We start from the raw sequence: 72,089 nt of genomic DNA, 5'->3' as shown, positions 1-72,089 counted from the left end.
AGAAAAACAGAACAGTCTACCCCTCAATCTACCCCAGAAGTCCTGATCTATTTGGTAAACAATTTTGCAGAACTTGATGGTTTTTTAAATGCACATGGCAGAGTTTCGGAAGATGACGGCATAATGAGGAGTGGAAGCTAGTTAATCCCCCCAGAACAACTAATAAACAACCAGGAACAAGCAGTAAATAATCTAGAGTAACTGTGGGGGGATAAACGTGACCACCCACTCATCATATACCAAAATGAATTGGGAGGAATGCCCAAGATTGCAGCATAAAATCTGTAAGTAAAAACTGCAGACCCAAGCCAAGAGCCTCTCCCCCTATGGCCCAAACTGCAAAGCCTCACTGTGATAGAGAGCAGTACTCTCTGAGCAAGTGAATATAACTCAGCTGAGCTCCAACTGGGGTTTCAGTTAACAAACATGGACTGCTCAATACAAGCTATGAATCCCCAACAAGCAGACAAAGGTTTTTGGTGACGATAGACCTTGGAGCACTGAGGGGATCTCCGGGAAGGAGGGGGAGCCCAGAGACCAGGTGCTGTCTCTGGCCAATGGGTGAAACTGAGGGTGGCCATGAACTGGCCCTGAAGGGGGGATTTCTGTCCCTTTTTTGGCTCAGTGGAGAAAGCTTTAGCCATTTTCACTTCCCAGTGCTCTGACCCAGACAAGGGTGGAGATAGAAGAGTCAGAGAGATTATTCAAATGCAAGTGACCTCCACCTAGGGGGCATATCTTCCCTGAGAGGAAAGAGGTGGGCCCCAGTTCTACTACCCACCTTCCATTCAGAAACAGACCACAGAGCCTGGGGGAAACAGCCACAGGCCACACCTCCTTACATCAGTTTGGAGCTACAGGCTGAGAGGTGCCACCTGCTGCGCAGAAAAGCAAAGTGACTTGAGCCTTCACAGGGTGTATCAATCTAACACACCCTCAGGGAAACCAGATACTATTGTCTCCTAGACCTGAGCCCATTCTGGTCTGGGAAAACCTAACTGGGGTAACCGAGGAAACCAGACGCCTACACAATAGAAAACTACGACCTACACTAAGAAAAACAAAGTTATGGCCCAATCCAAGGAGCAAAGTTACACTTCAACTGAGATATAGGAATTTAAACAGCTACCGCTAAATCAACTCAAAATTTTAGGGAAGATATGGCAAAAGAGATGAAGCATATAATGAAAACACTGGGCATATATAAGATAGAAATCAAAAGTTCAAAAAAACAACTGGGAGAATCTATGGAAGTGAAAGGCACAATACAAGTGTGCTGGTTTGGATGTATTACGTCTCCCCAAATGCCATTATCTTTGATGCAGTCTTATGTGGGCAGGGAACATATTGGTGTTGATTGGGTTGGAGACTTTTGATTAGATGTTTCCATGGAGATATGATCACTCAACCGTGGACAAGATCTTTCACTGGATAATTTCCATGGAAGTGTGGCCCAACCCATTCAGCATGGGCCTTGATTAGTTTACTGGAGCAGTATATAAGCTCAGACAGAAGGAGCGAGCTTCCTACATCCAAGAGGGACACTTGGCAGAGTGCACAGGAGCTGAGAGAGGAACTGCAGTTTACAGAGACATTTTGGAGACGGCCTTTGAAAGCAGACTTTTGCTGTGTAACTCTGTAACCAAATAAACCCCCTTTCATAAAAGATGAAGAGAGAACAAACACCCCAGGAGCAACTGAGAGTGACATTCTGAAGAGGAGCTGTGGCCTAGAGAGGAACATCCTGGGAGAAAGCCATTTTGAAACCAGAACTCTGGAGCAGATGCCAGCCATGTGCCTTCCCAGCTAATAGAGGTTTTTTGGACACCATTGGCCATCCTCCAGTGAAGATACCTGATTGCTGATGCACTACCTTGGACACTCTATGGCCTTAAGACTAACTGTGTAACCAAATAAATCCCTTTTTATAAAAGCCGATCCATTTCTGGTGTTTTGCTTTCCAGCAGCATTAGCAAACTAGAACAACAAGAGATGAAAAACACAGTAGAAACATGTAACAGCAGATCTCAAGAAGCAGAAGAAAATACTCAGCAACTGGAGAACAAGACACTTAAAAGCCTACACAAAAAATAACAGAGAAAAGAATGGAAAAATATGAGCAACATCTCCAGGAGCCGAATGACAAAATGAAATGCAGGAATTATCTGTCATTAGTGTCCCAGAAGGAGAAGAGAAGGGAAAAGGGGCAGAAGCAATAATAGAGGAAATAATCAATGAAAATTTACCATCTCTTACGAAAGACTTACTAAAATTACAGATGCAAGAAGCGCAGCATACCACAAACAGAATAGATCTGAATAGGCCTATGCCAAGGCACTTAATAATAAGATTATCAAACATCAAAGACAAAGAGAGAATCCTGAAAACAGCAAGAGAAAAGCAATTCATCACATACAAAGGAAGTTTGATAAGACTATATGTGGATTTCTCAATAGAAATGATGGAGGCAAGAAGGAAGTGGGGAGATACATTTAAGATACTGAAAGAGAAAAACCACCAACCAAGAATTTTATATCTGGCAAAACTGTCCTTCAAATGTGAGGGAGAGCTTAAAATATTCTCTGACAAACAGACAGAGTTTGTGAACAAGGTACCTGCTCTACAGGAAACACTAAAGGGAGCACTACAGACCAAAAGGAAAAGACAGGAGTGAGAGATTTGGAACACAATTTTGGGAGATAGTAGCACAGCAATGTGGGTACATTGAATGGGGATGACTGTGGGTATGGTTGAGGGCAGGGGGTTAGGAGGATGTGGTACATTAGAAGGAAAGGGGAAAGATGGAGACTGGAACTGTATAACAGTGAAACCTAAGGTTCTCAATGATTGTGATAAAAGGTACAAATATGTTTCTGCATGAGGTAGAACAATCGAATGTCAATATTCCTAGGTGTTAAAAATAGGGTGGGATTGGGGGAAGGATACAACCAATGCAAACTGGAAACTATAATTAATAGAAACATTGTATTATGCTTCCTTTGATATAGCAAAGGCAATATACCAAAGCTGGGTGCACATGGGGAGGGTATGGAGGAAGGGTACGGGACGCTTGGCCTTGGTGATGTTGTCTGACTCTTTATTCTACTTTAATGCTATCTTTCCTTTTGTTTCCTAGCTGTTATGTTGTTTTTCTCTCTCTCTCTTTCTTTTTTCTTTTTCTTTTTTCTGTCTGGCTTCTTTGACTCCTCCTCCTCCTTTGTGGAAGAAATGGAGATGTCCTTATATAGATAGTGATGATGGTGAATACATAAATATGTGACTACACAGGGAGCCATGGTTTGTTTACTTAGGACAGAATGTATGGTGTGTGAACAAAACTATCTTTAAAAAATGGGTTGATAAAGAAACCTTGAGGGCACTATATTGAGTGAAATAAGACAAAGACATAAGGACAAACATTGCAGGGTCTCACTGATATGAACCAATTATAATATGTAAACTCATAGACATGAAATATAAGTCACCATGATATAGAACGAGACTAAAGAATGGGAAGCGGTTGCTAGCAGAATGTTCAACTAGGGTGCACTTAAACATTTGGAAATGGACAGAGGTGGCGGTAGCACATTGTGAGAATAACTAACAGTGCTGAATGGTGTGTGAAGGTAGTGGAAAGGGGAAGCTCAGAGCAACGTATGTCCAGAAGGAAAGTTGGAGGTTAAAAGATGGGAATGTACAAAACAGTGAATCTTGTGGTGGACAATGTTAGTGATTAACTGTACAACTATTAGAAATCTCTCTCATTAACTAGAGCAAATGTATGACACTATAACTAGAAGTTAATAATAGAGGGGCATATAGGGAAAAAATACACCTACTGCAAACTAAAAAAAAAAAAAGTAAAAGGATAGGGTTTTTTGGGGGGAGGGGTGATGAAAATGTTCTAAAATTATATCGTAGTGTTGAATGCACCTCTGAATATAGTAAGTCACTGAACTGTACACTTTAAATGGGTGAATTTTATGGCATGTGAATTATATTTAAATAAAGCTGTTTTCTTTCAAAATGCACATGGCAGAAACCCCTACCCTGTCACTATTTCTGATCCTACAGATGACTGCATAAATTAGTTGATTTACATTGATTCTTTTTTAATGGATGACAGAACCAGTGAAAGGTTGAACCAAGGAGGTCTGTTTTGGGGATCCAGCCCCAGGAAATGTCTTGAACAGAGCAATTTCCCTTATAAAGATCTGTGGGTGTGGCCACTGGCCTGGTCAGGAACATGGGGATACCATCCCTGCATCCCTCTATCACTTCACTAGGATGTTCTTTGTTTTAACATTTTCTTTCTTAAAGTGCAGCAATTATAGGATGCCTATTCACTGCTTCATTTAGAAAAGTGTGAAACACTTGTGCTTGGTTTTAAAAACATTTCCATTGAAGTTAGCATTTTGTGCCAAAATATCCATAATATTGATTTATTTTTTTTCTTTCTTTAGCAATAGCATTTTTTTTTTTAAATGAAACTGTACAAAAAGTCCTTGTGTACAAAACAGAGAAAGGCTCTGCTTCCTTTAAGCACAATCAGGGTCCAAAGCCACACCCTAGTTGTCTCATGTTCACACCACTGAAATGGTTTGAAATGCACAAGGCATCACCATAGAAACCCTGAGTTACTGAGGAAACACTTTACAGATCACGTCTCTCCAACGTTGAGATCCCTGTCATTGGTTAGATTTGGAAACTCAGCTGTCCTTCTAAAATGAGGATTATTCTGGTGCACACTGGAGTAAAATGTTGGGTTTACATATTGAATTCCACCTATGAAATTTCCGTCTCTCTTAAAAATGTTAGCAATTTTTCCTGAAGAAAAAGTTGATTATCAGTGTTATTAGTTACAAATGTGACAATCTCCATATTTTGATACAACACTAATGTCTTTTCATTTCTTTTCTATTCCCCTGCCTACCTTCACTGTCATTTTCTATCACTTTAACCCAAAGCATTAAAAAGAGTAATAGGTTTAGACCAATACATACAAGTGTGAAAATAAAAAAGAGACTATTTTTAAAAGTTCGTTTCTTTGTTGTGATCATTATTTTTGTTGCAATCATTATTTTTGTTGCTGTTGCTAATGTCGCTGTGTTTTGGGCTCTGGAGCAGCAGCATAACATGACATTATTAGAGAAGCCACGCAGTTCAGACTACACATGGGCTCGTTAACCTTACTTAGACTTTCAAATGAAACATTTGATAGTGGATTGTTGTCTTAGTTTGCCATGGCTGCTACATCAAATACCACACACTGGCCTGGCTTAAACAATAGGAATGTATTGCCTCATGGTTTTGGGGGTAGAGACCCAATACCCAGATATCTATCTCCAGGTCACGCTTTCCCCCAAGTCTTCAGTGTTCTGGTGGAGCTCTGGTGACGGCCTGCCAGTAACCCATGCTGTTCCTTAGCTCCTAGATGACTCTCTGCCTCTGTCACACAGAGATCTCTCTCTTCTCTGGCTTCTTCTAAATGACTCTATCCAAAGTTTCTCTGCTTTTAGGAACTCCAGTCATATTGAATTAAGGCCCATCTTGGTCCAATCTGGCTTCATGTTAACAGGACTTCAAAAGGCCCTATTTACAAATGAGCTCACATCCACAGGATCAGGAGTTAAGATTTGACCATGTCTTTTTCAGGGACATGATTCAATCTACCACAGTTATTAAAATATTTGAGCAGATATGTCAATAACATAGCCTTAATAAAAAAAAAACTGTTTTGTTCTTAGCCTCTTTAAGTAATAATCTCTCTCTCTTTACATATGCATGCACACACACAAAAAAAAAAAACAGAAATAGACACTATGGCTAATATAGAAGAAAACAGATAGAAAATTTCCCCACTGCACAGACAGTGACTAGAACTCTATGTAAAACAAGCTATCCATTCAGGAACAGTAAAAATGTAGATGGTGCTATGAAGAATAAAATGCAAAACTACACATAATGAGATCATTTTAACATGCCACAATTTTAGCTTCAAAATCTACTTGTAATTTCCTAATCCATCTTCTGTATTTTATTCAAACAAATTGTAATTCCAGCACTTAAAAAACATTAGTTTTGCATTTATAATACTGGAAGAAAAATATGGCTTTAGCGTCTTTAATCAATATTCTTAAAAAATTTTCTCCTGGGATTATAATCACAAATGTTGTAGTAAATTTGATGCCTTTACTTGCAATATGCATAAACATAATAGAAACTGGAAGGGTAATGCTATAATATTTTTTTACATTTCTTAATAAATTTCTATTGATATTCTATTTCTTCACAAATTAAAGTCTTAAGTTCCCATGTATCAGGATTTTTTTTTCAACTTTATTGGAAAGAAAAGAAATGTTTTTGTCAATTAAAACCTCCATGAACTCCTTTCAGTGTCAACTACTTTTGATGTATTAGTCCAGAGCATCAGTGAGTCTGGAGAAAATGTTATGAGTTATTTTGTTAGACATTTAAAAGCATTTACCATTCAGTTAAGCACTAAAAGATTAATTACACATCCTTACAATGCTATATGTTTTATTACAAAGATAAATAATATGGCTAAATTTACACAGCTAAGTGTCAGAATAATGAAGCACAAGACTCTAACTCTACTTGATTCCATTTTTGGTTACATCTGACTGGAAACCAAGAGCCACAAGAATAAAATTAAATATAATTTTCCACCCAGAAACTATAGTAATTGAGTATAACCCCAGTGATATAGTCAGAAAAACTGGTATAGGATTGTTCTTTTATTTATTACCGCACCACACACACATACACAGGATAAAAGCAAATGTTGCATTTCTGATCTGATAATGCCTTTTTTTCTAACATTCAATGTAATGCACTTCCCAATCTCTACCAAGTTAGATCAATATGTCTATATATATTATATCTCCCATCTATGCTTTGAACCTTTTATGGGCCTTCTATCATCAAGTCTGTGATGATATGACCAACTATGAGATAATACCCTGATCAAAACCTCCGTTTGTATAATTTCCACTTATACATTTGAAAGTTTCTTAATCTCTTTCCCTGGAGATCATCACTAGAAAATATACCTCTAAAACTCAGGACAGAATGCCTGGTAAGGATGATAATTTGAAAACAGATCAAGAACTTTTTATATAGCAACTGAAATAAAGAACAACAACAAAAATAAAAAATAAGCAAGGAAGCAAAATCAAGTAAGCAAACAATAGTTCAGAAGAGTTAAAATATAAAATATAATGAATAAATCAACTGTCCTATATTCACGCAATGGAATATTATACAACAATGAAAATCTGGAATACTATACATAATGACTGAAAATACTCCCTTAGAAGCCATATAGCAAAGAATGTGATAAAAGATGAAAAAGTACAGAGATATGCCTTGAGTTGCAAAATGTTATATTTTGTTAGAAAACCCAAAGTGACCACTTGTGTAGACAATAACAGGAAAGAAATGACAGTGACCACAAGGAGAAAAAATTTTTCTTTCACTCTTGCGTTGTTTCCATTTTTACTCAATTTCTTTATGTTACCACCTGTATAATTTCAGTTTGTCATTTGTGTCATGTCTGGATGAATCAGGTAGAAGCTAGAAATTATGCCAAAACACAAACGGAATTATAGTAATCCTAATAAAAATCTTATGGGCCAGAAGACATACGATGTGAAAGTTACGGTGCAACTGCTATGCTGGTACAAAGCAGTACAAATGTTTCATCAAGAATTTTCAACTTAAAATTTGAATTATGCAAGGCTGTTTAGGACAAATTATCCAAGTTAGGGTATGCCTATACAGTAATCCCTTTGCAGTCACTGATTTGACATTCTGATGTCTAATATTAAAGGAAGATCCCTATAAATCCATGAAATAGTCATTCATTTTTTGTTGAGGTGGCAAATTCTGTACTCTACAACCAAGAAGATCAACATCTCATTGGTTCCTTGGTTGACAGCTGGTTCTCTGTTGTCACAAGGGCATTTTAAGAGCAAAACGGCACATGGAAAAGAAAATAATAAAACCTAACAAAAATTTAAAACTCTACAACTACATCCAAAAATATGGATGACTCTCATAAGCATATTGTTAAGCAAACTAAGCTAGACAACTACAAAAGTACACATTCTGTTATTACAATTATATAATGTATAAGAAGAAAACAGGCAAAATTTATTCCATACAAGTTGGTGTATCACTTACCTTTGAGAGAATGATTAAAATGGGTAGCAGCTGGAAGAGTAAACAAGCAAATCTTCTGAGATGACAGAAATGATCTGATTATATCTGGTTGTTGGTCAAATCTGTGGGTTCATAGTTTTAAAATTCATGGAGCTGTACAGTTAAGATATGCACATTTTATACATGCACTATATAAAAATTTATTTAGTGACTAAATTTTAGTTTGGGTGGGGCAATAACTGAATTTTCATTTCTTCCTCTAAGAATCCTCTTGTTATTCAAAAAAAAAGAAACTGTCATCCCACAAATGATAAGAATGAGAAGAGAACTAAAGGAAGAAAACCTTAATACCATAAACTTTGGAAAAGGAGAATTTCACTTTCTGCACTCTCCTCTTCCTTAAGGTTCTACCAATGGTTTTATAAGATGAATAGGTAACTTTCAGAGTATAACATAGAACTATTTTTAAAGACAGCATATAATGAAATGGAGAAACAAAACTAAGACCTTCTCGCTAGGGACATTAGGACAAGGCAAGGACACGTACTACTACACTACTCTCTAATATTGTCTCAGAGATACTAACCAATCCCATCAAAGAAGAGCAAACAATGTGAAAGGCATGAATTATTCCTATTTTCAGAGCATGTAACTGGAAAACCCAAGGGAATCTATAATGCGAACAAAAGTAATAAAATATTGTTTAAGGTTATATAAATTCCATGTATATGTAAAACTATAAAAGAGTTAGAAACAATAATGGTAAAGAAAATTTCATTCATAAGAGGGAAAAAAAAGATGAAGAACACAAATTTAGGAATAACCTTAAGAAATGTGCCAAGCCTACATGAGAAACACTATAAAACAGTCCTGAGAAAATGCAAAAATAGATTGAACAAGTGGAAAAATACCCTTGGTCTTTGACAGAATGATGCAACATCGTAAATTTGTAAATTTTTCCTACATTAGTATAAATATTTAATGTGATGCCAACAAGATACCAAAAAGGTTAGAAAATTAGAAAGGGTGATATAAATTTCATATAAAAAAGCCAAAAACAATAAATTGGTACAATATGGGTATCAAAAACATATGAAGAGTAATGTATTTTAACACATTAAAGAAGGCAAGTATGAATACATAATGTAAGTAGATGGACTACTACTATAAGAAGTCACCATAGGCCCATCACCCAGTTTCAACAATCATTAGTAAATTACCAATCTACTTTCATCTATTTCCCTTTTTACCACCTAATTCCTTCCTTCCCATATTGTGTAAAATTACTTTTTATAGAAAAGTCCAGCTTGCAAGAAGTATAGAATTCAAAACTTATTTTTCTCATTTGCAATGTGTTATATTTCTAACAGTAATATAATATAATAATGGATGCAAGAGAAGATACTGGAGCCACTGGGTGAAAATTTTTGACAGCAGGAGAGTCACACATTTTCAAAGTATCACTCCACAGATTACTTCTTAATTAAAAAAGGAAAAATCTATCTTCATAACACTTACAGAGGGACAACCTGAAAACATGCACCTCCTGTTACAATGCAATGGAAATTCCATAATTGTCATTTTGTAATTTCTTGCCAAAAATGTTTTGACTTAAATATAACTTTGAATGACGAAGCCAAATAATCTAAAATGTACAGCATTTTAAACAAAACTCTTCAGGACTCCTCAAAAATGTCAATGCCATAAAAGACAAAAAAAAAAAAAAATGGTGGAGGGAGAACTATGTTAAAGGAGATGAAATACGATTAGCATTCAATTTCAACAAGTGAGCATAGATTAAATTCCAGACCCAAACAATAAAGAACTATAAAAGATATTCTTCTGGGGACTGTTTATTAGAAGGTATTATTGATGCAATGTGAATTTCTTGGTGTAATAAAACTATTGTGCTTATGTGGGAATAGTCCCTGTTACTTGGGAATACTTGAGATTTAGGGGCATATTACTGTAATTTATGTTAAAATATTTTCAGAAAAAGTTTGTGAGTGTGTTCAAAGAGAGAAAGAGTGTTTCAGTTTGCCATAGATGCTATGACAAATACTATAGACTGGCTGACTTAAACATCAGGAACATATTTTCTCATAGTTTTGGAGACTAGCAGTCCAACATCAAGGTATCACTGGGCCATACTTTCTTAGCAAATCTGTAGCATTTCGATGATGGCTTGCTGACCATCCTTGGTCTTCCCTGGCTTCAGATGCTTCTCTGCCTCTGTCATATGTGATCTCTGTCTTTTCTTAACTACTGCCTTCAAATTTCTTCTCCTTATATGAACTTCTGCCATATTGGATTAAGGCCACCCTCATTCAGTTTTGCCATATTGCAAACTAATAATGTGTTCAAGGCCCTATTTGCAAAGGGGTTCACATCCATAACCTGACTCACCTTAAAGTTAATAACATTTTCAAAGCTCTTATTTACAAATGGGGTCACACCCACAGGATCTGGGTTTAGGATTTGAATAAGTCCTTTGTGGGAGACATTAGTCAATCTCAACAAAGAAGTATCAATGAAACATTTTTTCAAAGTACTATTATTTCAGCTTTTCTGTACCCTTGAAGATTTTCAAAGTAGAAAGATGTGTTAAAAGAATGATGAAAGCTTAGGGAGTGTGTGTGGGGGAGGGGGGAGACACAAAGAGAAAGATAAAGTGTGATGGAAAGAAAGAAAGAGAGAACAGAGGAAAATAAACACAAGTGGGTTTTCTATAGGGGAACACAATAGGCAAAAAGAAAAGAAATTGTAAACGCATGGCAAGGTTCAGGTGCAGTTGATTTAACAACCAAGAGGCAAGAAAGAAATTTCCCATGAGTACTTCAAGAAATAGGAGCCCTAAGTGATATAAATCAAAAAGAAACAAACTCAAGGAGAACAACTGATGAAACAACTGAATGAGATTAAAAAGGAAGTTAAAGAAATATGGATGATTGAGAAAAAAGTGGGGAAGTAACAAAACCTCAAAATTAATTAGAAATAACACAGACACTAAGGCCACAATCCTGTCCCCTTCCAAAACACAACACCAAGGAAATGATAGAGACTATTTCTGAAAAAATATACATCATAAATCAAACAAACAAACAGTGAAAACTCTGTTGTTTCAGAAATTGTGAGAAACAGTAGCTGGACACATATGAATCAGAATCTTGGGACTAAGCAAGGAGAGATACCGGGGACAAAGCAGATAACTGTTTATTCCAGCAAGAAAATGACACAGAAGTTTATCTTGTGCATTCCCTCCACAATGGACCTAGTTGGTGTTCCAGTTTGCTAATACTGCCATTATGCAACACACCAGAAACAGAACAGCTTTTTAAAAGGGGGGTTTATTAGGCTACAAAGTTTACGGTCCCAAGGCCATAAAAGTGTCCAAACTAAGGCATTGACAAGAGGATACCTTCACTCAAGAATGTACGATGGCATCCAGAACACCTCTGTCAGCTGGGAAGGACGTGGCTGGCATCTGCTGGTCCTTTACTCTTCGGTTGCAATTCAAAATGGCATTCTCCCAAATGTCTCTGGGCTTGTCTTTCTTTGCTTCTCTGGAGTAGATTCCGGGCTAGCATCTCCAAATGTCTCCAAGCATCTGCTTTCAACGGCCATCTCCAAAATGTCTCTATCAGCTGCTCTGAGCTCCTTCTGTCTGTGAGCTCTCTCTTACAGGTATCCAGTGATTTAATTAGGACCATCCTGAATGGGCAGGGTCCATATCTCCATGGATGTAATTTATTCAAAGGTCTTGCTCACAGTTGATTGAGTCACATCTCCATGGAAACACTCAATCAAAAGATTAATGTCTGCCCTCACAAGATTGCATTAAGGAGTATGGCTTTATGGGGGACATAAGATATCCAAACTGGCACAGTTGGGATGGATTGTGTGCCTCAATATGAGAAGCCCGTGGGGAAGTTTGGAAGGAGAAACAGGGGTGAAACTCGAAGACTAGCAACTCCCAGGAGTATCAGTAGTTTTCATGAGTTCAAAGTCAGCCCTCAAGTACCCTGTTTGGAAAAGTATTCCAATCCTCCTTCCCACTGAAAAGAGTACAAGCCATAGAAGTGGCAAAAAAAACAGAAAGGGCACGTAATCTCAGATACAAAGGGCAATTTTAATAATAAAAGGAATTTGATGCATAACTTTACAAGAAAATTGAAAAATAAAAAATGATTAATTTTCTATGAAAAATATACATATTTTTAAAATAGTTCAATATGAATACATGAATAATTACAGACATAATCAAAGTGGTACTTAACAAATCCTTTTCCCCATAAATTGACATCACTTGCATAGAAGTCCATGAGTTCTACCAATTGATATTGAAATATCACATGCTGCTAAGGACAGCTTTATTCAGGTGACATAAACAGTTCAAAATTTGGTGCATCCTTTGTTCTGCAAACAAATAGCAATGAAATATAAAATGTGAAAGCTAAAACTTTAACAAGATTCAGAGAAAAAAATAGGAATATCTTAGAAGAATCCAAAAAGCAACAAATCCCACAAAAAGGTGAACAAAGCAGTAGCTGGAAGCCGAGGCCAGGACTCAAGTCCAGATGTCATTAGAGGCATCTGGGACTTGAACTAGTAGAGAGAAACTGAGAATAAATGAGCTCAGATGAGAACCCACAGACAAGCTACCATTTGATGTCAGGTCCTGGGATGTGTCTGATCTCTGCTTAGGAAACTTTGTGGAAGAATGCAGTGACAACACTGATGTAACAATTAATCAAGCTTTGGGGTGGACAGGCAGCAGGAGGTAGACACCACCTCACAACCAAGAACTGAATGAAACCAACTTGATTACTGACTCTTCTATATTCCTAATATCCCAGCAGCACAGAGCACACAACCCACCATCTGAAGACATGATACAAACTTACAAACTAGTGTTTGGGTTCCCAGGTACAAATTCACTCAGAATTTTAAATATATATTTTAGAATATTAAACAACAAAAGAAAGGAATCTCCTTTGTATGCAGAAAAGGAAATGGGATTGAAAAGGGAAATGAGAAGAAAGGAAATAGATGTGAAAAGAATCAGTTAGAAATCTTAGAATTTGAATATGAATTTATTTTTTAAAGTTATCAGATAGGCAAATCAATGACTGGGAACTGTCTGAGAGAATCTGGAAAATACTTCAGAAGATTTCAGAAACAAGGAAGTTCTAGAAGAAGGAAAAGAAAAAATATGACAGAAAAGCAATCTTTAAAAGACAATCATTGAGAAATTTCTAGAATTACAAGAAGTCATGACTTATCAGATTAAAGTGGTATTCCTGCTATTAAGCAGGATAAACACAACTATGAACCACAAATATAACAAAACAGGAGATTATAAACAATATCTTGAAATTGTACAGAGGGAGAAGAAGAATGAATTATTAAATTAACCTTAGGCTTCTCCATAAAAGGAACAGACACAAAAAGTTATTGGAAAATATCTTCCAACTGTTGGTGGGGAAGAACTATCAGTCTAAAACGGTATAACCAGTTATACTGTCATTGAAGATGATATTATCCAAGAGCAAGATTTGAAAAAAAAAAAAAAGGAAAAGATATTCCTGTTGCAGCAAGGGCAAGAGAATGTATAAGGCAAATTGCATCAATAAAACAACTTTCAACAGATATAGTTCATCAAGAAAAAAAAATGGACTCAGAGTAAAGGGATGCAAGGAAAAAGCACAAAAATTGATATGTTTTGTTATATTTAATCAGATATTGCCTATAAGTTAAAATATATAATTATAAAAGAATTTTTATAATATAATTTATAAAAGAAGTTTTGACTCATCTAAAAACTGATATATCAAGTGAGAAAAACAGTGGTAAATTAATCAATTAATCACAGATCTGAAAATAAACAATTTTCATTGATGTATTCTCTGCACCAAAGAGTGATTTCTCAGGTTTTCAAGCATCCATGGAGAATTTTATAAAAATGTATGATGTGCCAAGTTTTTAAGGAAGTTGTAATATTATTCAGAAATAGATAGCTTATGGACAGAGCTGGGAAATAATAATGCTTGAAAACAGTAAAATGACTTCCTATGTAATGTATTGGTAAAGTAGAAATTACAATGGAAAACATATTTGAAACAAACAATAAATGTACTACATATAAAAATTTGTGTGATATTGCTAAATTGGCACTTAAAAGTATACTGATAATCTTAAATATGTTCATTACAAAGGCAGATAGAAAATATAAGTGATAAGACTGTACAACAGACATAATAAAAGCAACATAAACATTGTATATAAAGGACAAGGAAATTAAATCCAGAAGTATGTGTAAAGCATAAGGATCCATGACCAAGTAGGGATTGCCTGGGAAGGTAAGGATGTTTCAACTTCGTAAAATTTATAGATATAGTTGACTATATTAACCAGAAAAGTGAGAAAAATATGATATATCAAGAAGCATTCAGTAAACACATAATAATAGATAATAAATTTTATAATCTGTGTTCATAGTCAGTTTTTAAAAACACCTATAAACAACTTTAATATGATATAGGATATCTATCTACCTGTAGCTCACAGTAATTTTCATGCTTAATGCTGAAAGTTTAAAACTTTGTAAGAAACAAGAATGATATAAGTGTCAGACCAAGGAATAATATTTGTATTAGATATAAAATATAAAGGAGTATATGAATAATTTGAAAAATCACATGTATTTAGAACCTGAGTTAGCCATTCACAGAAAAAAAGAAAAAAGAACATGCCACAAAAAAATGACAATTCATGCAGTTTCATTTTAGCCAGGAAAATTAAAATATCAATGAGATCATCTTGACAAATATAAAGGAATTTGATAATATTGTGTTTAGAGAAGAATTTGAAACAAAGGTTGCCTTGTGGTGGTAGTAAAAATTAGTAGATCAATTTTGAGGGAAAGTTTGGAAAGCTATTGAAATTTAGAATTGCTATGACACGGTAGTTTAAGATTTGTGGGTTTATCATGGAGAAATATTCACTTATTGGCATATTTACTGAGTACTGCAATATCAACTATCTTTATGTCCATCAGTAGAAGACTTGCTTAACAAACCATGATATATTAAAATGCATAACACTATCAAGCTCTTGAAAGCACCGAGTTGGATCTACATGTACTAACATGAATCAAGGGATACTGTTGAATAAAAGCAAATGCAAAATACCTCATAAATATGACAGATTTTTTTGCTAAACATAATGAAAATGAAATCAACAACACTAGATATTTGCTAAGATATGGATATATATTAAAAATAAGAGAAGATCTGGAAGCATAAAAAACAATGTGTTAATACTGGTCATTTCTGAGATATGGAGAGGCGGGCTGAGAGGAGGTTGGTGGGGTTGACTGATCATCAGTACAATTTATTTTTATTTAAATTGCTTATCTTTTCAAGGACTATATAATCATGGATTACCATTTTTAAAAATTGTTATGATTTTGATGTAAGAATGATTGATGAAATAAAGAACTGAACTAATGGAACACAGAAAATTTAAAAATTGGATAATTTTCCTGATATGAAGAAAGTATTGAATCTGCATATGGATTGAGAAAACCCTATTTAAGAGAAGAATGGAATAATATTATCTTCTCTGTGTTATATCCAAATAATGTAATGGATTTAAGATTTTAAGAATAAAGAAATAATTCTTCTGGTAACCAGTCCAAAAGAGAAATTTACATTATATATAAGAGAATCACCTCCTATATTTCTCCACAGTAATATTTATTATGAGAGGAGAGCCTAGCCAGGTATGGAAGGTAAGTTTGACCCAGACAAGATAAAAGAGATCCAAAGATTTCTCAAATATAATAAAACTCAGGACATATAAGGCTAAAGGGCTTCCTTAAAAAGATCCAGTGATTTAAAAATATTAAATAATATTTCAAACAAATTTGGAAATATATGACTTAGAAATGAAGACATTGTACTAGTAAGTCTGGTGGTAAGGACTGAATCTGTATAAAAAATAAAGCTAAAACTAAGAAAGGACGGAATTTATGGTTACAGGAAAGAATTAAGATATTAGAAAACTTTTTAAGTAAAAATAATTCAAAAAATTCAAGATGATGAAGGGAAGAGCACAGAAATGTTACAAAATGAGTTTTCTACTCATTTATCATACACACTAAATTGTTAGAGTATAATTCTCTCATACATATGTGAGAATATGATGACTCCGACTCACAACTGCCAGTTCTTTTAAATGTACAACTCAACTTTTCAAGACACATTAGATTAAAATTCATATTAAAAATAAATACAATTTAGTTCAGTTAATATGAGCATCAGCTAACTAAAATACATATTTTTCAAACATGTCAATGTCAAGTGTCAGTGACAATAAATTCTTAATCTGAATCCTTTGCTGCGGTGTGAATTGTCAATAGAACTTTTTGAAGATGTTTGTTTGGCTAAAGTGTGGCCTAACTGAATCAGGGTGGGTCTTAAATCTCTTCTGGAGGCTGTATAGAGGGAAAGTCACCAGGAGGACCCAGAGGTTGCAAGTCAGGGAACCTGGAAGAGAAAGGAAAGGAAATGACCCCAAGGATCACTGGCAGCCCGCCCCAGATGTCACAGATACTGGAGAGAAATTATTATCTTGTTGACACCTCGATTTAGGTGTCAGACTAAGAAATAATATTTGTATCAGATATAATATATAAAGAACTGTGAGCCAGTAAATTTCCCTGGCCTAAGCCAACCAATTTTGTGGTATTTCTCATAGTTGTTTGGAAACGTAAGATGCAATGACAGTCAATTCCCATCTTATTTCATTATATAAAATGTTTTAATTAACAAAAAATAAAATGACATCTACCTTCCCTATTAACTCATTTTTAGAAGTATATAATTTTCTCTTTCATTAAATGAATAAAGTTTGATTATAGGTTTTATAAAAAATTAATGGATTTATTTCTGATTTAGCTGTTTCCAAAAGTCCAGCAATAAGATTTAAAAACTATGGACATACTTCTGTCCTGCTTTTTGTTTCTTAACTCATTTATAATTTTAGATCAAAACTACATTGATTTCTTCCAAATTAATGAAAGTAAAACTACACTGTTACATTGTTTTATAAATTATCATGAAATGAAATTTCTTTATTACACTCCCTATACACATTTTTTAAAGTTTTCTCTACATAATTTTAATCACTTTACTGTATCTTGAAGAGATGAGGTAGTATATTTTTAAAACTATTGTTTCTCAAAAAAATGATTTATTTTTATGACAGAAAAGCAATTCCATAAAGACTAATTGGTTTATTATGAGGATGTTGCATAACAGTTCAGATAATATTTATTTCAATTGAATAAACTAACTTCAAGATTTTGCAAAAGCCTATCAAAATGGACGCTAAGAAAAAATCATTTTATTAAAACATTGGTAACTAAATATAGAAGATAATATATTATACTTTCTTATAAAATTCCATTATATTACATAAGCAAGATACCTCTCAGAGGAAGATAAGAGGTATGATTAAAAGTCATTTTACGTCTTGGTAAATGATTCTGGTAAAGAACACAGGGATAGTAAATGGCTTCATGGACTGATAGCAAATCCATTTATATATCAGGAGCATTACAATTCCTTGCATTAAAAATGAATGGACCTAAACAGGATGTCACTTGATAGATCAATAAAAATACAATTTAGATAAATAAACACGATGTTTTTGGCCTACAATTCAGAAGAAGTTCAACTAAATTGCTTTTGCTATAGCTAGAATTTGTATTTCCCTACTTTCCACTGATTGATTACTTACTTATTTTGAACAATGCTTTTTAAAATTTTCATCTGTAAAACAAAAGAACTATAATGTGGATTCCAAACCCTATTCATTCTAGTACTAATTAATATTCATCTATGGATTTAAGAATTTAGCGGGAAAATTTGCATATATATCATTATAAACACATTTCCAATGACAAATTAAATTGACAAGTTTAAGAATTATATTGCCAAATATGTAATTCATTTCTATTGTTCTGATCATTTTTATAAAAATAAAAATGTAAATATAAAAGTTAACCCAAGGGAGCCACTTGGTCATGGAAAATTTAACTTAATTTCATTTAGTGCATATATTTTCATTGCAGAGAAGTATGTAAGAATACTCAAGGAATTTCAAGCGTAAAATTGTGTCTGTAGATAAAATTTTGTGAAGGAAGTTGAAGTGGAAATATAAGAGCAAGAATATAAAGTATAATGTAAAATTTCTGACTATGAAAGAACATCCTGTTAATTTTTAATGGGTGATAGTGAATTTCACTTTACATGGTGTACAAATTTAATTGGAAAGACTTAAAACAGATTAATAATAATTTTGTTTTTAAAATGTCAACGTTTGGCCTCACGTACTAAGCTGGATGGTCAAAAATATTTTTGGAGGGAATCAAGAAAAAATAGGAAATTTAGAGAACCACATGATAGAGGGAATCTATGAAGAGCCAAAACATAGGAGGAATTGTAACACATTGCAGCATCTGCACATTGACAGGTCTGAGGAAAGATATGAGAATAGCTAATGCTCATAAATGTGCAATTCTGTCTACCTCTGCATTTCTACATTTGATTTTTCATTGAATTAAAATGATCAGCCTGGCGGACTTTGCTCTAGCAGCATTCAGCCAAAAGTTTTTTTTTTTTTTTTTTTTTAACCATTACTTCATGCTTTGACAGAAATACTTGACAGAGGCGGCTCAATGCCATATTCCTTTAGATAATTATTTTTTATTAATGGAATGAACCCTCAGCCTCAGGCACAGAATCTTGCCAACAAGTTGTCTTCCCAAGAACATCCAAGCTGGTTGATGCATCCCTGCAAATATTAACAAATGTTACTGAAAAGCATAAAAGTTTGGCTTTGCTTCATTCATTCTCCTTGGAATGTGAAGAGTAAGTTGTTGTCCATTCATGAAACCTCATTTATTCATGAACTATTCTGAAATAGGGTTATTTTTCTCCCCGACAGTTTCTGGTGGTTAGAATGTAGTTTTATTTTCTTTTTTGAAGGCCTAGTCTTCCTGGAAAATACAGCAAGCCCCTAAAGCAGGGTTCTTGAACTTCAAAGCTTGTTCCTGGAAGATGTAAAGTTCTAGAAGTGATGAGTTTAAAATAGAATTGTATTTTCTCTCAGGGCTCTTGCTTTCTGCAATATATTTGAAAATATGTACAGGAGCCATAAAAATGTTATACTTTTGTCCTAATACTATCACAGCTAGATAACATGTCTAAATAATAATCAGAGATATACAAGACTGATATAAAATGATATTAATTGCAGTGCTGTTATAGTAGCTCAATAATTAGAAATTATTTAACTTTCCAACAATGGAGGAAATGTATATAAAGTAGGGCTTCAATTTTGTAATAAAATAAATCTACATACATATGTGCACAGAGAAAAGACCATCAGGAAATGCATACAAATGCTGACATCGCTGGCTGGTGGGATTTCATATTATTTGTTGATTTTTCTTCTTGAAATTTCAGCAAACAGCATTTGTTATTTAATATTACAAAATATAAGTGCTATAAAGATAGAATAAATTGTGGTAAGAATATAGACACATAAAAACTAGTGTAATGATTTGGAATCATTGAGGCACACATTCTGAAGAATCCCATAAACCAGGTTAACCTGGAAACACATTATTTTTTCAGGAGAAAAGAGGGCAAAGAGAAACAAGATTTTGCAGGTTGGAAAAATAAAGAAACAGGTGTTTGGTAATGCTGAAGTTATTGGAATATACACACATGTAGAATTAGATACAGAACTCCACATTTGCAATTCCAAAATCTTTTTCTGTATACTTTTCTCCGAAGTATTAGTTGGTTTCTGCTTCACACTGAGAAATCTACAAAGTAAGATCTGTTGCCTACTGGAAAGGGTGATATTCTGGGAATGGCCTGAGTGCCCTATCTTAAGTCACTTTCCTTTCCTTAGTGCAAGGGTTCTTTATTTCACAGCCCTAATTTTGTTCCTCATGTGCGTTGCTATCTAGCATATTCGGACTTATTTATTCATTTTCTCTCTCTTCCACTAGACCACAAGCTCCGTAAGAGCCAGCAGCTCACCTGCCTTGCTCACTGCTTCATCCCCACCCCTATATTAGAGACTGAACTTTCAGTCCAGATTCCAAAAACGCTGCCAGAGTGAACATCCTTATGTTTACTAAATGGGATACATGGAGAGAGAACTATTTTTAGCTCCATTCCTTGGTGTCTGTGAAGACTTTCTGCCCCAGGATAAGCACCAAGTTGACACTAAGGTGACCATCTACTTTCATTCTAATGAGAGTTTAAAAAAATAACCAAACACGATATTCAGAGAGAGGTCAGGAAGGCAAGTAGCAGGTATGGGAATAATTTCTCTTCCATTTGATGTGAGAATTTTAAATAATGGCATTTTGTATAAAGGCATCTGACAGCCTGTCCTTGGGCTGCCATCCTAATGTCTGACCCTTATTAGGTGTTGTCCATGCCAGTCTTTTTTCTAAGTTTGTCACTGAATATTTAATTCATCTTCATAGCAAGGCTAGGAGGAAGCCACTTCTTTGGGACCCATTTTTCAGAAGATGAATTGAGGCACAGAATTAGGATGAAGTGATCTGTCTAATATTACAAAATACTAAGTTAAAACAACATGTATTTTGCAATCATAAACATGATTAGAAAAAAAGGGTTGGGGGAAATTCTTGGTAAGAGAAAAATCTAGACATCCTTGATAGGAAAAGTAATTTACTATTTTTATTTTTTTTTAAATCCTAAACATTCAAACTTGTAGCAAGTATGTGGCTGCTTTATACTTTCTGAAAAATGCAGTAAAAATTTCCACCAAACCCATGCCTTAGAAGATTCAACTAATTTTAAAAAGGAGCATGATAATATACTTTAGTCAATTGACAATAAGAAAACAAAGTAAAGGCATGGTTGCTATAAAGATGAAAAAGAAGTTAGAGAAATCATAGAAAGGGGTAACAAAAGTATATTGGATGCTGGGGTCTTGTTTGCGATACAAGGTTGGTTCACAAACCTTAGAGCTCAAATTCCTTATAGATAGACAAAGGGATGTTGTATAATGCTCTCTCATGCCCTAATAAAGAAAAGTGAATGAATTACCTGAACAAAATGGATTTCTTCTGACAAGATTGGAAGCTTTTAAAAAATATTCTCATGCAAAATATATTAGGTTACCTTATAAAATGGAAAAATAAGAATTTTGTCAACTTGCAATTCTCTTATTCAAGAGAAACCAAGAACTTTAGACCTGGCTGAGGAAGCAGGTTGGATGATCACTGATCCAGGTATGGGACTGTCGCTTTTGGATGGAGTTACATCTCAGTGTTTATTAGACCTAGGTAACTGAGCAAATTCAGGTAGCTTTCGATGCATTCTGAAGACAAAGATACAAATACAACATCTGCCTAATTCTCAACCTGGCCCAAAATATATTACATTAAGGTATTCAACCGTGATGGCTCTGCAGTGACACCTTCCCCTCCCCCAGTCCCAAAGGGAGGCAGCATAATGCAATTTTTACATTAAAGAACTTTCTAGCTAAAATTGTTCATTTATCTTAATGTCCTAAATAGTTTTTTCTTCACATTTTAATGGTTAATTAAATTTTTGAAACAAAAGCGCTGACTCCCTCATTTGAAAAGTATTTCTCTTTAAATTTCACTATTGAGTGAGGGGATATAAGTTAAAAAAAAATGCAGGGAGTCGGGTAAGATGGCGGCATAGAGAGGAGTGGAAGCAACTGTTCCTGTTCCCCTGGAACAACTACAAAAAACCAGAAACAACTAGTAAATAATCCAGAATAACTGCGGGGGGACAAACAAGACCATCCACTCATCATACATCAACCTGAATTGGGAGGAATGCCTGAGAACACAGCATAAAATCTGTAAGTAAAACCTGTGGAACCAGGTCGGGAGACCCCCTCCCCCATAGCCTGAGCTGCGGAGCTGCGTGGTGCCACAGAGAAGCTCTCTCCCAGCAAGCGAATACAGCTCAGCTGAGCTCCAACTGGGGTTTTAAGTAGCGAGTGTGAACTGCTCACTACAGGTACGCAGCCCCAAAAAACAGACAGAGGCTTTGGGTGACGAGTGACCTGGGAGAGCCTGAGGGTCGCCTTGGACTGGGTCTGAAGGGGACTATCTGTTTCTTTTTTGGCTCAGTGGAGAAAGCCCCAGTCATTTTCAGTTTCCAGGGCTGTGACTCCGGGAAGGGTGGAGACAGCACAAGCAGAGAGCGCGAGACCACTGAAATGCTAATGACCTCCACCCCAGGGGTCTGTCTTCTCTAGGAGGAAAGGGGTGGGGCCCTTTCCATTCAGAACCAGACCCCAGAGCCTGGGGGAACACGGCCATACCTCCTCACACCAGTCAAGAATTATAGGCTAACAGGCGTCACCTGCTGGGCAGAAAAGCACAGTGACCTGAGGCATCAAAGGGGTGGACCAATTTCTAAGACACACCCCACAGGGAAACCAGATACTGAATATTTCTTCCCTCTGGGACCTGAGCCTGTTCTGGTCTGGGAAAACCTGATTTGGATAACCAAGGAAACCATGCCTAGACAACAGAAAATTACAACCTACACTAAGAAAAACAAAAATTATGGCCCAGTCAAAGGAACAAACGTACACTTCAACTGAGATAAAGGAATTTAAACAACTAATGCTAAATCAATTCAAAAGTTTAGAGAGGATATTGCAAAAGAGATAGAGGCTGTAAAGGAAGAACTGGACATGTATATGGCAGAAAATCAAAAGTTCAAAAAACCTACTAGTACAATCTATGGAAATGAAAGGCACAACACAAGAGATGAAAGACCCAATGGAAACATACAACAGCAGATCTCAAGAGGCAGAAGGAAACACTCAGGAAACTGGAGAACAAAACACCTGAAAGCCTACACGCAAAGGAGCAGATGGAGAAAAGAATGAAAAAATATGAGCAATGTCTCCGGGAACTCAAGGATGAAACAAAGTACAATAATGTACGTATCATCGGTGTCCCAGAAGGAGAAGAGAAGGGAAAGGGGGCAGAAGCAATAATAGAGGAAATAAATAATGAAAATTTCCCATCTCTTACGAAAGACATAAAATTACAGATCCAAGAAGCGCAGCGTACTCCAAACAGAAGAGATATGAAGAGGCCTACGCCAAGACACTTAATAATCAGATTATCAAATGTCAAAGACAAAGAGAGAATCCTGAAAGCAGCAAGAGAAAAGAGACCCATTACATACAAAGGAAGCTTAATAAGACTATGTGCGGATCTCTCAGCAGAAACCATGGAGGCAAGAAGGAAGTGGTGTGATATAGTTAAGATACTGAAAGAGAAAAACCACCAACCAAGAATCCTGTATCCAGCAAAGTTGTCCTTCAAATATGAGGGAGAGCTCAAAATATTTTCTGACAAACAGACAATGAGAGACTTTGTGAACAAGACACCTGCCCTACAGGAAATACTAAAGGGAGCACTACAGGATGATAGAAGACAGGAGTGTGGTTTGGAACACAATTTTGGGAGATGGTAGCACAACAATGTAAGTACACTGAACAAAGGTAACTATGAATACGGTTGAGAGAGAAAGATGGGGGGCATGTGAGACACCACAAGAAAGGAGGAAAGATAAAGACTGGGACTGTGTAACTTGGTGAAATCTAGAGCATTCAACAATTGTGATAAAATGTACAAATATGTTGTTTTACGAGGGAGAACAAGCAAATCTCAACCTTGCAAGGTGCAATCAGCATAAACTAGAGACTGTAACTAATAACTGTAACTAATAGAATCATTGTATTATGCTTCCTTTAATGTATTATGCTTCCTTTAATGTAACAAAGCATTGTTAATGTAACAAAGGTGATATACCAAGGTGAATGCAGATAAGAAGGGGGGATAGGGGAGGCACATTAGACACTTGACATTGGTGGTATTGTCTGATTCTTTATTCTATTTTGATTTAAGGTTATTTTTCCTTTTGCTGCTTCCTAGCTGTCATTTTTTTTGTTTCCTCTTTCTTTTGCCTCTCTACCCTCTTTGACTCTCCCTCTTGCCTTGTGGAAGAAATATAGATGCTCTTGCTTAGTATGAGCAGAATGTTCAATTAGGATGAACTTAAATGTTTGGAAATGAACAGGGGTGTTGGTAGCAAGATGTGAGAATAACTAACAGCGCCGAATGGTGTGTGAATGAGGTGCAAAGGGGAAGCTCAGAGTCATATATGTCACCAGAAGGAAAGTTGGAGGTCAAAAGATGGAAATGTATAAAACTGAATCCTATGGTGGGCAATGTCCATGATCAACTGTACAAATACTAGAAATCACTTCATGAACCAGAACAAATGTATGACAATACAATTAGAAGTTAATAATAGAGGGGCATATAGGGAAGAACTGTATACCTATTACAAACTATATACTACAGTTAGTAGTATTTCAACATTTTTTCATAAACAGTAACAAACGTACTATATCAATACTAGGAGTCAACAATTGAGGGGGGGTTGGTTAGGGATAGGGGAGGTTTAGAGTTTCCTTTTCTTTTTTTCTTTTTTCATCTTTCACTTTATTTCTTGTCTGGAGTAATGAAAAGTTTCTAAAAATTGAACAAAAATTAAGTGTAATGGATGCACAGCTGTTTGAGGGTACCCAGGGGCAAGTGATTGTACACTTTGGATCTTTGGATAATTGTATGGCATCTGAACAATCTCAATAAAAATGAAAAAAAAATGCAGCATGTATATCAATTATCTAATTAGTAAAACACTTAGGTTAAGAGAGTTGTTGGCTGAAGTTTTGTGGGGGAGTGTGGAGACAGTAGCTAACTCAAATGGGTATTCTGATAAATGTGTTGGGCTGCCCTCTTCAACACCTCAGTTTTTAAGGAGGGATATGTGTCACTATTTTTCAATGCCTATGGAAGTTACTACTCAACTATTAAAAGGTTTTCTATTATTAGCAATAAAGTACTAGCAACTTTCAAGAATATCCCAGCCAAAAGACTCAACTGTATTGGGAAATTTAACTTATTTTCTCAAGAAACTTATTTAGTCATGACAAAGCAAAATGATACAAAATGCCCAGATCCTGTCACAAGCTTAGAAGTGAAGTTGTTAGTGCCACCAATCAATAGTAAGTGGCTTCCTCCGCGTCTGATGGCCCTTAGATTTCTAGCAGGCTTCTACCTGGTCTTCGAATGCCTCCTTGATGAAATGTCAAGTGTCCTCACCCTGATGGAGAGATTAGCACATCATCTGCATTGCTCCAGAGTGTGTGCTGAAGGCTGACTTTATCAGAAATGCCACATTTTGCAAATTGAGTCTTAAGGAGTTACAAAATGGGAGAATGTTTGGCAAATTTAAGAAACCTGAAGGCAATAATAATTCAAAAGTGATTAATGATTCATGTGCTTTGCAATAAGTTTCACTGTTTTATTGGTGTACTCAAAACACTATATTTCTGGTTTCTTCCACCTGTTCTTAATTTATACTAAGCAGTAGTCACAATATATACTACATATTCTTTCCAAGTGGGAATATGTAGCACATGAATCACCATTGGATAGCATGGAACAATGCTACGTCTTGGTTTACTTTTAATGAAAATAAAACTTTTATTATGGCTATCTAGGTACACTTTAAAACAAGTGAAACTTTTGAGAAGTGCCATCTAATATTCATTTTTCTCAAATTTTACAATTTTAGAGAAAATTGGATTTACTTAAATTATGCGCATTTAAATTCTGGTTACAATAATTTACCTGGAAGATGCAATTTGTTATTTTCTTTGTATGAAAATCAGATTCTAGTGATTCATAAAACTGAAAACCACCTTCAATGTAACTTTGCAACAAATGCAGATTTCATTTATAACAGGAGATTTATAATACATTTTAAAATCAATGACTCTTTTGTATTCTTCTGGATTTAACTCCAGATTACATTTGGTTGTCAATGTCAATATAATTTCTTTAGCTCTGAAAACTTAATTCTGAAATCATATATTCTAATTGATGATGATAATGATGATGACAATGACAACAAGGATGATGGTAGCTATCACATATTGAGAATTTACTATGTACTAGTTTTCCTATTAAGGATTCTGCTCACTGCATGAGAACCATCTGGATCAATGAAAACAAAAACGAAAGCTAAAACATATGCCTACATCTTCCCTGAGGCCAACTGAAAAGTAATAGTTGGTGTGGGGTCTACACATCTGAATGTTCGGTCCTTGGGTGATTCCAATAAATTCGAGATTGAGAATTGCTGTTTTAGGCTGAGCATTTTACATAGATTACCTCACTTAATCCTCATGTCACCACAAGTTAACTCATTTAAGAAATCAAGAAATTGAGGTGTGGGGAATTTAAGCAACTTAGCTTCACAGAGCTCTTGATATGAGGAGCCTGAATTTGATAGAAGTTTTTCTAATCAAAGGCCTTGAGAACTTTTTGGTGAGATGAGGAGCTGAAGAGGCTTGATAGGTCCTTCAATTATGTATATTTCTGGTAAATTCACTATCATGATATATCATAGATAGATAAGTGATTATAGACAGACTGGTACATTGATGTATAAATAGATGACTGATAGTCAGGAGATAGATAGATAGATAGATAGATAGATAGATAGATAGATATTCTTTATTAACTTCTCCATTGACTCCAAGCATGAAGAATCAGTTATCAATTTGTAGTTTTTTATTGCCCTGCCTTTTTAAAAAATTATTTGGCATGGTGGTTAATTTTATGTGTGAACTTGGCTAGATTATGGTGTCCAGTTGCTTGGTCAAATGCTAGCCTAGATGTTGTGGTGAAGGTATTTTGCAGATGTGATTAGCATCTATAATCAATTGACGTAAAGTAAAGGAGACTATACTTCATAATGTGTATGTGGGGGGTGGTCTCATCCAATCAGTTGGAGGTCTTAAGAGCAAAAACTAAGGTTTCCTGGAGAAGAACAAATTCTGCCTTAAGACTACCAAACACATAAACCAAGTCCTTAAAATATCTCTTTCAAGCTTCTCTCACGTATCCCCCACCAACCCACCAAATCTGTTTCCCTCTGTCTCTCCTCTTTCTCTCTCTCCCCCTCTCTCTTCCTCTTTCCCTGTCTCTCCCCTTCTCCCCGCCTCTCTCCCCTCCATGTGTATCAGCTGCAATAGCATGTTACATAACTTGCAATGGAGATCAAATGCATTTCTGAACAATTATTTAATCTTTTAGAAGTCATATTACACTTTCTGCAATATGTAGGTATAAATGTCATCTATTTTGAATTAATACAGTTGTTATACAGATTACATACACTTTCAAGTGCTGCACATGGATAAAGTTCTGCAAACTCTTCTTAAAGCTCCTGAAATAGGAATTAAATCAATGCTTGCCCTCTCTCTCACATGAGGCTCTCTCAAAAATGTCTTTGGGCCAGTTACATGACAAAACTTAAAAATACTGAGATAGTTCATTTTGTTTACAATATATTATATAAATACATCAATAGGTAAAATGTGTTACTATTTTATTTCTCAGCAGAATGGCATGCACTATGCTTAGTGCTTCTGTGGTATCATTATATAGATATTTGCACATTAACAAAGGATAAACTGCAGAATTCAAAATTGTTTTACCAAAAATGAAATGTGCTGACAACCTCATCCATATTTTTAATAGAGTTACTGAATGAAAAGAAAAAATATTCTATCCTGATTTCCTCAAACAAGTGACCATGTTTCTCATGCTAAGGGGATCAGATTAGTCTTGATGGCAATGCTATTAGATAAATTGCCTTGAGTTTGAACAACCACAGCCAATTGAATTATTCTTGCTACATGAAGGCTGGGCTTGTGATCACTAGTAAAATGTTACAAGGTTTCATGAGGTCACATGTTCCTTAATGATTCCAGCAAGAAATGGGATGCTGGGAATTTACAATAGAAAGACTTAGTTCTTATAAGTGAGTTCTAGTCAACTGATGATTAGATTATTTTTTAACAAGACGTTATTCAAGTTTCAGTTTCCACATCTATATTTGAAGTTTTGAGTTACAGGATAGCTCTTTTTCTTTTTTTTTTTTATCTTCATTTTATTGAGATATATTCACATACCACGCAGTCATACAAAACAAATCGTACTTTCGATTGTTCACAGTACCATTACATAGTTGTACATTCATCACCTAAATCAATCCCTGATACCTTCGTTAGCACACACACAAAAATAACAAGAATAATAATTAGAGTGAAAAAGAGCAATTGAAGCAAAAAAGAACACTGGGTACCTTTGTCTGTTTGTTTCCTTCCCCTATTTTTCTACTCATCCATCCATAAACTAGACAAAGTGGAGTGTGGTCCTTATGGCTTTCCCAATCCCACTGTCACCCCTCATAAGCTACATTTTTATACAACTGTCTTCAAGATTCATGGGTTCTGGGTTGTAGTTTGATACTTTCAGGTATCCACCACCAGCTACCCCAATTCTTTAGATCCTAAAAAGGGTTGTCTAAAGTGTGCATAAGAGTGCCCACCAGAGTGACCTCTCGGCTCCTTTTGGAATCTCTCTGCTACTGAAGCTTATTTCATTTCCTTTCACATCCCCCTTTTGGTCAAGAAGATGTTCTCCATCCCATGATGCCAGGTCTACATTCCTCCCCGGGAGTCATATTCCACGTTGCCAGGGAGATTCACTCCCCTGGGTGTCTGATCCCACGTAGTGGGGAGGGCAGTGATTTCACCTTTCAAGTTGGCTTAGCCAGAGAGAGAGGGCCACATCTGAGCAACAAAGAGGCATTCGGGAGGAGGCTCTTAGGCACAACCATAGGGAGGCCTAGCCTCTACTTTGCAGCAACCGTCTTCCCAAGGGTAAAACCTATGGTAGAGGGCTGAACCCACCAAACCACCAGTCCCCTATGTCTGTGGTCATGTTAGCAACCATCGAGGTGGGGTAGGCGAATACCCCTGCATTCTCCACAGGCTCCTCAAGGGGGCACTACATCTTTTTTTCCTTGTTTTTCTTTTTTTTTTTTTAACTTTCCCTTCTTTTTTAAATCAACTGTATGAAAAAAAAGTTAAAAAGAAAACAAACATACAATAAAAGAACATTTCAAAGAGACCATAACAAGGGAGTAAGAAAAAGACAACTAACCTAAGATAACTGCTTAACTTCCAACATGTTCCTACTTTACTCCAAGAAAGTTACCTAATATAGCAACATTTCTGTAAACTTGTTCCTACTATATCCATCAGAAATTAACAGACCATAGTCATTCCTGGGCAACCCCAGAATGTTAAATAGCTTATCTGTTCTTCTTGGATTATTGTTCCCCCTTCTTTAATTGCTCTCTAATGCTAGTTCCCCTACATTCTATATTATAAACCATTTGTTTTACATTTTTCAAAGTTCACATTAGTGGTAGCATATAATATTTCTCTTTTTGTGCCTGGCTTATTTCGCTCAGCATTATGTCTTCAAGGTTCATCCATGTTGTCATATGTTTCACGAGATCGTTCCTTCTTACTGCCGCGTAGTATTCCATCGTGTGTATATACCACATTTTATTTATCCACTCATCTGCTGAAGGACATTTGGGTTGTTTCCATCTCTTGGCAATTGTGAATAATGCTGCTATGAACATTGGCGTGCAGACATCTGTTTGTGTCACTGCTTTCCGATCTTCCGGGTATATACCGAGAAGTGCAATCGCTGGATCGAAGGGTAACTCTATATCGAGTTTTCTAAGGAACTGCCAGACTGACTTCCAGAGTGGCTGAACCATTATACAGTCCCACCAAGAGTTCCAATTTCTCCACATCCCCTCCAGCATTTGTGGTTTCCTGTTTGTTTAATGGCAGCCATTCTAATCGGTGTTAGATGGTATCTCATTGTGGTCTTAATTTGCATCTCTCTAATAGCTAGTGAAGCTGAACATTTTTTCATGTGTTTCTTGGCCATTTGTATTTCCTCTTCAGAGAACTGTCTTTTCATATCTTTTGCCCATTTTATAATTGGGCTGTCTGTACTATTGTCATTGAGTTGTGGGATTTCTTTGTATATGCAAGATATCAGTCTTTTGTCAGATACATGGTTTCCAAAAATTCCCATTGAGTTGGCTGCCTCTTTACCTTTTTGAGAAATTCCTTTGAGGTGCAGAAACTTCTAAGCTTGAGGAGTTCCCATTTATCTATTTTCTCTTTTGTTGCTTGTGCTTTGGGTGTAAAGTCTAGGAAGTGGCCGCCTAATACAAAGTCTTGAAGATGTTTTCCTACATTATCTTCTAGGAGTTTTATGGTACTTTCTTTTATATTGAGATCTTTCATCCATTTTGAGTTAATTTTTGTGTAGGGGGTGAGGTAGGGGTCCTCTTTCATTCTTTTGGATATGGATATCCAACTCTCCCAGCCCCATTTGTTGAAAAGACCATTATGACTCAGTTCAGTGACTTTGGGGGCCTTATCAAAGATCAGTCGGCCATAGATCTGAGGGTCTATCTCTGAATTCTCAATTCGATTCCATTGATTTATATGTCTGTCTTTGTGCCAGTACCATGCTGTTTTGGCAACTGTGGCTTTATAATAAGCTTCAAAGTCAGGGAGTGTAAGTCCTCCCACTTCGTTTTTCTTTTTTAGAGTGTCTTTAGCAATTCGAGGCATCTTCCCTTTCCAAATGAATTTGATAACTAGCTTTTCCAAGTTTGCAAAGTAGGTTGTTGGAATTTTGATTGGGATTGCATTGAATCTGTAGATGAGTTTGGGTAGAATTGACATCTTAATGACATTTAGCCTTCCTATCCATGAACATGGAATATTTTTCCATCTTTTAAGGTTCCCTTCTATTTCTTTTAGTAGAGTTATGTAGTTTTCTTTGTATAGGTCTTCTACATCTTTGGTTAAGTTTATTCCTAGGTACTTGATTTTTTTAGTTGCTATTGAAAATGGTATCTTTTTCTTGAGTGTCTCTTCAGTTTGTTCATTTCTAGCATATAGAAACATTACTGACTTATGTGCATTAATCTTGTATCCCGCTACTTTGCTAAATTTGTTTATTAGCTCTAGTAGCTATATCGTCGATTTCTCAGGGTTTTCTAGATATAAGATCATATCATCTGCAAACAATGACAGTTTTACTTCTTTTCCAATTTGGATGCCTTTTATTTCTTTGTCTTGCCAGATTGCCCTGGCTAGCACTTCCAGCACAATGTTGAATAACAGTGGTGACAGCGGGCATCCTTGTCTTGTTCCTGATCTTAGAGGGAAGGCTTTCAGTCTCTCACCATTGAGTACTATGCTGGCTGTGGGTTTTTCATATATGCTCTTTATCATGTTGAGGAAGTTTCCTTCAATTCCTACCTTTTGAAGTGTTTTTATCAAAAAGGGATGTTGGATTTCGTCAAATGCTTTTTCAGCATCTATTGAGATGATCAATTGATTTTTCCCTTTTGACTTGTTAATGTGTTCTAATACATTGATTGATTTTCTTATGTTGAACCATCCTTGCATGCCTGGAATGAACCCCATTTGGTCACGGTGTATGATTTTTTTAATGTGTCTTTGGGTTCGATTTGCAAATATTTTGTTGAGGATTTTTGCATCTATATTCATTAAGGAGACTGGCCGGTAGTTTTCCTTTTTTTGTAGCATCTTTGCCTGGTTTTGGTATTAGATTGATGTTAGCTTCATAAAATGAGTTAGGTAGTGTTCCATTTTCTTCAATGTTTTGAAAGAGTTTGAGTAAGATTGGTGTCAGTTCTTTCTGGAAAGTCTGGTAGAATTCCCCTGTGAAGCCATCTGGCCCTGGGCATTTATTTGTGGGAAGATTTCTGATGACTGATTGGATCTCTTTGCCTGTGATGGGTTGGCTGAGGTCTTCTATTTCTTCTCTGGTCAGTCTAGGTTGTTCATATGTTTCCAGGAAATTGTCCATTTCTTCTACATTATCCAGTTTGTTGCCATACAGTTGTTCATAACATCCTCATAATTTTTTTAATTTCTTCAGGATCTGCAGTTATGACAACTTTTTCATTCATTATTTTGTTTATATGGGTCTTCTCTCTTTTCTCTTCTAGCTATTTTGTCAGTCTAGCTAGAGGCTTGTCAATCTTGTTGATCTTCTCAAAGAACCAACTTTTGGTGATATTTATCCTCTCTATTGTTTTTTTTGTTCTCTATGTCATTTATTTCTGCTTTAATCCTTGTTATTTCTTTTCTTCTACTTGGTTTAGGATTGGTTTGCTGTTCATTTTCTAGCTTCTTCAGTTGATCCATTAGTTCTTTGATTTTGGCTCTTTCTTTCTTTTTAATATATGTGTTTAGTGCTATAATTTTCCCCCTTAGCACTGCTTTTGCTGCATCCCATAGGTTTTGGTATGTTGTGTTCTCATTTTCATTCGTCTCTATATATTGAGTAATTTCTCTTGCTATTTCTTCTTTAACCACTGATTGTTTAGGAGTGTGTTGTTTAACCTCCAGGTATTTGTGAATTTTCTAAGTCTCTGATAGTTATTGACTTCTAATTGTATTCCATTGTGGTCAGAGAATGTGCTTTGAATAATTTCAATCTTTTTAAATATATTGAGGCTTGTTTTATGTCTCAGCATATGATCTATTCTGGAGAAAGTTCCGTGAGCACTAGAAAAGTATGTGTATCCTGGTGATTTGGGATGTAATGTCCTGTATATGTCTGTTAAATCCAATTCATTTATCAGATTGTTTAGGTTTTCAATTTCCTTATTGGTCTTGTGTCTGGTTGATCTATCTATAGGAGAGAGTGATGTGTTGAAGTCTCCCACAATTATTGTAGAAACATCAATTGCTTCCTTTAGTTTTGCCAGTGTTTCTCTCATGTATTTGGTGGCACCTTGATTGGGTGCATAGACATTTACGATTGTTATTTCTTCTTGCTGAATTGCCCCTTTTACTAGTATGTAGTGGCCTTCTTTGTCTCTCAAAACATCCCTGCATTTAAAGTCTATTTTATCTGAGATTAACATTGCTACACCTGCTTTCTTTTGGCTGTAGCTTGCATGAAATATTTTTTTCCATCCTTTCACTTTCAGTTTCTTTGTGTCCCTGTGTCTAAGATGAGTCTCTTGTATGCAACATATTGATGGTTCATTTTTTTTTTATCCATTCTGCGAATCTATATCTTTTAATTGGGGAGTTTAATCCATTTACATTCAATGTTATAACCGTGAAGGCATTTCTTGAATCAGCCATCTTATCCTTTGGTTTATGTTTGTCATATTTTTCCCCTCTGTCTATTAATATCCTTTATTGTACCCATACAGAATCTCTTTAGTACTGAACCTTTCTCCAAGTCTCTCTGTCCTTTCTTTGTTTCTCTTGTCTGTAGGGCTCCCTTTAGTATCTCCAGTAGGGCAGGTCTCTTGTTAGCAAATTCTCTCAGCATTTGTTTGTCTGTGAAAAATTTAAGCTCTCCCTCAAATTTGAAGGAGAGCTTTGATGGATAAAGTATTCTTGGCTGGAAATTTTTCTCACTCAGAATTTTAAATATATCATGCCACTGCCTTCTCGCCTCCATGGTGGCTGCTGAGTAGTCACTACTTAGTCGTATGCTATTTCCTTTGTATGTGGTGAATTGCTTTTCTCTTGCTGCTTTCAGAACTTGCTCCTTCTCTTCCGTGTTTGACAGTGTGATCAGAATATGTCTCGGAGTGGGTTTATTTGGATTTATTCTATTTGGAGTTCGCTGAGCATTTATGATTTGAGTATTTATGTTGTTTAGAAGATTTGGGAAGTTTCCCCAACAATTTCTTTGAATACTCTTCCTAGACCTTTACCCTTTTCTTCCCCTTCTGGAACAGCAATGAGTCTTATATTCGGAAGTTTCATATTATCTATCATATCCCTGAGGTCCGTTTCAATTTTTTCAATTTTTTTCCCCATTCTTTCTTTTATGCTTTCATTTTCCATTCTGTCATCTTCCAGGTCACTGATTCATTGTTCAACTTCCTCTAGTCTTGTACTATGAGTGTCCAGAATCTTTTTAATTTGGTCAACAGTTTCTTTAATTTCCATAAGATCATCCATTTTTTATTTAGTCTTGCAATGTCTTCTTTATGCTCTTCTAGGGTCTTCTTGATATCCTTTGTATCCCGTACTATGGTCTCATTGTTCATCTTTAGTTCTTTGAGTAGCTGCTCTAGGTGCTGTGTCTCTTCTTGTCTTTTGATTTGGGTGCTTGGGCTTGGGTTATCCATATCGTCTGGTTTTTTCATATGCTTTATAATTTTCTGTTGTTTTTGGCCTCTTGGCATTTGCTGAACTTGATAGGGTTCTTTTAGGATTTGTAGACCAACTGAAGTCCTTATCTCTAATTTTTCAGATCTACAGCTTCATGGAGTACACTTTCTCTAACTAACCAGCAGGTGGCGTCCACGAGCCACCTGTTCTCCACAAGTCTTTCTCCACAAAGGCCCTCTTCAGAGATCTAATGGGCTATTGAAATGCTAAGAGACATAGCAATTAGGACCATTAAGGAAAGGTCCACAGGGCAGAGAGATCAGCTTTTCTTCGGGATTTGCATATGAGCCTCAGGGCCTGAGCTCTGCCCTTCCCCTTTCTATGTTCACCAGAACTCCAGAAATCCTCCGCTTTTATTTTGGAGTTTTTCGTGCTGTTTTTTTCTATGCCTGTCTCCTTTCTGCTGGGCTGGCTGCTCTCAGATTCTCTGGTGTCTGGTCTCTGTCTATCTATGGTTGGAGTTTGGATCAGTAGAATGAGTTTCTGATAAGGGCTGCCACTGCAGTTCTCCCTTCTCCTTCCCGGAGCTGACAGCCCCTCCTCCCATGGGACTGAGCCTGGCAGGGAGGGGTGCGGGTCCCCTGGCCACAAAAACTTACAGATTTCGCTGATCTCAGCAGTTCCACATTTTCATGAGTGTTGTATGAAGTATGCCCAAAGTCAGATTGCTCTGTGGTGTCCAGTCCACGCAGTTCCTGGCTTTCTACCTACTTTCCTGGAGGAGTAACTAAAACATACAGCTCACCAGTCCACCATCTTGCCCCGCCTCCCAGGATAGCTCTTTATATTTTATAATCTCCCATGCTACAACTTCAATATTCTAGGAGATAGATTATTAATCTATGTTCTGTAGATCCTCGGGTGACATGATGCTCTTGAGTGTACTTCAAGAAAGCCATAATTGTCTGAAATGATAGGCAAGCATTCTTATGTCCTTATAATCATGTTTCTGGAGATAGTGTTCACAGATTTAATCAGACTCTTACAGCATATATAATAAAAAAATTTAGCCTGGGGTTGAACTTATGATTTAAAACCTCCAAGACCCCCAAATTAAAACAAAACAAAACAAAATTAGTTTACTGTTGACCGAGTATTAAACTAACCTTAAACATGGTGGTTATACATAGTCAATTCCATGTAATAGTACTTAAAGAATTTAGAGTGGACCCTTGTCCCAGAATTTATTGTGCACTCTTTCTGCCTAAAGGACTTAAATTTCACAATTGAGAATGATCTTCTTCGGATGTGTTTTCTTCCTTACTGATGACCAGTCATCTAAGAGACAAAGCCAGCTCTCTGTGTATTTCCTGGAATTGAGATAGTTGGAAGGATAATGTGAAAGTTTGGAAAGAAAAAACATTGTGGTTTAGACTTACTGAAGACACCTTCTAACCATGTCACAGTTTTGCCTTGTCTTATCCTGGAGAGTGGATCCTGACAAATTAAGATTATCTCTTCATTTTCTATTTGCCATTCAGGTACACTTCACTCTAATGCCAACAGTTAGAATGGGACATAACTGCATTCTGAGGTGATAACTCAAGCTGGCCTCCAGAAATGCAATTACATACTAGCTTGTCAACAGAGATGTACACACCACTATTCTGCCAATGAAAACCCGCACACGCGTGCACATGCACATGAACTCACACACGTTTTAGGTATAGAATAATAACACTCACTTTCAATATCTCATTGTATGTTTTTAAATCAGTGACCCAGAGTTCCTCTTCCCAGTTGAAAATACTAATTCTGCAAAACTCAGAATTCAAGTGAGTCCTATAAACACTCATAAAATAATAAATACCTGTTCCTACACTCTGTTATTTTATTTGTTCTTTTCTATGGAAAAAAAATTGGGATAATTTAATTCAAAACTGGATGAATAGATGGTGAAAGGCTTTCAAGGCTGTGCTCACAAGTTAAAAAGAAATAATGTGGCCGCTATTGCAGTGCTTGTTACAAAGTATCTATAGAAATATGCTGAAAGCACAATAAAATTCAGTCACTTGAGAAGAAGTTTAAAATTACATCAAAAGCCAAAGAAAGGTTTTAAGTTATTTTTTTAAGTTTCAGATAAATAATTTCTAGAAATTTTCTTAACGTTATCAGAGACATTAGAAATGAAAAAGTAAACAAATTCTGAGTTTTAGTAGATGTCAAAATATTGAGTATGTCCAGAAAAATATTATTTGATTCCTGGTAGCCTTGAAAGCTGCACCTAAATGAGTGTTTATGTCACTATAAAAAAAAAAATTGTGTGGAAATTTCCTCCCATGGGAAATCATTTCAGAGAAAAAAATAAATCTGGTAAGATCTCTGAGTATCATAAATGTATCACTTTTATTCTACAAACATTTGTTGAATGCCTACTGGGTATAGTTCTGGGCAAGTCTGACAAATTCTGAACCTCTGGTGCTAGGTGAATGGCACAACCAAACACTACTCCTTTCCCTTCTGACAAGGCACAATTTTAGCACACATAGAAGAAAATGACAGGCATTGTGATATCTACCTCTGTAACATGTTTCAGCCTTAATAAAGTAAAACTTCCCTGGAATGAAAGAGGAATTCAACTCTTGATTGACAGCTCTCTCAGTTGGCACTTACATTTTGAAAACAATCTAATCCTAGAGCCCCAGAGTCACAATTAATCCCAACTTAATGCTGCATATATGGGAGAAGTTTCTTTTTCTTTTTCCCTTGTTCTGTCTCAGCAGGGATGGAGGAACTTGGCCAACACACTGTATAATAATGCTTTACGTACTCGCAAACATTAGCAATGATATCATGATGACAAAATCCACCACAGAATGGATGACTGTTGATGAAAATCTTCCTTGAATTCCAGAGTAGAAAAGAATGGTGCATGAAAAAATATACCAAGGAGAGACAATGTTCCCAGTTATTTTTGCATCAATTTTTCTACCATTTTGGAACTAAAAAGCATTTAATTTTTTGCATGATTTTAAAACTTTTGATGAAACATTTAATTCAGTGGCTCCTAATGTACATATCATGTAATACTTCAGTTTCCTTCTCTAAACAGTATTGTGCTCCCTGCTTAACTGGCCTTTGTATGTTTAAGCAGTAAAACAGTTAATTTGGGCTCTCTATACTAAAAAGTTTAGAGCAGTGCAACACATAATGGGAACCTATTAAAATTCCTAGGCCCTATCCCTGAAGATTCTTATATAGCAGGACTTGGGTGAGTGCAAGAATCTGCATGTTAAATGGTTACTTTGCCTCAAGTTATTTTAATGTAGGTGGCTTACTGAGCTCATTTTTAGAAGCACAAATTATAGCAACCTCCTGGAGAACTTCCTTGTTCTTGTTCTTAGGAAACACACCTGAATTTTCAGAGAAGAGGGATGCACCATTTCCTAATTACCCTCAAATGTTTCAGGGAGAGAGGGAGAATGACAAGGCAAACGGTATAAAATGTAAATGCTAGGTGAATCTGGGTAAAGGGTACATGGGAATCCACTGTACTATTCTTGCAAATGTACCCTAAGTTTAAAATTATATCTGGAAGCCGAGAAGTCCCTGTTGAGATGGAGTTTGCAACTGTTGTAGGAAAGAGAACAGAAGAAAAGTGTGGGAGGTGCTTCGTATCTTAGGGTCATAATGTAGGAATTGGATATGGATTCTAATCACAAGGGAAACTGACATTAAATGACAGTATTGGGGAGTGTGTGTGTGTATGTATGTGTGTTCACATTCCCATATATTTCTTATACAATGCATATATACACATGAATTCACATAATAATGCAATCTTTATGACTCCATTAAATTTATCATATTAGGAAATACGGGTTCATAATTTTAAGTTAGTTTATGCATATCTAAATTAATATCCATTTTAAAACAAATAATAATATGCATATTTAATTTACATTTTACTACATATAACAATTTATTAATGATTCATGTACATTATTTTCAATCCTTATGAGAATCTAGCAAGGTAGGTGTAATTATTATTTGTATTTCATTGGAAAAGTTACATAAGTGTTTTAAGACACCCAACATTAAAAATGCTACCAGAACATTTTCCTTACACCAGAAAGAATCAGAATAAAAATCAAAAATAAAAGTAAATAAGAACATCAAAATCACATGGTATGTGAATATATCTCAATAAAACACAATTTAATTTAAAAAAAAGCTGAAAGCGCAAACAGGCCTCATATTCCCTATGTTAGTATGATATTTCACCATGTTACATGGTCTCTGGAGTCAAACAAACCAGCCTTCATATCCCATCTCTACAATTTACAAATTATGACGCCTGCAATAATTTCATTAAAGACTCTGAGCCTGTTTCCTCAGTTGTAACAGGGACATAATAATGGAACTCAAACCCAATGATTAGACCAATGCCTAGCAAACGGCAAATGCTTGGTAAATGGTAACCATTGCTAACTACCATGATTAAAAACGTAACAATTTCCTTAACTACACAATAAAGTCTAAAACTCCAGATCCCTGTCCTCCCTAGCTCAATTAGTAAAAGATGTACTTTGTTCACGCAAACAAACAAACATATCTCATTGTCACTTTTATTTTGTGCTCATTGCTGAAAACGCTATAAATATTAACATGTATGTATAAAATAACAAGTGAAAGTTCTCTACTCCCCAAATCTCATATTTTACAAATTTTATGTTATTTTTTTCTATAGAATAAATTGGATATTTTAACAACAAAAAATGCTACTAGAGAGTTAAGGGACTTTACCTTACCTGAGTAGGTAGGTCCTCGGGCCCCCAACTCTCGCTCCAGGGACGGTGAGCACCACAGCGCAGGGGGCTGAGCTTGCACCACTAAATCTCCGCGGCCCCCTCAGGATCCCGAGTGGTCCCAGCAAGTCGGCGCAGCAGGGCACGAGGACGGGTGAGAAGAAGTCCCGCCCGCGCCAGGCGCGGCTCCACCAGGCAATCTGACGACGTCACGGGCCGGCAGGCGGATGATTAGCCACAGGGGGACGTGCGCCCTGCGGCTACTGCCACGTGGTTGGTCGCTGGCTCCGGCAATTGGTCACGTGGCCGGTGGCACCTCCTGGGGGCGTGGCATGAGTGTTAATTAGCCTTAGACTATATTAAATTACATGAATGTTGTGTATTAATTTTAAGAAGTATTGAATAATAAAAAGGGACTATATGTCTGCGAAAGGGAAAAGCAAAATAAAGGAGGCAAGAAATAAGACAGCAACAAAGTAAATAAAAACCGCAAAAGAAGATTATAGATGTTAAGTCCTAATAAAAATACTAATTGATGAAAATAATCTACTTGAGAAAGAATTATCCAGATTGGACAAATGAGACGGGAGATATGATAAGACTTTCACAAAGAAATTCTAATGCAAAGCTAGCCCCCAAAGATTACAAGTGCCAGGAAAATGAATAATATACCAAGTAAATGTAAACCATTAAGAAAGTATTATAGTGATGCTAATATCTGGCAAAATTTAACTTAAGGAAAATTCATTAGTGGTCTGTTAAATATATCACCTAAAATTAAAAGTACTGCCTATTAAAGGGTTATAAAAATCCATGAAACCTTATGTGCCTACATTAGTCTCAAGTATATAAATTTAAATGACCCATTACATGAATGGTTTGCAATATCCTGAAATAAAGCAGGATATTTTTATATTATACGGGCATAAACTAGTAGATCACACAATTAGAAAACTGAATTCAGTCATGAACATGACATATATCTATGTCAGAGTTTATAATAATTATTAACACTAGATTACTTTGCCAATCAATATTTGGGCACACTTTGTCCTGTTTAGAATTTTCCCTGTTTGTGAACTTGTTGCACATCCTGATTTAATTTGCCTGTTACATATGTATATATACATATAAAATTTAGCATTGTCTTCACATTTCGCCATCTCAATCTACTTTGAGGTTTCCCCTTCTAATTGTTAGGTTTCAGACTTTCATGAGTAAAAATTCCTTCTTTTTGGTATCATGCCAATTAATGAATGCAATCTGGGCTATCTTTCAAAATATTTATTCTGTCCACATATAAATCAGTGTAAAGCTTCCTCAAACCTTCACTTTCATGAACACTATGCATTTTTATGGATTTTCTTTATTTTATAAGCATGTTCATTAAAAAATGTTGAAGATTGCATATTGTCTTTGTATTAAAATCATTTTTCTTAAAGCTCTTTCCATGTATTCCATTTGCTATCTTTTCTTATGCTTCCACATGTAATCATCCACTGGAATAGGCATGTTTCACAACACCACATAGGACCGCAGTAAAGACAGCAGGTCTCCGTATTTTCTAACAGCAAAATTGTTGGTGATTTTGATGGTAAGATAGAATACTGGCGATTCCTTTCTATTAACTAAAAACAGCTTCCTTTTCAAAAAAATACGGGCAATGATGTCTGCCTTGCACTTATCTAATTTATCAGCTTGATACTATTTGCTCAACAATTATTTATTAAGAACCTACAAATAGTTTGCACAATTCCAAGAAGGTAAGATATGTTTATGGCTTCATTTTAAAACACCAATACTGTCTATTTTGAGGAAAGAGTGATATTTGAAAATAACTTGAAAACTGTGGAAATTAAAATGAAAATTAAAAAAATAATAGCTCCAAACAGCTTTTCCTGAATGACTACCTGCCAGCAGGGTCAAGTCACCTGAAGAGAATTCTCTAAGGTAGAGTTGCCATACAAAATACAGGACCTCCAGTTAAATTTGAATTTCAGATAAGCAGTACAATTTATTGTGCCACCAGTATTTCCCCAAAATTGCATGGAATATATTTAAATTAAAAATAATTTTTTTTTATTTATCTGAAGTTCACACTTAATTGGGCAATCTGTATTTTATTTGCTAAATCTGCCAATACTCTTTTAAGACTATGTCTAAGCACAAAGTGAATGAGTAAGACTCATTCATTTCCAGCAACTCAGTTAAAAAGCAACTCATGTGGATGTTTTTATTGTCTTAGTTAACAATTTTCAAAGGGCAGTTCATGTTTCTTTCTCAACTGATCTCTTTTTAAACTAATTTTGATGCTGTGATAACATTTGTATTTTACTCTCTGTCACTGATGAATTATCCTCTTTATCCCTCATTGTAACTAACTAAGGATGACACAAAATGTCTTCCTTAAAATAGGAAGGAAGAAGTTAAATTTCTTTCCTTACTTCATTCATTCCCTTCTATTGACCTCAAAACCACCATCAGCATAACTGCCACTGCCTGGCACCATCAGCCTTCTAAGGACATCCTACTGTCACTGCTCTCGCTCTCCTTTTCAGCCCTTTCTCCTGCCATCAGTGAGACTGAGGAGAGAAATCCTCAGAGCCCCATAATCCCGGCAGGACTCCCCACTGCAAACACACCCCTATCCCTAATGTGGGCTCTACAAACACACACAACCTCACCAACGTGTTCGGTCTTAGAGACAATCGAGACTGATATCCTCAGTCAGTACATCAATGTCACCATTTCTGAAAGCAGAAATGAGTTTTTCCTTCACAAAACATGAACTTGACTAGAAACACTCTTTCCTCTCCCAGCCTGCCAGTCAGTGATTGCTGTGTTCTCCACGCTCCTTCACCATTGGGCCAACAGTTGCTCAGCGGCAGACCCTCCCTGGTACTCGTTTCTGCTTTCAGCACATGAATCCTTCTTCCTTACTTGGATCCTCTAGGAACTGTGGCTCATGCCAGCACAGGGCATTCCTTCTCTTCCTTCCGGCTGTTATCCTTAGGCTCAAAGCCCATATTTCTTAAGGATTTTGGTTGGGAAGGGGGTATTCTATTTTTTTTTTTTAATTAAAGAAGTTGTGGATTTACAGAACAGTCATGTATTAAATACAGGATTCCCATACACCAGCCCATCACCAACACCTTGCATTGGTGTGGACCATTTTTTACAAGTGATGATAGCACATTTTTGTAATTGTACCATGAATTAAATTCCATGGTTTAACTTAGGGTTCACTATTTGTGCAGTGTAGTTCCATGGATTTTTTTTAAAAGTTTTATTCTGTTACCATATATATAATCTAACATTTCCCCTTTTAATCGTATTCAAAAATGTATTTCAGTGCTATTAATTGCATTCACAATGTTGTGCTACCACCATCCAATATCAAAACATTTCTGTCAATCCAAATAGGAATCCTGTACATCCTAAGCCTTAACTTCCCACTCCCTATCCACCATCCCTAGCAACCTATATTCTAGATTCTGAATCTCCGACTTAACTTATTCTAATTGTTTTGAAACAGTGATACAGACAGTATTTGTCATTTTGTGTCTGGCTTATTTCACTCAACCTGATGTTGCCTTCAGGGTTCATCCAGGTAGTTGCATGTGTCAGGACTTGATTCATTTTTATGGCTGAATAACATCCCTTTGCATGTATCTACCACATTTTATTTATCCATTCATCTGTTTATGCACACTGGGGTTGGTTCCATCTTTTGGCAATTGTGAATAATGCTGCTATGAGTATCAATGTGAAAATATCTGTTCAAGTCTCTACTTTCAATTCTTTTGATTATGCATCTAGTGGTGGGACTGCCAGGTCATATGGTGGTTCTCTAGCTTTCTGAGGAACCATCAAACTGTGTTCCACAGCAGCTGTACTGTTTTACATAGCCACTAGCAATGAATAAGTGTTGCTATTTCTTTGTATCCTCTCTAACACTTGTTATTTTCTTTTTTAATTTTTTAATACCACTCTAATGGATATGAAATTGCATCTCATTGTGGTTTTGATTTGTGTTTCCCTGATGGCTAACGAAGAGGAGCACCTTTTCATGTGTTTTCTGGCCATTTGTATTTCTTCTTTGCAGAGATGTCTTTTCAAGTATTTTTGCCCATTTTTAAATTGGGTTGTTTGTCTTTTTGTTGTTAAGTTGTAGGATTTCTTTATATATTCTGGATATTAATTCTTTATAGGATGTGTGGTTTCAAAATATTATCTCCCATTTTATAGGTTGCCATTTTACTTTCATGATAATGTCCTTTGAGAAAAAAAGTTTTTAATTTTGATTGGGTCCCACTTGTCTATTTTTTCGTTTGTTGTTTGTGATTTGGGTGTAAAGTCTATTGCCTAACATGAGGTCCTGAAGATGCTTCTCCACATTTTCTGTGAGTTTGATGGTTCTAGCTCTTATAGTAAGGTCTTTGATACATTTTGAATTAATGATTTGCATATGGTGTGAGGTTGGTGTCCTCCTTTTTTTTTTTTTTTGCAAATGGAGATCCAGTTTTCCCAGCACCATTCGTTAAAGAGATTATTCTTTCCCAAATGAGTGGTCTTTGCCCCCTTTTCAAAAATTAATTGGCCATAAATGAGGGTTAATTTCTGGGTTCTAAAGTCTATTCCATTAGTTTACATGACAGTCCCTGTGCCAGTACCATGATGTTTTGTCTGTGTCTTTGTAATAAGTTTTAAGATCAGGAAGTGTGAATTCTCCAACTTGATTCTCCTTTTTCGAAATGGCTTTAGCTACTCAAGGCCCCAAATCCTTTCATATAAATTTGATGAATGGCTTTTTCATTGTTGCAAAGAAGATTGTTGGAATTTTGATTGGGATTAAACTAAATTTATAAATTGCTTTGGATAGTATTGACATTTTAACAGTATTTAGTCTCCCAATAGATGAACAGAGAATATCTTTCCATTTATTTAGTTTTTTAATTTCTTTTATCACTGTTTTGTAGTTTTCTATGTACACATCCTTTACATTCTTTGTTATATTTCTTCCTAGATGCTTGATTCTTTTAGTTGCTATTGTGAATGGAGTTTGTTCCTTGATTTCTTCTTTTGATTGCTCATTGTTTATAGAAACACTACTGATTTTGGGGTGTTGATCTTCTACCCCACCACTTTACTGAGTTCATTTATTAGCTCTGGTAGCTTTGCTGAGGATTTTTCAGGATTTTCTGTATATAGGATACTGTCATCTGCAAATAGGGAAAGTTTTACTTCTTCCTATGTAAATTGGATGCCTTTTATTTCTTTTTCCTGCCTAATTGATCTCAAAAGAACTTCTAGTACAGTGTTGAAGTTACAGTGGTCATCCTTGTCTTGTTCCTGATCTTAGAGGGAAAGGTTTCAGTCTTTCACAATTAAGCAAGATGTTAGCTGTGGGCTGTCATATATGCCCTTTACCAGGATGACTCAGTTTCCCAGTATTTTGTTGAGGATACTTGCAACTATATTCATAAGAGGTATTGGTCTTTAGTTTTCTATTCTTGTGGTATCTCTATCTGGCTTTGGTAGGAATGTGAGGTTGGCATTGCAGAATGAGTTTGGAAATGTTCCCTCATCTTCAATTTTTTGAAACAGTTGAGCAGAATTGAAGCTAAATATTCCTGGAATATTTGGTAAAATTCCCCTGTGAAGCCATCTGATTGTGATCTTTCTTTGTTGGGAGGTTGTTGAAGACTAATCCAATCTAAAACTATTCCAGTTTTTTTTTTTTCTTAAATCTCTGTCTCTTCACTTGGAAGCTCATAGTTTTTATTCATTCTTTTCCTGATTTCCTTAAGCTCTTTCTCTGTACTTTCCTTTGTCTTCTTGAGCATTTTTAGGATCATTTTTTGAAGCTTTTTTTTTTTCCAATAGGTCCACATTCTCACCTTCTTCACTGGTGTTTTTTTTCATTTTTGCCCTCTTCCTTTGGATGGGCCATTTTTTTTCCTGTTTCTTTGTCTTGCATTCTTTAGTTGCACAGTGTAGCTTTTAATATTTTTAAATGTTTCCATGAGCTTTAATCCCTAGGGTATCTGTTTCTTGGTCCTGTAATCAGCTGGTGATAAGACAAAGATGTTCCTGAGCTTGAGCCCCCCTATCAGGAGGGTCTGCCCAAGGTGAACATGGTGATCAGGGTTTTCCCTGCCTTTCTGGGCCTGTCTTTTTGGGCCTTTGCTTATTAGTTTTTTGGTTTGTTTGTTTTTTTGTTTTGTTTTGTTTTTTTTAGTTTCCCTGTTTATAGGAGTTTGCTTGTCCTCTCTGTTTCCCAGTAGACAGACCTCCATTTGCTGGATATTTGAGGCTGGCAGATATCTGTTCCAGACTGTTTGCCTCTAGAGCATTTTTACACTCCTTTCATCATCTCACATTGCTTTTGCCTGAAGGGCAAATTCTGGGAAGAGGCTTACTCCTTAGAGGACTTTCCCAAGTCAGTCTTTCCCAGCCAAAACAGGGCCAGGGACCCATGAAGGGGGCTCAGGCAGGCTCCAAATTGCTTGGAGAGAGGATCAGTAAGGGTGTCAAGCTTTTCCAACAGGCCCCCAAAGCTAAGCTTTCCTGGCCTTCCCAGCAAATGCAACCCTTGAGCTAAATGTCCCCTGCAACCCTGAGGATGTCTTTAAATCTCTACTGCCTCTGCCCTTGCCTGGGGAGGGTTGAACAATGGCTGCCACTGCCTTTCTTGGAACAGGGTTGAGACAATGGCTGCCCCAACCTTTGCCTAGACAGGTTGAAATAATAGCTGCCCTCAGAGCTGGGACCCAGTGATCTGAGTCTGCTAATCGAAAGCCATGATTAGCGATCAACTATGCCCACCCCTTTTCTTAGGGAAGAGGATTTTTATGTCCCTTTCTGTTACCAGCAGTGAACCAGGGACTGGATCCCATGGTGGTCTGAGCAAGAGTGGGGGGGTGGGCACCAGTAGCCACCACACAGAGAGAGCAATTTACAATTCTTTGCCAAAATTTATCCGCCTCTTCCTCCCATTCTTCCATGGATGCTGTGCATTGTTATTCCGGCCTCTGGAATTTCAAAATAGTTGTTTCAAAAAGTTACTGCCTGTTCAGTAGCTGTTTTATTGGGAGGACTGAACCATGGAGCTCCCTATTCTGTCATCTTCCCTGGAAGTCCCCTTCCTTGAGGATTTTATACAGATTTATTTATTTCTCTCTCCAGCACTGTTTTTGCCATAATTCTTGTGATTCTAGAAAATTCCTTCAATAATTTGGTTTGTATCTTAACTTCCCTACAACCAATTGTGTAGTAACCCCTCAAGCCTCAGTCATCTGTGCCCGGGGACTCGCTTTAAACCTTTTCAGGACCAATAACAGTTTCTTCACCCTCTTTTTTGTTGTGTTGTTTCATTTTGTTTCATTTTGCTATGGATATATAGTTTAGAAGTGCACAGATTGTATTTAAAGCCATCAGACTGGATAGAGACAACAGTGGAGTTATCAGAGAAAGAGAAGAGGAGAGATTTAAGACTCTCCCAATTTAGAACTTGAGGAGAAGGGGAGAAACTAACAAAGATAAATGAGAGGGAGCAAGGAGGAAATGAGGCTAGTATGAGGCCTGGGAAGCCCATTGAAGGAAGAGCTACAGGGAAAAAGGAAAGACCAACAATGTCAAAAGCTGCTGGTAATTCAAGTAGGATGAATACTGAGAAATGGTCATTGGATTAGAAACATGATGGGCATTGCCTACGTTGAGAAGAGTTTTATCCATGGAGATGTGTATTTGAATGTTTATGAAAGATTTAGAGGAAAGGGAGAAGTTACAACAAATCTCAGCTGAAATATCAGTTGATAGGGAGCTATGCAGGATGATGAGAGGCTTTTTTTTGATAGTTGCATACTTATCCTTAAAACTTCCCAATATATTACCTTTTAAGTATAATTTTTGTATATAATTATAAATCTACTGTAATTTAATTACAGTAAATTTTTATTTATTTAATAAATAGCTCAAAGATTAAAATTTACCTTATTAATCTAAGTAAATAATTACTGTTAATAAATATATTTGCTTAGATATATGTAATTTCATATACATATAAATGTGGATAATGGATTGTTAGGTGAATAGATAGATAGATAGATAGAATGAATATTGTATTTTTCCACTCATTTTATTGTCCCACATTTTACAAATGAGAGATGAAGTTACGTATCTTGCCCAAGGTCACATAGCTAGTAAGTGAAGGAACTGGGAGTCAAACACAAGCACACTGGTTCCAGCATTCACATACATGTCCATCATAGTTTACCATCTTTCCATTTAGCAATTTAGGATGTTTAGTAAATATCCTTTAGAACAATAATTAAATGTCCATATACTATTCCATTGTGAGTTTTCAAACCAAACTTCTATTGCTTTACATTTGTTTTAGAACATTTATATTCATAATTTTCTCATCCTTTGTTTATTTCTTTATGTTAGATTACCAGTATCATTACAACTGTCTTAAAGTATATCAACATTTAAAGCAATTGTGATAGACACTGCTAAATTCCTTCCAGATCAGTGGTGCCAAATCACAGCAAGGACACGCCTTGAGTTAAACAGTTCAGGCTTATTGCTCCTTGCAGCCAAGAACACAACGCAACACATACCTTGCGGAAACCATGGGCAATTCTATAACTGGGTATTTTAGAAAACCTTATCTGTGTGTAGAGCAGATTAGAATGAGGCTAAAGTCAATGGGTAAAGACGTATTACTCATTCATTTTGACCAAAAGAGGGAGTGTTTGGTGTTTTGTGGGAAACAAGGTAACCTTGCTTTTGTCTGTTATTAGACATTATGAAGTAGCCTTTTAACTCATCTTGTCACGTTCTCAGGGTACCCATGTCTGGGGTTGGTATTCTGTGATACTATTTATTTTTAATAAAAGAACAGTATGATCCATCTATGAGAATTTCAGGGACTACTGTTTTTCTGTTTGTTTTATTTTTATAATTATATCAATATCATTAATAAGTGTGCTAGACACTGCTAAATTCTTGAAAGGTGGCAAAATACATTTCTATCAGCAGGATGGAAGCTGAGTTCACTACAACTTTTCCGTGAATATATGAGATATCAATCTTTGACCATGCCCTCGAACTCCCATTTTCCATATTGAACTTCCTACTTAAGCTTTTCATTTAGATTTCTAACAATAATAACAAACCGAACATGTCATATATTGAGATCTTGGTCTTCTCTATCTCCCCCAGTACTTGTTCCTTTGGCTGTTTTTTGCTTCCCTCTCACTTCAGAAAGGAGAAACTCTGTACATGTAGTTGCTTGGAATGAACAAAAATCTTGGAGTTGCCCTTGACTCCTCTCCATCTCTCATATCCTGTGTTGAATTTCTACATTCTATGAGCACCACTTCAAGATGTACCCAGAATATGACCACTTCTCCCCACCTCCGCTAGAACTTCCTTAGTCCACGTCACCCTCATCTCTCACTTGATATGTTTGCTTTCTCAGTGTTCATGTTTAAGTTAAATGCAGAGTAAACCATAGTTAGTTCTCTTACCACTATATTGGTTTTCATGTCACTCATTCCTAACTTTGATTATGATTTCTGTAAAAGGATCTTCAGTCAAAGTTCAGCATATTGGCCACTATTCCTTGACACTTACAAATAGTAGAGAGGGCTCGGTGGTCATTGGACATTTTAATTAAGCCATGGAATGAGAGCACAGCCTCAGAAACGTCACTACATGGCACTTCAGGTAGTCACACAAGCTGCCAGTGTCATCATTTTAAATATATCATGTTTACCAATATTATTTCAGATAAACATCCAGTTCTACGTACCGAGAGTGAATACTAAATACTCACATAATGCTACATCCCTTCCAGAACAGAACCACGTGAGCCCGGCACGTGGAGCACACCTACACAGCCTACGGAATCCACAGTGGAGTCATTCAAAGGCAATTCTTGGCAATCTCATTGGAAAGCTTAAGGCTGTAATAATAGAAAGCCCTGGACATGAGAAGAGAAGGATCACTGAAAGTTTCTGAAAACAAAGAACTTCTTTCAACATAGACATTACTAAAATCATACACATTAAGATCTGTTTCTCATCAGAAATAGAAGGTAGGGTCGCAGAAAGTCTATAGCCTGCTTCAGAAACTCCAGCCTTGCGGAATCATTGAAGACTTGCAGCCACACCCAGTGTAAGGCAGATGTCATGCAAGAGCAGGCCAATTTTCATAAATGTGGAGACCAAACTCCATATGAATGAAGTCCAGAAAACTGTTATGGATATTCAAATCATCAGACATCAGTTAAATCATGGCTATTTACATAAAAATGCAAGGGCAATTTGTACAGTTCAGAGAACTCAGAACACAGTTACTTTCGCTGGAGGAGTACTTTCCAGAGAATTAATGGATGAGTGTAACTGGAAGATGATGCTGATTGTGGTAAAAATCACAATAGTTTGGATGCTAAATATTGTGAAGGATCATTTTCTAAGATTTTTAAGAACAAAACAAATCACAGAATTCTGACTCATGTTATGCTACAAATGGATAGTATGTGTCTTTGCAATTATTTTCTTTGGAACTGTTAACAAATTTTGAATCTGTTATTTGAAATCTATCAACAGATCAGGAAAATTTTTATGGGTTATTACTTCAAATAATGTATCTGGACCATTTTATAGCTTCTCTTTTTTTGGAAGGCCAATTATATATGTTACACATATTGTATTAGTCAGGGTTCTCTAGGGAAACAGAACCAATAGGAGATATCTATAAATATGAGATTTTATGAAAGTGTCTCACACAACTGTGGGGATGAGCGAGTCCAAATTCCACAGGGCAGGCCGCAAGCTGGCAAATCCCATGAAGGTCTTTGTTTAACTCCCCAAGAGAGGCTGACTGACTGAAGAAGTGAGAGTTCTCTCTTCTTTTTTAAAAGTCTCCAACTGATCGGACTAAAGTCAACTGATTGGATCCTCATTGCAGAAGACACTCCCTAAGCTGATCGTAGATATAACCAACCATAGATGCAAACAGCTGACTGATGATTTAATAAACCAGCCACAGTAGTAGTAAGTGGCTAGGCCATTGCTTGCTTGACCAGACAACTGGGCACCATCACCTGGCCAAGTTGACACATGAACCTAACAGTCACACATGTTAAACATTTTCTCCATGTCTCTTTTGTACTTTACAATATTTTCTAGGTTTTCCTTAACATTTCTTTGTCAGTGCTTCAGTCTCAATATTTTCTTATGGCCCCTCCTAGGTTCATCAATCCTCTCTTTGCTCTGCCTAATCTACTTGCAATTCTACCTACAGCCATCTTAAATTCATGGGTTATAATTTCCAGTTTTAGAATTTTAATTTTCTTCTTTATAAAGATATATTCTGGCTATCTGTTAAATTTCTCAGTTTAAAATGCATTTTCTTGAACATACTAGTCAAAATTATTTTAAAGTTTGTATGTCTGATAACTCCAATAGCTGGATATTGTGCATTTGTGTATATTAATTGTTTTTCTTCTTCTCTTAGCTTTAGAGCACTTGGTCATGTTTCTTAATATGCCTAGTGGTTATCAATTAAATGCTAGGTACTATGTCTAAAAAATGGAAAGAAAATTATGCTTTAGGTAATCGTTTCTTCCTCCAGAGATAATTCACCTTGGTCCAATAAGAGAGTAAACTGCGTCAAGGCTGAATTTTGGTCTTTATAAGGACAATTCATGATTATAGTTTTTTTTGTTTTTTTTTTTTTTTCCTCAAGAACAACTGAAAACCTGAATTGCTTCCCAGAGCCCTGCCTCCAATAAGGGTGTAGCGCAATGAGCCTGATGACATTTTCTTTTAGATACTTGGTTTCTTAAACATTACTTAGGCTAGAGGCAGATCACCATAGTACAGACTGAAATTGAGTTGATTCAAGCCTAGGTTTTAGTCTTTGTTGGAAACAACATAATACCATTTAATTATGATGTGGCCAAAAGCTCCATCCACATCTCAGACTAGAGATTCTGAGGTCATTTATCAAATGACTAAAAAGGGAAATTGGTAATAAATATCAGAGTTACTTCTTTTTACTTTGTTCTGGGATCTTGGCCATTGAAATCTTGTCCAGTTTGGTGTGCTCCAATGACTTCAGAAGATTTTTTTTTTTAAATACATATTTTATCCGGCTCATCTAGTTACTCATGGAAGGAGAGTTAGCCTGATAACACACAATCAACTATTCTTAGAAATGAAGTTCAGTTCATGTTCCTTAATAGAGAATTTTCCAGTTCACATACACATCTATCAAGAATTGGCTTAGACTCTTTATGAATTGGTTTAGGGCATTTAGAAAGCCTTGGTATGGGAACTACAAACTCGAGTTATTCACTGCATAACAAGGATACCTATTGCATAGTGGAGGGAGAGGGGTCATATGATCCTTCCTAAAGTAGTTATGCATAAATGTCCATAGAACCCTGAACTGTCCTGTTGACTCTAAATTGGAAGGTCAAAGGGTGGGAGGACTGGTGGAGATGGGCTCATAGAGGAATCAAGAAATTGAGCAACAAATTTAGCAGAATATATTAACACCAGGCACACACATCCAGCAGACTACACAACTTGATCATAATTTCAAGGAACGTTACTTATTGTCCTCTATGCATCTCCTTGACAAGGATGGCAGGCAGGGTAATCATTTGGGGATTCTCACTGCATGCAATAAAGGGAAGGAAAAGAACTTACAAGGCAAGGAAGCAGATCCTCCAGCAGGAGTGCCACCATAAAAATCCAAGGCACACAAGTAGAACCTTGTAGTTTAGATCCAAGGGAAAAAAAAAATGGTATAAGGCAGCAAAGTACTTGGGAGGGAAGGGACAGTTAACAATACCCCAGTGCCAGGTGTTTTGTGACATTTATTGAAATTCACATTTGCCTTTTACACCTAGATACTGCCGTATGAATTAGCCTTCAACACTTTCCTAAGCAGAAAAATTTGAAGGGTAAGGGAGAAAGAGGATGGAGCTTCAGCAAGTAAAATATCATAAAGTAAATTTTCTTACTTGCATTGCCATGGAAACAAATTTCAAAGATTAGGTAGGCACCTTGTAAATCTCCATAGATAATGCTTCTGAAGTCTAAGGTTTGAAACTCCACTTTTACTTTTATTAATATGTATTATTTTTTCTGATTTTCAGTAAGACACAAAAATATCTGATTCATGTATTTTTTTTAATTTTTTCAACATGTGGTCTATTTTTTTGTTGTTGTTTGCGTGTGTATGTGTGTGTTTCTTCTGATATTTGGTAAGTATATACCACATATCCCACATATCAGAAGAAATACACACATGCACACACACACAAACACACATCACACACATTGAAGTACCCAAGCCCTCCCCTATTTTAGTATCTTTTTGTTCCCTACTGAAAGCAACAATATACATTTTTAAATTTTTAATAAAATTAATTATTTCCATTTGTACAGTTAAGCATGTGTGCACCTAATTTTAAAAAAAAATGATATTGTTTTTCTCTCAAATTTCCAAATAAGGCTAGTTGGTCTTCTGGCAGGAATATACGTAGTCAGATAATTTATTCTATCTCCCATTTTCTTTATTCCTTTATCTGCCAAATATTATTAGTCACATCATTTCTTCATTGTCAGGTTATATGATATTTACATTGTTTTTTTTTTTTTTATTTTTTGGCATTCCAATTCTCACATTTGTTGTAGACTTAATTCAATAGGAAACATTCACCACCGATTCCTTTTTCTGCAGAGAAGGCATTTTTAGTTAAGTTTGTCCTCTCATGGTATTCTAAATTGAAGCTCATTAGAAAAATACTCCCTTAGGTTTTTCATGTCATCACTTTTCACCTAAGACCTTCATTTCTTAATGACAGCTTAGTTCCATGTGACATGCTTGGCTCTCATTTTCATTTCTTGAGAATCTTGCAAGTTTTAGTCCACTGTATTCTAGCATCGACTGTTTCTCTAGAGAATCTGAAGTCATATTAAATTTTTCTCCCTCATAAATGAATTTATTCTTTTGCCTGTCTGCCCAAATGATTGTGCCTCTATCTTTAATGCCTTGCAATTTTGTTAAGATGTACCTTAGAATTTATCAGAATAGGTAAATGTTCCATGATATATAATATGAATATTCAATATTTACAGCCAAGGTTATTTTTTTAATCTCAGGAAACCTGTCTAGAGTTGCATCTTTGTTTGTAGTTCCCCAAAAGAAGACCTTGAGACAGAGATTAAGTTGAAAGTGAATTCTTTGGGAGGTGACCATGATCCCAGAAAACACAGTGGCTAAAGAAATTGAGTCTGTGAATTTTTAAAAGGCAGTAAATTGTGTATTAATAAGCAGATTACCATTGTGGGCAACTGGGACTCAGTCCTACTGGAAACCCTCAGAGAAACCATAACAAATGGAAGGATGGGGAACTGGCACATTTATCTACCAACTCCAAGCCCTCATTGATTTAGGGTTGTTCCTGGGGTGTTAATTACCTAGTATTTCTTGGATATCCTGAGAAAGTGCTGAGAAAGCCCCCAAGACAAGCTTCCAAGCCATCAGGCAAAGAAGCAGAGAGATGGATGTGCTAAAATTGGTCAGCTGTCAATCAAAATGCAGGGAATTGTCCACTGTGGCTGCCCTCAACTCAGAGGTGGGCCGAGAGGATCTGAGGTGGCAGTCAACCGTGCACGCTACAGTGCACTCCCGTCACCACTGCTCTTGGTCCACAGTGAAGCCATGCTTTGGTGATACTTCAAAGTGATAGACAACTCCAACCTCTGAAAACAAGTATTTAAAACAGGAGACTATATGGAACTTGCTATAGCCCCACTGCTGTAGCTGGTCCTTAGGCTGAGCTTAACTACATCCTTTCCCTTCTGTATCATACATTACAGTTTCCCCTTGTGTCACCCATTGTTTCATTCATCTGGTTTGATTGTCCTGGGGTTTCTGAGACCTCTTCAAGCTCTTGTTGCTCTAATTTTGATTTTACTGTTTCACCAGTGATACAAGCAGCAAAAATGTATCCCTGTGAACACCCAAGTTCCATACAAACTCATCCAGGTTCCCACTGTGTAGCAGCAATCCTAGGTCTCCTAATTGTCCCCATCAGTATAGAACTTCTTCTTTGCTTACTGGTGTATTAAGTGGCTCAGATGGCAGCTGTAGCTTTGGGTTCAGTGGTACACTTACTGTATCCTCTGGGGAGCGGATTTCCCCTCTGAAACCAGTACCTCTAAACATATGTAGCCTGAATTATGAATAGGGTAGCAAAAATTCCCCAAGTGGATCACCGGATGTGATAGTGGGAGAGTGGGAAGTGATAGTGGGATAGTGGAAATCTATTCCCTTGATTCCTAGATACATGTTTTAGCTATTGTGTACCAAAACCCATATAACGGATTTAGGTTCAGCATGTGTACTCCATATAGAATTAGGGAAAATTAATTAATACCGATGAATTATACATTATAATCATTAAAATGGCAAATCTCACATTTTATATATTTTTTCCACAATAAAAATATGATTAAAATAAAGTGAGAACCTCTGTAAGCCCGTGAACAGTGAGTTGGCAGAATCACCATGAGCAATGATGGCAACCCCATATTCAAATAAAGGATCAGTTCCAGTTAGGGCAAAGGGATGGAATGTCCATGGTGATGTAATCAGCATCTTATGCACTGGTTATAGGTCTTTTCAAGGGACAGTACCAGGCACATGACTGAGCATTGGTCTCAAAGGCACAATGGAGGTTTTGCAGTGGCAGAACCTAGATCACTCATGGTGAAGAAAAATCTATGCTGTTGGGTTCACATGTAGACAGAGACTGGCTCACATCCAGTGGTTGAGGTATTCAGTGTTAACTACTCAATGGCTCCTCTACACAGATTCTTTCTGATTGGCACAGGCATGAGATTCCAAGATCTCCCAGTTTGTGCAACTTCCATAGTCCATCCGCCTGCCTCTTTCCCAGGCATCTTATTCCCAGGAAATCTACTTCTTGTCCTTCCAAGCCTCTCACCAACCAGTCACTCCACTTACTACTACCATTGAGTTCCTAAAAAAGCTGTACTTCAGAACACCTAGACACCGTATATAGTTGTACTACACAAGTTCTGCCCATGGAGAGAATCTCCCTTCACCACTGTCCTTTGTGGCCTTACAGGATTCATACCCTAAATGAGTGCTGCAAGGTCCCTCCTCAAAGAAGTCCTTCATTTGATGGAATCAGAGTCCAACCACTGGCTCAGAACTGGAAACCGGAAATTGCTCATATGATTTCTTTAGGTGGCTGACATCACTCTGTGCTCCAGTTCCTGATTTCCTTTGGTTATATAAGCCAAGCGATACCTTCATTGACTCACCTCTAGGAACACTATGGCCTATTAGCTATATCCAAAGATTCTTACATCTCAAGGTGCCCCCAATCCCACCCCAGCCCTGATACCCATCACTCTCTTCCTCAGTGTTTCTAATAAAATAGCATTCTGTGATTCTTGGTGTTTTCCTATCTCCTCCACTTTTCTGAGCCAAACTTTCTCTGAGAGGGTTTCTTAAGCCATACCTGCTCACCCAGTTATCACTCTCATTACTACCCATACAAAGTAAAGAACTGTTTACTTTTGAAATAAGCCCCTTGCTTTGAGGAAGCATATGTGCATTAACAGTCTCTGGGATCTGCAGATTCTGGGCTATACATCTATTTTCCTTTTTTTTTTTTTTTTTTCCTTTAAAAGTATTTACTTTCTCACAGATCCTGCCTTGTCCCAACCATGTTTGCCCCTTCCTGGAAGAACGACTTGGCATGTTGGAGTAAGCCTTATGATCATGTAGTTTTGTGGGTTCTTTGTGAGATCTTCCATCTCAGCATATTACATCTTCTCTATGCTTCCTCCCTGCTAGATCTGATAAATTTCAGCAGGTTTCAGCAGTCCTCACATTTTTTTTTCAGTCTTTAAATTGTGTAATTCTTCTGCTTTTATTAAAAATGGTGTTTGTAGAGTCCTCCACCTGCTATGACCTCTCCACCCCCATTGACCTTGTTGCTGTAGGGATTTCCCGGTAAGGGAAAGAAAAAGTACTCTCTCACATTTTTCTACTTGTACTAGAATCAGCAGAGTATGACTATTCAGAAAGGAAAAAAGAAACAGAACTTTTTGCTTGGCAAAGAAACTTTAATCTATTGAATTCAAATTTCAGAAGTGTAGGGGTAAATGAAAAAATAATCTATATTAATCAATAGCCAACTCAAACAATCAAGGAACCTTGTGTGTAGGCATGCTTTATGGTCTTACTTAAATGTCAGTGCAAGGATTAGGGTTGTTGTCTTGAATTTATCACAAGGATATTGCAGTTCAGTGGGCCAAGCCAGCTGACCAAACTTCTTCAGCTGTCAATTTGCAAAGCCAGGTTCTTAGTCTACATCCATCGGATTCCAAACACATGCTATTCTTTCTCTTTTTTTTTTTTTCCTACTTCCTTTGCTTTTTCCACTACCCCAAGGCAAGAGTGACAGGCTGAATGCTTGAAATCCTACTGACAAAGAAAAATGGAAATTGTTTGTGCTTCAGAAAAAGGTCTTTCATAAATAAGCTCTCCTTCAGATCAAACCAACCAACATGAATGCTGCAAATAGTTGGGATAATAAGTTAGTGTTTTAGTTTGCTAAAGCTGATGAAATTCAATGTATCAGAAATGAACTGGCTTTTTAAAATGGGAATTTATTAGCTTACAAGTTTACAGTTCTGAGGCTGTGAAAATATGCAAACCAAAGCATCAACAGGATGATACCTTCTTCCTGAAGACCAACTAACGGGGATCCTCAGCTCTTCTGTCACATGGCCAGGCACATAGCGATGTCTGCTGGTCTCTCCCTTCTCTCCTGGGTTTTGTTGCTTCCAGCTTCTGGCTTCAGTGGTTTCCTTTCTGTTTTCTGTGTGTCCTCTCTCAGCATCTCTGGCTTTTGTCTGAGCTTCTCTGGGGCTTTTTTCTGTATCTTCTCTCTGTCTTTTATCCTCTTATAAAGGACTCCAGTAAGAAGATTAAAACCCACCCTGAATGACATCTCAAGTTAGATCCCACTTGCCAAAAATCCTACATACAAAATGCCCACACCCACAGGAATGGATCAGCTTTAAGAACATGATCTTTTCTGGGGTCCATAACTGCTTCAAACTATCCCAGTTAATACACTGATTTATTTTTTCATTTATGTTTGATTTGAAAGTACACAAAAATACCACATACTTAGATTAAGTCATAAAATACAGTATGTTGATTACAAAAATAAGTGTTGAAAATCTTTAATACTACACTATATCCTACATTCAAAAATTTGGATAATACATTAATTTTTCTACTTCTTAAGTAACTGAGAGTAGAAACACTTAACAGTATTATACCCACTAGTGTAACATGGACACAGAGTACTTAAAGAAGGGGAATTGTGTGTGAAATCTACATATTATGGTTAAAAATAAGTATTATGTTTTCCTCTGAATTTCTTAGTACTCTTTTTTCATCTCTGAAATCTCTGTTAAGGAGGGTGTGGATTGCTATATGTAACTTATCTGTAATCATACTTTTGGCAGGAACCAGCTCAGTGTTCCAGTTCGTGCTTTCAAAAATGTTATTCTTTGATTTACTGATTTTATGTTGTCCCTCATCACTGCAGCATTTTATATTTTTGCCTTCTAAGATGTTAAACTTCAAAGCTGTTTTCAATCACTTTTCACCCTTTGTGGTTTTCCATTCCCAAGCTTTAGAATGCTATCAGAGTCCATCAGTATTGAGGTACGAATTAAGTGAAAGAACATCTTTACTCATTTGCTATCCATGGCCTATTAACTCTTCTCCTCTCTAATCCCTTTACCTCATTTGGAGGATTACAGAGAGTTGATTTAAGCATGACATTGCTTTTTAGTTATTGGATTTCAAATCAGGCTTACATCAACAGACTCTTCTTTCATTTGTGAAAAGGTTAAATTACAATTGATAATTCAAAATCAGGTACTTCTGACACTGTGGGATTAGCAAATAAGTAGGCTGCAAGGAAATTGAAACATTATTCACTAGATTGCTTAGATAGATGTGTGGGAGGAGATGGGTAGAAAGAGCCAAATACACAAACAGAAAGCAAGACAGAGACACAGTTAAAGAGTGAGATATAAAGAAATAGACAGCGAAAAGACAGGTGAGGAGACTATTTGTTTGACATATATAGTCCAATATCCTTCATCCTCCAAGGTTAAAAAAATTTCCAAGACTTCTTTTTTTAAAATCATTTTATTGCTTTCTTGCCAGTTCCTCCAAATCTCCACCCATCTTCACTTTTATGCTCAAGCATCTGTTTGTTCCCTACAACACTGCCCCTTCCCATCTAAGATCTTTCTCAGAGGGAGCAGCGAGGCCAATTTCAGCTTATCTTCACCAGGTAGCACTTCTGCCTTCTCCTCTAGACCAAGAGGGGGCTACTTCTGTGAGGCACAGTAAGTTTCCAAATAAGGACAAAATTTGGGGGCCTCAACTTGTGCCAAGTAGCCCAATGTTTCTATGTTGCTAGGGAAAGGAATCTTTAATGGAAAAAAAGCCAGTCTTCTTGAGAAACAATTTCATTAACCTGGGCAGTGGTGGGGGAGAAACAGTGCAAAAATGGAGCAAAGTGGCATGGCAGTGGGTGGTGGCATAAAAATGGCAATACTACTTTCTTTTCGTAGGTTCAAGAGTTGAAATCAGGTATATGTATGGGAGTTTAGGATAAGAAGAATAAGAATTGCCTAGATATTAGAGAAGTGAGTTGGGAAAAGTGTGAGGTTGGAGGGAATGGGGTGAAAATAAAGAAAAGGGTAGACCCACAGAGGCTGCAGAGGACCATGTTGATAATAGGCTCAGTTAAATAATGTCACAAGATTTGGGTGTGGATCTGCTTAATTAAAGATGAACAGTCTCAAGCCACCTTCTCCCTTCCTGCCTCAATATCCCCATTTGCAGTTACAGACCTTGAGCTAAAAGCATGCCCTGTAGGGCATTTTCTCCTACTGCTGTGCTCTGCAAGTACATGATTTATAGGCAAGAGCAGGTTGTGAAATGAGGCTCATTGCAAGGCCATTCTCTAGGCAGAGATAAGAGAGCTCCTGGGGACTGTCTCTGGAAATGCCTGAGCTTCTTTTTAGGACAATAAGGCATGTGGTCTATAGTCTCATCCCCCATTTGAGATTCTAACTGTCTGGCCTCACAGGAGTAAGACTTTTAAAAAGTTTGATAGCTTGAATACCTCAGTCTTGACTACTTGTGTATACCATTTTGAACCAGCTGAAACCACATTTACACAGTCTGGGATCTGGTCAGCATTCCAAGCAGGTGACACTTCTATGGCCAGAGCTCCAAAGGAAGCATAATATTCACCTGTCTGTGTGAGGCAAGGAGCCATGAATATTTTAAAAGCTAGTGTTACTGTATAAATAAACGTTTGTTGAGTTGAATGAAACAGTGGTAATAAATGTGAGAAAGAAGGTAATGTTTATAGAGTTCTAAACTTAGTCCTATGAATTAAACAAAATCCTTCTTGCCTAGCAGTGCCAGGCAACAGTACAACCAGAGTAGAAATAATTAAATATATTAAACAGACCTCTGGGCACTTCGGGTACATTTTCTACTCTCATGGAATTCAAACTATCCGTGACAGATCATTTTGTTTCTCCTTCAGCCTCTTGCAAAACACGTGTTTCAGGCAAGATTACAGCAGGAGTGCGTAGTCCTGCCCCACTCCCCACCTCCCTCACACGCAACTGCTCTCCTTACCCACATCAAGTTTTACAGGTGAAGTACATATAAGGGGCATGTAAAGCAATCCTTGACATGGAAGAGGGGAGGAGGCCACCAAGACTACCCATGAATGTTGATACGTGAGCATACATTCACTGTGGGTCCAGACACCAGGAAATATTGAATTGCTGTTTTCCAGTGTCTTGAAGAATGGGCTGACGTACATTTTGGACATATCTTAGCCAAAATCCCTTGAACGGATCTCTGAGTTACACACTGCCTTCTAGGAACATGGAGTAAGCGAGGGCTGCATTTGTACTGATCTGTGGATTTGTGGAACGGAAGAGTCACAGGATGTGAAATCAATGTGTTTGGTGTTTGAAGCCTTATTCGATGCTCCTTACCGGCTGTGTGACTTGTGGAAAACCATTATTTCTCATAACATAATTTCCCTCCACTGTAAAGGGACCAATCACTTATAGTGCTATTAATATTGTTAGAATTTTAAAACAGAAGTGAGGTATCTAGAAAAAACCTTTATTTCCCAGACCATGAGCAGTAAATTTACCCATTATGCTGCTATTCTCTCCTGATCCCCTTCTGCCTCCTCTCCTCTCCCTCCCTCCTTCATGATTTTTAAAAGATCTAACAGAAAACAGACTCCACAGCAGGAAAAAATTTGCATGGCTTGAAGGCCCATTATCGTGTACCTAGGGATCATTCTCTAAGAACAAGGAGAAATATAATAACAAAATTTTATAACACACCAAGAAATTCCTTCTTTCTTCATCTTTTTTCCTCTCAGTTTTTGCCTCAATATATTCTCTAACTCATCCCTATCAAACTTTTCCCATTTTCAAAAAAGGCACATGTTTTTCAGTAAGGTTCTTTATTTCTAGGCAGATTCCCATGACTCTCAATAATGTGAGAGTTGTATTGTGGTGTGATATTTCTACCAAATAAAAGGTCAAAAATTTGATCATAAAGAAGTTATATAACTGTTGTTAATAGTATGTTTTAAAAAATGTGCTTTCATCAATTGTAACAAGCATTCCACACCAATGCATGATTTTAATACCGGGGCAATATCTGGGAATCTATTTTTTGCATGATTGCTCTGTAAACACATAACACCTCAAATACAGAAAAAAAATTATGAGAAAAATTTATATGTGATAGGTTGAAAAATGTCCCATCAAAGATGTCTACATCCTAAACCCCAGAATCTGTGAATACATTAATTTATATGGCAAAAAGGGATTAGGTAGCAGAAAGAATTAAGATTGTTAATCAGTTGACCTTAAAACAGAGACATTACCCTCCGTTATTCAGGTAGGTCCAATGTATTTACAAGGTCCTTCAAAGTGGAAGAGAGAATCAAAAAAGAGTGTTTAGTAGATGGCACTATGAGAAGGGCTTAATCCTATATTGTTGGCTTTAAAGACAGAGAAATAGGGCCATGAGTCAGGGTAAGCAGGCAGCTTCTAGAAGCTGAAACACAAGGGAAAAATCCCCTTCCTAGCATCCAGGAAATAACATATCCTGCTAACACTTCAATTTTAGCCCAGTGAGATCCATTTCAGACATTAGTCACAGAAATCTAAGATAATAGGTTTGCGTGATTTTTTAATTCTAAAAAGTTTGTGGTAATTTGTTATAGGAATCATAGAAAACTAATACAGAATACAATGCATGATCAGAATACAGTGTATGTATATAACCAGAACTAAAGTGATTTTACAAAATGGTATTGCATAATGAGAAACAGCATTTGAATGAAGTATGGATTTTGTTTTGCAGATATCAGTTTAGGGACTGACTCCTGGGTGACTGGTGAAACACTTCTTTGTCCATGGACAGCCTGTACTCTCTTTCACATACTCTCCCATCCTACAATAAAAGAAACATTTTTATTGTTTTGAGGAGAATGAATTTCCCTGATAATTGAACAGATGTCCACAAAATTGTATTATATGATGAAAAATGTACTTACTTTATAATTATTTTACATAATATGGAACAAAATTTGCAGAACCCTATACTCTCAGTCTATGGAGTGAAATAAAACTACATCATTGGCAAGTAAACTTCACAACCCATGGTAAGCTAAAAATAAAACCTGAAGTTGAATAATATATTCCTTTTTCTTGATATATCCCCAGTGTCCTACAGGCTAAAAAACAATATCTTCATAATTAAGGATACTCTGAGAATGAGATTATAAAATGCAGTTTGGGTCATACTTCATGACAGCATGCTGTCATAAAATTTAAGGCCATTATGTAAATTGCTTTACACTTTTCATTTACAGACGGCAACAAATTTCTATATACTTCATTTTGTAAACCAAAACTTGCATCAAGTAGACAAAACTATGGAAACAGAATAAATACTGTATTAAAAATTTCAATTGCATGGTGTGATTCTGAGATAATAAGCCTACCTAGTGACTTCTAAGTGTTCAATGCAAAGGAGAGCGAATTGAGATGCATTACTGGCTAATAGCGTCAAAATGGCAATCACTTCAATAAGAGTAAAAGCAAAGAGTGAAGCCTTGAAGACTAATAGCTGTGACTTGAATTATTTTTATCTCCATGTAAATCAGAGAGGCAAACATTTTTAAATTTCCAATAACTTTTGAATATCAAAAATCATACTTATTGGATATTTTTAATTTTTTAGTTTTCCTAATTGAACATATTGAGGCTGCCATATGTAACTTTGAGGGAAAAAAATAACACAAACTGGCATAAGTGGTATGACTATGCTTTATATATCAGCTAGTTAAAACCTTTTTGGAGAATATATTCTAACTTATTATTCATCATCATAAGAATTGAATTGCAATGTAGAAAATCTCAAAGCATAGGAGAAACAGCAAAAGAAAATGGAAATTGCCATAATTCTGATACTGAGAGAAAATCAAAGGCAATATTTTGATGCATATTTTACATTTTTTGAATTCATGAAGATCATACATCATCTTCATTCAATTAATTATATTTTTAGAAGTGTGAGTTCTTTTTTTAAAAATAGAGATGCTATTACAAAGAACACTGTAAAAAGTCCCAAATAGACAAAACTTTGTCACTGACAAGATGCTTGCATAGGCCAGATTTTCAAAAGTAGAAATGTTGGGTCAGAGGCAATGTACAATATAAGAATTTTGACAGTTAATTTCAAACTAGTTTCCCACCAGAAATATTTACACATGTCCTTTTACCTGTAAATTCGATGATCTAAGATTGTTATTAATTTCTCATTTAGGTTGCTTTCTCTTATGAATTTCTTGCTTATATCCCTTGTCCACTTTTCTTTTGTAATTTTCATACTATTTGGTTTTTAGGAATGTTAGTTATTTTGTATGTTAATGAATGATTATTAACAATGTCTTTTAAAGTGTTAATAAACTTGTGGTTTTGTGGATTTTTTTGAAATATGTAATTTAAGATCCTTATATACAATTGTTAAGTAAGAATCAATTCCAGGATTTTTGCCTTTGCTCTCCTATTTATTCTACAATATACACATGGAAGAATGTGTGTGTGTGTGTGTCTGTGTCTCTGTGTGTCTGTGTGTGTGTGTGTGTGTGTGTGTGTTGTGATGTTAGGGAGAAAGAAGAGAGAGTGACAGGCCTGGTGAAGAAAATAGATCCTACCATCTGTACTCTTACATTCTACTAAGCATAATGGTTTATGACTGGACTCTTTCATCCATTTTATTTATAAAGTAATGTAGATATTAGATTTATATATTTATAATCTCATCTTTTAGATTCTAACACATTGTTCCTCATTAGCAATATTTTCATGACTCTCCACAAATATTTTCTTTTCAAGATGAATTTTTTGCAATCATTTTATCAAGAACAGAAAAAAAACATGCAACTAAGAAGGGTCTATATAAATATAAATTACAGGAGAGCTGACATGCTTGAATTAGTGGTGCTTTCCATCTAGGGTTATAATATGCCTCTCTATTAATTCAGTTTTCATCCTTTTCCAAAATCTCTATCTTTTTTCGTGTGTGTGCATGTGTGTATGACATTCTTTTTCAATATTGTGCTAAAATAAAATATTAGAAAATATATCATTTATATGAGTTTATTTGGGCAGTTTATGATTCATGAATCTGGCAGCTTCCAAACTGCATAGGAAAGATAGCGCCACAGGAGCTGGGGAGTGGGTGACATTAAGAGGGAGCTGATATAGGGCAAACATGGAAGCAAATGAGGGCATGTTCTGATTGGCTGAAATTTAAGTTTCCATTTCATATGGTGGGGGGAGCTTAAAAGTTGAGGGGCAGATATACACTGATTAGTATGGTATACTTGTGCATTCTGATAATCTGTCTCTATGGGACTGAAGCTAGTTTATCACCAGGTATTGCTTAACTGCAATTCAGTAGGGTGTAGTCCATTGTTGCCTTTCTTTTTTTCTTTCCCTCCCTCCCTCCCTCCCTTCCTTCCTCCCTTCCTTTCTTCCCTGTTTATTTTTTTGGAAAGCCCCTGCAGGTCAACTATTTTGTCTTCTGGGAAATTCTTTCTCAGAAAGGGAACTTTCCTAGCAATGCACAATGGAGGTGATCATTTTATTTTATTTAACAATTTTGAAACATTCTTTTTCTACTCAAACCAAAATAAATGTATTTAGAAGAAACAAGCAAATCTTTGTGCTCGATCTCCCTCTTCATTACGGAGACATCCTGTGGTTTGCAGACTCCCCTCTGAGATGGCGTCCTCTAGAAGGTGAGGGACATGCAGTCCTCCTGCTGGGGGTCTGCTGTGCTCACCCCCCGAGGCACTGTTGGGTTCCTTCTCTCAGATGGGGTCTACACATTGCTGCCAATAACTTCCAGACCACTGAACGCTTCAGTGACAGCCTGGAGAGAGCCTCTTCCAGGGTCAACGTCTTCTTGACTTGGCTCACCATGCTCTGCAGCCCTGACAGGCCCTGACAGGCCACAGGAAAGTTCTCTCCACTTGATGGCATAGTTCTTTCAGAGGGGCTCCCCCATCAAAGGCGACAGCATCCATTTAAGACTCAGCATCCAGAGGGAGGGTGGGGGCAGAGTTTCTTACGGAGCCTTGAACTCAGAGTATTGGGCACACCCACCACATTAATTACCTGGAGGCAGCTTTCCCTCTGACATCAAGGCCGTGGCAGCACAGTCTGACCCAAACAGCCATATGACAGTCTTCAATGCTCCCGGCTCGTTTTTGAGACTCCATTGTCTCACCCAGAGTTGAGCTGTTAGGGAATCATAGTCCATCACGTGTGGTTCAAAGTTCAGGTTTTACTTCTTACCCTACCAAATGTCACTGAGTTCCCTGTCCCAGAAGTAACCACTGTTAGTAAATGTTGTACCAGAGATATTCTTTGTGTATGCATTCTTACAGTGAGCTTTCATTAAAAAATGTATCAAATAGGATTTTTCTTTCATATATATTTGCTTCCTTTACTCACTGTTTAGCATTTTACCAATTCACCAAGAAATAGATCTCAGACATAACTTCAGATAGATAAAATAATGATAGCTATCAGGATAGATAAGATCATAAGATAAGATGATAAAGATACTTTTAAACACCTGCATATTAGAATAATATCATATCCATATATGTTATTTAACAATCTCATATTGGTGGATTTTTATGCTGTTTACAGTTCTTTGATACTACAAATAATGCATAACTTTAGGGACATGTGCTGTTTACACAGGTTAAACCCATTCTTTGGGATTTATTTTCAGGAGAGGAAACACTGAGTCAAAATGTTTGGACTTTTGATTTTATAGATCTGTGAAATTGTCCTCCTAAAAGACTGCAAAATTTATACTCTGATGAGCAAGAAGTTATTTGCAAACCATACACTTGAAAATTGTAAATAATTAAAGTTTTAATTTGCAGTTTTTATTGTGAGTGATGTTGGGGCTGTTTTCATATTTAACAAGGAATTTATAATTCCTTTTCTGTAAACTGTCAATTTATGTCCTTTGCCAGTTTTCCTACTGGGATCAGTCTTTTACCTTTCTGTTTTATAGCTTATTATTTTAGGAAACTCACCACATTACCACGTTATCTGAGATCAATATTCAAAAATTTCACAGATTATATTTTTATTTCAATCTTTAAGTTGTTTTTAGTCAACTAATTTGGCTGTGAGTTTTGGTTCTTAAGATGGTAAAATTTTTGGGCATTAGGATGGTATGGCATTTTTTTTTCCATAATAAGAAAGGAATTCTTCAGGTTTGGTTTATTACAAAAATTCTCATGGTTACCCTAACAATTTGCATTTTCATTTCTTTTCCATTCCATATAATGCAATTTGGAAATTTTATATATTAGTTATATTTATATGTTATATATTAGGAGATTATCATTTCCATTTGGTAGAACAATCACATGGAGGTAATTTTATATGATTCAATATAATATGCACACATATACATACTCCAAAATAGCATCAAATTAAATAAGGTAAAATATGAGATTCTATATGTCAAAAATTGTGTGTATATTTATGAAGGAACCAATCTGTTGTTTTTTCATTAAGCATTTTAAAATAAAGAGTAGATACTGAATTTACTCAAAAGTGTTTTCAGAATTTAAAATGATCAAAATGTTTCCTTGTTTAATAATCAACGTAATTAATGATTTTATTAGGTTCTCCCCCCACCCCATTATTTTACCTTTCTTTCTTCCTGGGTATGACCCCTATCTGTTATTGACAATTACAGTTCTAATATGCTGCTGGTTGATGTCTGTTTCAGTTTCCTGGTTGCTAAACCCAATGTCACGCAATGAGTTGGCTTAAACAACAGGAATTTATTGGCTCAAGTTTTGGAGGCTAGGAGAAATGTCAAAATCAAGGTGCCATCAAGGCGCTCTTTACTTCCAGAAGACTGTGGCATTCTGGCACTGGCTGCCGGGGATCCTTGGACCTTGGCTTTTCTCTCACTTGGCAATGCGCATGACAGCCTCTCCTGGCTTTTCTCTTCTCTCCCAGGTTCTGCTCACTTTCAGCTCCTGGCTGTTCCCCAGGGTTTTCTTTCTGTGACCTTCCCTATGAGGCCTTTAGTAATAGGATTTAGACACAGTTGGGTCCCACCTTAACTGAAGTAACCTCATCAACAGGTCCTATTTCTAAGATTTCATACCCACAAGAATGGATAATGTTTAAGAACATGTTTTCCTGTGACACATACCTCCAAGCTGCCGCAATGGCTATCAATATTATATTTGGAATTTTTTATCATAGTCATAGGTAATGTTTTACAATAATTTCTTATGCTTGCTTATTTATTTGTTTTTATATCAATATCATGTTTTCTTCATGAAAATAACTTAAAAACAAAAACTTGGATGCTTTCTATGGCATAGAAAAATTAGAAAGCATTGGAGTCATTTTTTCTGTAATCAACCTGTGAAATATATTGGATCTCTTGTATGTTTAATGCTTCTGATAACATTCTCTGTTTCTTTTATGATTAATTTTGATATTTTGGGGGTAGCTTTTGGCCATTTTCACTTTGTTAGAAAACTGGCCTGTTTATCAAGCTTTTGAAATATATTTGGAAATATACTTCCAATTCCCAATTAGTAATTACTTATCTTTTAAATTTTCATGATTTGTCTTATTTTGATTATTTCATTTTATTTGTAATTTTCTTAACAACTTTATTGAGATTAATTCACATAAATTACAATTAACTCATTTATATTGTAAATTCAATGGTTTTTAGTATGTTCACAGATGTGTGCAACCATCCCCATGGGCAATTTTAGAATAATTTCATTGCTTCCAAAGGAAACCCTACATCTTTACTTATCATTATCCCCCTACCCTCCATCCCATCTTAAGTCACTGTCAATTTCCCTGTTTTGGTCATTCCATATAAGTGGTGTCTTAGTATTTCAAACCTGCTATGACAAATAACACACCCTGGTTGGCTTAACAACAGGCATTTATTTTCTCAGATTGAAAGACTAAAAGTTAAAAACCAAGGCCTCAGCAAGGCCATGCTTTCTCCCTCGTGTCTGCAGCTTTATGGTTCTGGCTTGCCGCAATCCTTGGGATTCCTTTGCTTGCATCTCTGTCCTTTGACATATGATGATCTCTCTTTCCTTGTGTTTGCTCCTCTGGTTTCCTCTGACTTCTGCCTCCTTCCTATGTCTTTGACCAACTGTGGCCAAATTTCCTCTTTTTATAAGGCCTCCAGTCATATGAATTAGGACCCACCCTGATTCAATTTGGCCATAACTTATCTTCTAATAACATCTTCAACAGATATAATTTTAAAATGGCTTCAAACCCACAGGAATGAGGATTAAGAGTTGAACGTGCCTCTTGTGAGGGACATGAGTCAATCCCCAAGAAGTGATATCATATAATAAGTGGTCTTTTGTGACTGGCTTTTTTCACTTAGCACTATGTGTTGAAGGTACATCTGTGTTGTAGCATGTATCAAAACTTCTTATCTTTATATGGTCAAATAATATTCCAATGTATGAATAAACCACATTTTATTTATCTATTCATCATTTGATAGAAATTTATCTTACTTCTACCTTTTGGCTATTGCAAATAGTGTTACTTTAAATATTTTTACACAACTTTCTGTGCAGATGTGTGTTTTCATTTCTCTTGGATACTGTTCCAGTTTGACAATGCTGCCATTATGCAAAATACCCAAAATGGATTGGCTTTTATAAAAGGGAGTTTATTTGGTTACAAAGTTACACTCTTAAGGCCATTAAGTGTCCAAGGTGAGGTGGGTGCATTCACTGGAGAAAGGCCTTTGGCATCCAGAAAACCTCTGTTAGCTGGGGAGGCATGTGGTTGGTGACTGCTTGCTCCCAGGTTGCATTTCAAAGTAGCATTCTCCAAAATGTTGTTCTTGGGCATTTTGTCCTCTCTTAGCTGCAGCTCTGGAGCAAACACTGGGCTAGCATCCCTAAAGTGTCAGCAACGGTCTGCTTTCAGCAGCTGTATCCAAAATGCCTCTCAGAGCTGCTCTCCAAAATGTCACTCTTAGCTGCTTGGAGGTCCTTCTGTTTGTGAGCTTTTTTTATAGGGGTCCAGCAATTAAATCAAGAATGACCCTGAATGGGTGGGGCCCCATCTCCACGGAAATAATCCAACCAAACATTTCATGCACAGTTGATTGAGTCACATCTCCATGGAAACACTCAAAGGATTCCAACCTAGTAAGTGCTAATACATCTGCCCCCCACAAGATTGCATCAAAGAACATGGCTTTTTCTGGGGGACATAATATATACAAACCAGCATAGATATATGCCTAGGGATTGTTGGGTCATATAGTAACTCTATGTTTAATCATCTGAAGAACTTCCAGACTGTTTTTCATGGTGTTTGCACCATTTCATGTTTCCACAGTAGTGTAGGAGGCTTCTGATTTGTTCACATCTTCACCAACACTTGACTTCTTGATTCTTTCAGTTCTAATATGTTCAAAGTGATACATATCTTTATGGTTTTGATGTTGTATTACCTTGATGACTAATAATACTGAGCAGTTTTCACGTGCTTATCATCCATGTGCATATCCTACTTCCAGAAATGCTTTTCAGGCCATTTCCACTTTTAATTTGGTTATTTAACTTATATTATTGAGTTATCACAGTTATTTCTACATTCTGAATGGAAGTCCCTTGCCCAGAGGGACCATATGATTAGAGTTCTAAAGCAGCTTTTCATTGCCCCACTTTGCATGTGAATGATGACCAACATATTTGAGGAGACCCAGTAATTTGAAAAATATTCAGGGAGGAAAAAAAAAAAAAGAAGAAGAAGCCCAGAGGAAAATAGGAATTCACAGAAGAACTAAGCAACAAGAAAATAAAAATAAAACTGGGCCAAATGAAGCCAATATACTCCCAACTAGTAATTTCATATAGAGATCTTGGAAATTTGTATATTTATATGGATGTGGTAAATCAATCTAATTCAATATAATAGTTTGTATATAAATTTGAAAAAAATCACCGAAAATGTACAAGTCAAAGCAGTAAAGGTTGAAAATATTTTCAGTGTGTGCATACATATAGAAAGCATGAATGACTAGCCCTAAAGGAAATCTGACACGACATTTAGCCTGCAGATTACATCAATCCAGTGAGTGCCTACATAACTGGTGTAAAAGATCCACAACAAAACCTTTAATTGTGAATTTTTTACTGTATCACAAAGGCTTTCAGGATGAAAATAAAATCACCTACAAAGGAACAAGAAACATTTGTACAGTTCACTAGAAAATAAAACACTAAAATATGAATTTGCCAATCATCGTATTGGCAATTCACTAGAATTCAGCTCACAAGAGGCTGAATGAGGGATACCTTTCAACACTGGAGAAAATATTTTTGAAATTAAAAGATTAAAAGATTGTCTCAAATCAGCAAGCAAATTTGGAGGCATAATGAACAGAAGTTTAACATACCTACTAATTCCAATTAGAGAACCCTTAGGGAGTGGTCCAGAAAAAAGGCTCTTGGGAATGAAAGGAATAAAATATTTCAACTAAATGAACTTTGAAGAACATGATAAAACAGTAGAGGAAGTATGGGAAAATGCATTGAAATTTGATTCTTATTTGAATGTCAGAGAGGTCATAACTTTGGGCCTAGAGAAAAGAAATTGCAATTGTAAGCTGCTATTTGTGAATTCATTAAACCAGATTAAACAGTCATGATTTCTCACTGTTGTTTATTTTTAGAATTAATATGTAATATTATATGTCATTATAAAATAGGTAACATGAATGGTCCTAAAGTAAAGGCTCAGGGTTTGGGAAGTAGCGATGGTGGGGAAGGTCAGATGATCTAAGGACAAATGGAAATTAACATTGTGAATTTGCCAAAGGGACCAACTGAAGAACAGAGAATATAACTACATGTGGAAAGAAAACAGAACCCTTTTTTGTGCTAAATCTTCTACTATCTCAATACAAATGCACTACACAATTTCCAAAACTGGTCCGTCAAAAGTATCTAGAATAGCGGTCATCAACCGAAAGACACAGGGACAAACTGTCATGGACCTGTTTGGCTTATATAAAAATTGAATTGTTGCCATCATTTCAAAGAAAAATGTTTATTTTTGCTTATCTTATACCACTGGAGTCTGTGGGAAATCTGGTCCCACATTTGGACGTGACAAAAACTGGCTGGAGTTGAGCAGCCTGCCATTTCAGGTTTCCAATCCTCTAGAGATGCCATCTCACACATGTCACTCATGATCATTGATCCATTTGAGATTCAGACTCCAGCAAAACATAAAAAAGAAAGGGCTGCTTCTATGGAGCAAAACTGTGGGGTCAAACGGCAGAGGTAGGGCTTTTAAAGGGTGCCTTACTTTAAAAGCCCATTTTTATGATTTCATATGTTTATGATCTGCTAGATTACTTTGATTAAAAATCAGAAAAGAACCACAATTAAAATACATGAAGGCAAGTTTCACTCAGTTCATTAAGGCTTTTATTTCTGTCTTCTTTTCTTCCTTAGATTTATTGTTTTCCTTTAATTCTAATTTCTGCTCAGTTGTTTTGGGGCTGGGGGCATGGTTGATTAAATTATGGTAAAGAAGAGGCTGGGGGATGTGGTGGGAATGCAGAACTCTTCCATCAGTGTTTCTGGAATAGAAAAATTATTATTCTGTCTTTTGGCCTCAGTTTTACGAGGTGAAGCCCATGTCAGGGGCAGAACTGGAAAGCATTTTTCCACTCATTCCCATCTGACTTATGGTGAAGATAGAGCCAGTATTCTGCTATTTGGATGGCTGCCAAGCTTAACTTTTAGTGTTTTATTTTCCAAAAATTTCTCTTATATGACTTGTTTTATTTAGGATTTGGAAGAGGCTTTATCAGAGACTGCTAGCCAGCTGCCATTTTGCACTAGAATTCTTTTAATGCTCTGAATTAGTTGAGTGTACTGGCCTTTCCAAGGATATTTTCCTGGTGCCAAAAACTTAACCTCAAGAAAACTACTTTGCTTTTAATGTTCTAGACACAAGGAAGACCAGTACAGGGGTATTT

This window comes from Choloepus didactylus, assembly GCF_015220235.1.
Source record: "Choloepus didactylus isolate mChoDid1 chromosome 5 unlocalized genomic scaffold, mChoDid1.pri SUPER_5_unloc3, whole genome shotgun sequence".
NCBI classification, from domain to species: domain Eukaryota; kingdom Metazoa; phylum Chordata; class Mammalia; order Pilosa; family Megalonychidae; genus Choloepus; species Choloepus didactylus.
The sequence above is the reverse complement of the archived record's forward strand: the minus strand, read 5'-3'. Positions refer to the sequence as shown.